At 36.1% G+C, this 72,089-nt stretch overlaps 2 protein-coding genes and 1 long non-coding RNA gene across 6 annotated transcripts in view; 1 reads left to right on the top strand and 2 right to left on the bottom strand.

Annotated features, from left to right (window-relative positions):
* LOC120082015 (NAD(P)-binding Rossmann-fold superfamily protein) overlaps positions 1–318 on the bottom strand; it is an 18,925-nt gene extending 18,607 nt beyond the window's left edge. The window contains exon 1 of one of the 2 annotated variants that reach the window (XM_039037225.2): positions 111–318. In XM_039037225.2, the coding sequence (XP_038893153.1) occupies positions 111–202 (92 nt within the window). In that variant the 5' untranslated portion in view covers positions 203–318. The remainder of the gene's footprint in view (positions 1–110) is intronic. The other variant, XM_039037232.2, reaches the window with a different exon arrangement.
* A 55,182-nt stretch (positions 319–55,500) lies between these two features.
* Positions 55,501–71,818, top strand: LOC120069511 (SWIB/MDM2 domain superfamily protein). Of its 3 annotated transcripts, none has more exons than XM_090317626.1 (3): positions 55,501–55,977; positions 56,992–57,119; positions 71,580–71,818. In XM_090317626.1, the coding sequence occupies exons 1-2, from the start codon at positions 55,636–55,638 to the stop codon at positions 57,112–57,114; spliced, it is 465 nt and encodes a 154-aa protein (XP_090173752.1). In that variant the 5' UTR covers positions 55,501–55,635; the 3' UTR covers positions 57,115–57,119; positions 71,580–71,818. The 3 variants fall into 3 exon arrangements, with proteins under 3 accessions (XP_090173752.1, XP_038877226.1, XP_038877222.1); XM_039021298.2 differs by lacking the exon at positions 71,580–71,818 and adding an exon at positions 59,117–59,794; XM_039021294.2 differs by lacking the exon at positions 71,580–71,818 and having other exon boundaries at positions 55,502–55,977; positions 56,992–57,232.
* Positions 63,483–64,424, bottom strand: LOC150038176 (uncharacterized). Its single transcript, XR_016531996.1, has 2 exons — positions 64,225–64,424; positions 63,483–64,112 (listed from the first exon to the last, which is right to left on the bottom strand). It is a non-coding gene; the product is annotated as an uncharacterized LOC150038176 (long non-coding RNA).
* Positions 71,819–72,089: the final 271 nt, after the last annotated feature.

Raw genomic sequence — 72,089 nt, 5'->3', positions numbered from 1 at the left:
TTTCGCCGACTATTACTCGACCTCTAAATCAAGCATTTGAGAGTGATCGATGAATCAAAAAATCTGAAACAAACGACATAATAAAGAAGCGATTCTAATGCTAAACTTGCCGGTGAAGAAGCCTGAGGATGAAGAAGGTAGAAACAGAACCGAAGAGAGCTCCAGCTCCCACCAATGAAAAAGACTTCAATTTTCCCTCCATTTGGCTTGCCCGCTGAGAGCGGCCTCCACAATGCTTTTACCTCGGATGACCACTGAACCGACCGTTCTTCTTTTCGTTTTTTTCTTTATTAAATTTTCTCTTTGGAAATAATCGGTTTTTTCCAACATTGTTTAGGACTTTCTCGCGAGATTAGACCAAGTAACACTTACACATAATTAACATCGAAATTCATATATTTGAGCTTTTTCAATAAAATTTTAAATAGATTAACACGAGATTCTTTATATCCAAAATTTTACCTAATTTTTTGAAAAGTTTGATTTTTTTTAAAAAAATTAAAATGTTGAATAAATTTGAAAATTCTATTTTGATAATTGAAAAATCCATTTAAAATTTTGAAAATTAAATATTTGAAAAATTACGTAATAATTTGATATAATATTTAGTAAACATAACCAAATTTGGAAAAAATTTGAAAATAATATAAGATTTGGGAAGATTATATACAAAAATTAGTAAATCTTGGTGTGTAATTAGAGGAGTTGGAAATTTTTACTTTTTTCTTTCTCGATGGAATAAAAAAAATGCTAATTTTGTAAGATAAAAACTTAATCGTTCTATTTCTGACAATTTTCCTTTCTTTTCTATTCCCTTACCTTAAATTAAAAGTTTATTAGGTTTAAATATTATTTTCCATGTAATTTGTAACTCTAGTTCATATTCGTTCTTATCCAATTTTCGGTTTTAAAGCTTTCATTAATTTTATTAGTATTATAAATCAATAGTATATATAAAAGGGGCAGGGAGAATCTTTACCTTCTCATTTTGCCCCTCATTTTTAATAAAATGACTATTAGTCTAATATATTGTGGTTAGTTGTTATTTAGAACTATTCAACGGATTCCTTAGATTAAGTAGTTACTAGCAAAACACACTTATTCAATATATTTGTAACTCATTTATAACTACTTTGCCTCTTTTAAATCAAGGAAAATATTCAATTTTCACAATATTAACGACGAAAACCCTCATGTAAAGAATGCTTATCGAGTTTAAGCTTTCACCATGTGATCAACATTCATGTAAGTGAGTATTAACCTCAAATATTCAGGTCTGAAATTTCACCATATTTCACAATTTCAAAAGTAATGTTTACTACTTTCATCTTTTTACAATTTTGATAGCAATATTTGCCATTTATTTTGGCAGCAATATTTGGTTTTTTTTCTTTGAATAATTAACCAAGATAGGTGAGTTTTTCATGTGAAAAAAATTTCGCCAAAAGAACATGCTCATGAACAAAGGTAGGCTATTCTTATTCCATTTACATGAAGATTGGGTTTTTTTTCAATTTTGATAGTAATATTTGTCATTTTATTTTGGCACCAATGTTTGATTTTTTATTTTTTGAAAAATTAACCAAGATCAAGAAGTTTTTTTTTTTTTACATAAAACGTCTCCAAAAAGAGCATACTTATGAATAAAGATAAATTATTCTTATTCCATTTACATTAAGAAAGGGGTTTTAATATCACGTCATATTAATATATAAACCATAGTTTTTTTTCTCCTTTATTCAATATAAATCACATTTATATCAATTCCTCCAATTAATGTATCTCATACATCATATCAATTATATCACATATAATTGAACCAGTTTAATTATATCATATATAATCAAACATCCTTTTGTTAATTTGAACACTTCAACTAACCCAGAAACTGATTCTCAACTTGAATCCATTAAGCTACCAAGGGGACCTTATGGACCTGTAGCTTGAAGCTCCAACGGTACGTGAATAGTTAACTAAACTCTTTAATCACGAAATCCATCATCCGTTAATTATCGGGCACTCAACTAAAGATCGACAACTGCACTCTTTTCACTACAAATATACTTCTGTGTCCATTGGATAAACCAGTCAATAGTACGATAACCCTTCACATATCGCTCGTAGTATAGTTAGGCCAATTTACCATTTTGCCCCTGTAGTTACATCTAACTCCTTAAGTACCACTGATTCCTTTAATGAACAATACATCATAGTCCTACTATGAGTGAACACCTCTCAAGCCATGAGAAAGTGTGTAGCGCCACATCGTTCAAGCACCAGAATCAACCCTTAAGGGAACAATCTATCTACTTGCGCCTGCTTCGGGGAAGGAGTGAATTTCATCTTGTGTAGCTGAGTTCTCAGCTCTCCAATCAGACAAATTCTCAAAGTGGTAGGTTTGAGTCGGCAATCTGGCCACTCATACCCATGCAAATCAAAAGACCACTCTCATAGGCAGGAGTTCCCAACTCACTCAGGATTAAAGTTATGTTACCTAGTCATCTCAGTAAAATGAAAGTCTCGGTCATGAACGTCGTTATATAACGAGACTAAACACTTCGTGGTCTGGTCTTATACAAACTCCTGTGTATGGGACACCGCCGCTCACATGTCTCCACATGAATGATCAGGATCATACCATCTGTTGCACTTTACAACACTTGTAACATCTACAAAGCGGGTCGTAACCGTAGTGTCACAAGGATAAGGTCTCCTTCCTTTATCCATATACTACAAACCATTTAGGTTATCACTTAAGGCATGATCCACTTGTATGTCTCCACATATATGCTTAAGTCACAACGATAACCAGGGATCTTAGTTTATTGGTTTGTGGTAAATGAAAATAAAATATCTCATATTACATAGACAACAGTGAAGAAAATATTTCATATTATTACATCACAAACGTTTGTTCATACGGGTGTTTACAAACTACAGAACCCGATGAGATTTAAGGCATCAACCCTAACAGACTTTACATCTAGTCCATACCTGGACCAACTTCATCAAGTCTATCAAAAGACAAACCACTCAACTATGAAGATTTTTGCAACTATCCATTAAGTCCATACCAGAACCACCCAAAGAAAGGGCTATGGATCCTTGAGGTTTTAGTTAATTCCATCAAGTCCATATTAGAACCACCCCAAAAGGTAGGGATATGGATTTTTTATGGGTTTGAGTCTCATGCACAATGAAGATTCCTGAATTATTCTCCTTGTAAGGCCTTTGGTTAGAGGATTCGCTAAGTTCCTCTCTGACTTCACAAACTCCAAGAAGATAATTCCTCATTTTAACAATTGTTTCGCAGCTCCCTGTTTAAGACGTATATGTCTCTTTTTGCCATTATATACACTATTTTTGGCAATTCCTATGGCAACCTTTGAGTCACAATGTAAAGAGATTCGTACTGATGCCTTCCACAATGGTACATCTCTCAATAGGCTCTAAGCCACTCAGTCTCTTATCCTGTTAATTCTAGAGAAATAAACTCTAACTCCATGGTGGACCTAGCTATACAAATATGTTTTGTAGACTTCCATGATATAGTTTTTCCTCTTAGTAAGATACATATCCACAAGTGGAGCTTATTTCCCCACTGTCTGTTACCCAGTTTCATCACAATCCCCTTCTAATACAACAAAAAAATTATAAAATGCAAATATTAATATATAATGCCCTTAAGGTACCTTAACAGATGACAAGTGCAATCCTGTGATCTTTATCAGGATTATACCCATATCTACTCAATCTACTTACAACATATGTAATATCAGGTCTAGTACGTGTAGTTCATTAAAAACATAACACTTCCTATAATATTTGCATGTTAGGTTGAGAAATACTATCTTCCTTTTTTTTTTTTAAGACCCATACTAGTATCATAAGGTGTTTTTACAATAGCGTCATCAAACTATCAAATCTCTTTAACAATTTTCAACGTGTGATCGACATAAAAAAAATCTATTTTCAGTAACACTAAGCATCACATTAGCTTCATACAAATCTTTCATTTCAAATTGTAAGGACATAAATAAATTAATATCATTTCTTGCATCTATGTTCGTACCAGAGATCAGTATATCAGTATATCATCAATATAAAAAAAAAAATTGATCACACAACCAACTCAAATAAATTTGAGTAAACACATGTATCAAAGGATATTTACTAATGTATTGTTAAAGTTTTCACACCATTATTTAGTAACTCATCCATTTGAAGTATTATTCAAATGCTATTTGAAGTATTATAGTAGTTATTTCAAATATTTAGTCAAATGAGAATATGCATCAAAATATTTGAAGATCTATTTAAACCTAACCGGTTTATTCCTTTAAGAAATTCTACTAAATCTATAAAGATCAATTTTCAAGATCCTAGTGGGCTCAATAAATAAAGACTTTGTACTTTCAATCAATTGAAATTAAATATATATATACATACATACACACACACATACATACATACACCTATATAACCATTATCATCTCCTTATTTAACCAATGTGAGACTTTAGTCGCATTCCCAACAATCCTCCCCTCGAACCAAGAACTAACTGAGCCTCCTCTAAAGCAGCCACTATTCTATAGAGTTTAGCCATGGATCACACAATGACTACTTACGAGGTTCCACTACATTTTTGCTCGATACTTGAGGATTATATCAACATGGCTAAAGTAGGGCCACGACTCTGCTACCACTTATTATGGACAACAACTCTCTAAATATCTTTACAATAGTATGTTATTGTATCTACTTTGGACATAAGCCCTCATGCCTAATAAAATATCACATATTTTATAGGTTAGGCACAATCTCAAATTACTAACACATTCTCAAGCTTCCTAAATAATGAATTTTCATGTTTTCATGCTACCAACAAATAATGTTACATGGCCAAACTAAATTAAAAGTAATTATAATACTTTTCAACTTCAAGGAAACTAATGGCCAAACATAATATTATTTTTAATCATGAATCATGCATAGACTTTATAAAAATAACACATGTAGCATTATTTAGACTTGATCACAATAGCATTCCATTTAAGGTATTAAAAGCAATACAATAACTATAAACCAATATGCTTGCCAATGAAATATTCAAATATATACTTATCAAATATATATTGAATGTCATGCCCAAATATAGTAATGAAATAGGATTCCTAAATACATGTAAAGATTTAAGATATCTTTGAGCTTAGAAAAAAGTAAAACGTCTCTCTATTACAAATACATATGACAATCACCATAAATTAGTCCATTAATTTACTCATCACAAAGTGGAAATTCAATATGTTGAACTCTCTCCAAAATTCTCAATCATGCCTTCAATTGGATGATTTAGTAGACACACAAAAAAAAAAAGGTTCAAAATAAAATTCATTCATGAGGATTAATGAAATTATTATCACGTTCTAAAAATTCATGAGTTCTGAGAGATTCATTCTAAAAATAAATTCATGAGTTCTGAGAGATTCATTCTAAAAATCTCCCGTTCAAGCTAAACTGAAGACAAAATCATCTAGAAAAAGTTTAATAGTTTTATGTTATATTTATGTAACAAATTACCAACCAAAATATTTTCAACACTTTTGAAGTTTTGGATTTTGATTCAAATTTGAATCAAATCAAGAAAACCAAAAGACCCTCAATCACTAGCATATATAACAATTTATTTAGGCCATTATTTCCTTAATTTATTCTACAAAACTTTCTTTCCTAAACCTTCCCTCGAACCAAAATAAGCCAGAGCCCATCACTCCTGGATTCTCACACTGAGAATACCAAGGTAATCTTGTGGTAGTTTTCGGTTAGTTCGAAGATCGAGTTGGTACTTGTTCGAGCTAGATCGAGTTGTTCGTTGTGTTCATATTTTCGTTGCATTCATGAACGATCAAGGGATTATCTTGACGAAGGGTTCTTCAAAGGTATAATCTCTCAATCTTTGTTTTTATATTCAAAGCATGTTGTAATTTAGTTTATAATGCATAATATGTTTGTATGACTGTAAATGTATGCGTTCATTCACAATGGGGTTTGGACGATCCGCTTCCGCTCAAAGGTCCTCTGTAATTAGAGATCCTTCAATTGGTATCAGAGCCAAGTTGTGTTCTAATTTCCAAATTCCATTATTGTATTGAATTTCATTTACGAAATGCTAGTCGCATTATGTAGCTCAAGCTAGACGATCGTTTATATTTGGCAATTGTGTAGAAATGTTCTACTTGATCGTGTAGTATTTGCTAAACGATTGCATAGCTAATGCTACACGATCGTGTAAACAGTTTACTCGATCGTATTGCGTTGGCTACATGATCGCATAAACGCTCGGGGGTAAACGATTGCATAGTATCTGATACTCGATGCAAGGCATGCACGCTAAACGATCGTGTAGGCTATCATGCTCATCGCATTGTCAGTAGCTATACAATCGCATGGTATACGATACTCGGCGCTTGCTACTCGTTCGTGTAGACTTTCATGCTCATCGCATAGTCGTTAGCTACATGATCGCATGGCAAGCGTTACTCGAAGCACGCTGTACGATCGCGTGGACTTTCATTGCTAAATGATCGTTTACACTCAACGTGCATTACTCGACGATCAAAGGATTTATTACACGATCGAGTGACGAGGCTTCAAGGCGGGCGGTTCAAGACTTGGTTTACCTGTTCGAATCGGTTGACTCGAATCTTTTGTAATAGTTTAGCATTTATTTTCGGTTTTGAGACAAGTTATCCCGGTCCATCAACTTTTATTAAATGCATGTGATGTATATTTATTTTATATGCAATAATGTATGTCATATAGTTTTAAAACCTACCATAGGTTATGCATTTTTTTTCATGCATCATCTTTATATTATAAGTATTATAATATAGTAGTTTGCATGATTAAATTACTTAAAGCATGCTCATGCATCATATAATATAAGAGTTATAATATATGCATGCATTAAAGTATATCCATGCATCATTTATATTATAAGAGTTATAATATGAGGTTGCATGTATGTTAGTTCATTACTTGTTATATAAAAGCTATATATTAGTAACGAATGAACATTGCACGAAGCATGACCCTTAGGTTTATTTATAAAAGTTATAAATGCCTGATGTAGGTCTAGTTAGCAATGTGAATGGTTTTAATTGTTTCATTCTTTATAAAAGTTATAATCAATGAAATTAGAATTAAAATCAATAATGAAGAGTTGCAAGCACACCTTAGACTTTAATCATGTTTTAAAAGAGTTTTAAAATTTGATTGAGATAAAACAAAGATCACGTTTCTAATAAGAATAGAAACCTAAGTTTAATCTTTTAATTCACTTTAATAGGATTAAATTGACTAATAAGAGATTAAATATGTAACAAATGTATCTATAAGGGACCTTTTGGCTAAGGCTGGTTCTGGATAGGCTGGGTACTTAAGTAGATGAAAACGTCGCACCCCTACCTGGGAACCTACCTGGAAAGGTGAATTAGATAGATTTGTTACATGCATGCAAATTTGATGAAAGTCTGTTAAAGTGTTTAATAAGACTTGAATCAAACTTGTTTAATCATCAAAAGCAAGTATTGTTTTTTAGCAAATTAAACAAACCACTTAGTTAAAATCAGTAGCTGGATTTTCTAAGTTAATGAATCCCTAGGTAGAACATTCAGTGGGAGATAATTGGGGTATATGATACTCCACCTTACCTCTATACATTTCTCTCTAAAAAGTTCACACCGTGAGATCTATCCTTAGCCTCAAGGCACCCTGGAAATGTCTCCCTACAAATGGCATTTGGGTAGGTCAATACCAAGGTGAATGGAGAGAATGTTCATAGTAAGTGGGAGCGAGGCGTGTGACAACATATCCCTCAGTCTCTCTCATTAGGTTGGATAAAGTTTTAGTGCATTACCTCGAGACACCCTAGAAGTGTCCCCCTAAAGGATGACTGTTTTGCATAACTCTTTATTTGATCTCCCGAAATGGATAGGATTGCTTTAGTCTTTTGTCCTAATCTGCTTTTTCCTACAGTTGGCTCATTAGGCCGAGACTGTCACAACCCCTCCCGGTTTACCCTCTAAAATCGAAAAAGGATATGAGGCAACAATTACCGACCTACTTGCCAGCACTTACTGCCTAACTTAAGTGAAACCTGAATAAAACCTCAATATACAAAAACGACTTGGCAATAAATCAACTATGACATTAACCAATGCAAAGACTTAATAGGTGTGCGATGCATTAGTGTGACGAGCTGGGATTACTCGAGCGATTTAAGATAATAAACATTACTATGCGTTAACGGTTGTTGTGTATCTACCATTTCTCATCACAAGCTTTCTATTGCTCAATCTGTTTAGTTAAGAGTAGTAGTAGTGTGTAAATCCATTAAAATTCCTCTTTTTACTTTTATTCATCGCTTCAAACGAATTGCTTCACAAGCATTATTGAGTGACAAGTCCCTGTGTTTGACCTCGGATTACCCAAGAAACTTGCGTTCATATTATACTTGACGCGAGTGTAAGAAAACTTGTGATAGGAACGCGTGGTCATTGCATACTAAATTAATGCATATTTCCATTCCAACGCATGACCTTTGACACATGGGTATAAATGCATAGCTTAAGCCATGTATAACACATGACTACGTTCAAGTGTACTTGCTATAGTATGGCTTTAACGGCTTGTCAATTAAATTCGGATTCGACCGTCATCAGCTTTCCGTCCCATCATGATTTACTATGTTGTCACCTTGATGCGCAGTCTTTATGTGGCCACCTTCTTGAGCAACTTCTCACGATCGCATACGATCGCATGACTTTATGATCGTAATCTTTCAAGCGCGCGGACGCCAATTCCTTGGATCGCAATTTTACTTGTGCCAACGCATTTTTCTTGCACAAAATAAGTAAATTAACTACTTTTATGCGATGGGCGCTTACGATCACAATTTCTTCAGTTTAGCGCTTTTAGACATGATATTGTTTATTTTTACCGTCGCATTCTCTCATTGTTTTACTTGTTTGCATTGTAAGAATGTGTATTTCTACCCGTTATCAGCGATCAATGAATAAAACTTCGAGAAGCTAACGCAAACAATGGGGCCATCGCATCTCTACAGAATCAAATGAATGCAATGATTAATCTGTTAAAGGGCATCACAATCAACAACCCTGGAACGCAAAGAGGGCAGGTCAACGCAATTGAATAGACGAGCTCCAGTTGTGCTACTTGTGGAGAATCACATCCGATTGAAGAATGTCCAAGGAACCCACAGTCAGTATACTTCATAAAGAACAACCCTTTCTCTAATACATACAACCCCAAGTGGAGAAACCACCCTAATTTTGCTTGGAAAAATACCCAACAACAAAGTTATTAACCTATGGCGCAAAAAGAAGGACCGCCAGGATTTTTTCAACGAACTAACGGAGCATCAAGCCAGCAGCTCGCAAGCACCACCGCCATCATTCTCTCTAGAGAACCTTCTAAAATAGTACATTGAAAAGAACGAAACGATCCTCTAGAACCAGGCGACTTCAATCCGCAATCTAGAAATCCAAATAGGACAGATTGCGGGAGAGCTGAAAAATAGACCGCAAGGGACGCTGCTAAGCTCAACTGAACTCCCTCGTAACCTGGGGAATACTGGGAAAGAATAATGCCTAGCAGTCTCCTTTGCTAAGTGGAAAGACGACAGTGAAAGAAAGGAAAGAGCCTAGCAGGACCAATCCAAATGCGATGGAATCCAAGAATTTGTTGACACAAGATGGATCAGAAGAGCCCGAAATGATAAAACCGGAAGATGTGTCCACCTCCAAGCCTCTAGAACATGAAACAGAGAAGGTACAACTACCACCATTCCCACAAAGACTGAAGAAGAAGCAGGATGATGAAGGAAAGATTGCTACGGTGGCAGTAACGCAAAGATCAAACACTATAATCCCACCGAAGATGTGCGACCCAGGAAACTTTACGATACCCTACTCAATTGGAGGGGTTTACATCGATCAAGCACTATGCAATCTTGGGGCGAGTATAAATTTAATTCCACTTTCAATCTTCAAAAAATTGAATGTGGGATAGCTGAAACCCATGACGGAGACTCTCCTGCTTGCGGACAGGTCTCTAGTACACCCTAAGGGAGAGCTGAAGGATATCTTGGTCACAATTGATAAATTCATTCTACCGGAAGACTTCATCATTCTAGATCATGAGGTGGACGAAGATGTGCCCATCATATTGAGACGACCATTTCTATCTACTGGTCGTGCTCGAATTGATGTGCACAAAAGAGAGATCACGATGAGCATAAATAGGAAGAAGCTCAGGTTTAACATCATTAAAGCCATGAAGTATTCAGAAGATGAAGACCTATCCAATTCTGACAATGAACACAGTTGCAATGAAGAAATGGAGTCCGAAGAAGATGATGAAAGGGAGGATACAACCGCATCCGTAGAAACCTGCCATGTGATCACGGAGACAATAAACAGTGAATATGAAGAGAGAAAAACACAAAAACCTCCCTTAGAACAATCACCTACTGTGGAGATGAAAACTCTGCCAAGTCATCTGAAGTATGTTTTCCTTGGGCAAAATGAAACTTTGCCGGTGATAATTTCCTCTGTGCTACAAGAAGAACAAGAAAATGCGCTGCTCAGCATCCTGAAGAAGTACATAAAAGCAATTCGGTGGACGCTAGTAGATATAAGAGGAATCAGCCCAACATACTGCATGCACAAAAAACGTCTCAAAGAAAACCAAAAAGGTTTTATCGAACCTCAGTGCAAACTAAACCCTACGATGAAGAAGGTTGTGAAAAAGGTTGGTTGGACGCAGGCATCATATACTCAATCGTTGATAGCACATAGGTCAGCCCCGAGCAATGCATCACCCCCAAATTTAGATATATGCTTGTCCTCAAGCATATCTTCTACTAAGGCAATAAAGCTCAATTCCTATCCTATATTCTTACGTCAATTGGTTACTCTGAATGTTACATTAAGGCACATTACTTAACATCGCAATTTCTTCCTATTCTTGCTAATTCTTAACAAGCCCTACTTTATTCTTCTATATAACAAAATTCTGCTCAAAAATACTTTTCTAGTTTTTTCTTTCAAAATAGAATCTTTATCTCTTTTTGTCAAAACAACTTGATATATCTACATACAGTGGTCAAAACTTTTGCATCATTAACTAGAGACTGTTGGTCATGGTTACACTCTTCGTTTTGGTTTGTTCCCACGGGTGTCATGCAAACATCCAACTACAGTTGTGTGCTAATTTCAACTTTAACTCATGATATTCAGAGGAGTTGTCTCTTGCCTTCTTTTATTATTATTCTTTTTTTCTTCATTTTCATACTGCGTTGAACTTGGAAACCCCCATTCGTTTTGGCTTGCTCCTACGGGTGTCATACGATCATCCAACTACGAGCAGGCTCCTTTCACAACTAAACTCTTATTAGGTTGGGAACATTTTTAACGATTTTCCCTTGCACTGACATTGGAGTTTTGCCTAAAGATTTTTATACAGAAAATGAACGCATTTTCTTAAATACTGCATATTCTTGATCTTATCTACTCAGACCTTCTCCACCCCCAAATTTAAAGATGAGCAAGGTCCTCATTGTGTTGTTTGGATCGGCTAGACAAACACTTTAGAAGAAAATTTTCAAAAAGAAGGTTTAAGCAAAACTTTGAAAGATAAAAGATAAAGTACTGCTAAACTAAGAATTAACTAAGTGTTAGTCTGAATTTACAAAGTATGGGAAATGTTTCTAAGTATAAACATATATTACATCATAGCAACGTAATGAAGAACGCAAAGATAAAAGATTAAGAACATTGCAAATATTGACAAAGGATAATAAAGAAAAAGGCACGAGCAAAAATGGAGTGAATATGTACTCGTTGTATTGAATATTAACAAAGTATACAATTAATTACAAATTAATGCAATACAAAATTTTTGCCTGTATAAAAATCAAAGAATTTGATTAACTCATAAAAGAATAAATGAATTTTTCTTTCCAATTTGATTCAGAAGGGTTCATGATTTAAAAATTCACACCATGCTCCCATTAAACGCAGACACATATTTGCTAAGGACGGGCAACACACATGTACTCCCGCAACACACCCCTTAACTAAACACATTTCTGGAGGATACCTCAACATAGTGCATTTAGCTAAGGATGGGCAAAGAGCACACAAGCGCGCAACACACCCCTCAACGCAATGCATTTGGATGTAATAGACGCAAGGTATCTGTTGTTAACACACAACGCTCCTATCATCGCTTTTTATACCAGTATTTATTTTTCTTCTTAATTCATCGAAAATGCAAATCGAAGAGGACTTTGCGGTGTTTAATGATCAATCATTCATAAGAACTTACGAACGACGCTACTAGATTAAAGGAATAGAAATACATATGACATGAAATTGTAAACGAACACAGAAAGCATTAACGACTAATTCTAATAAGCAGTAAATAACGGAATTTAGGAAGAAATAGCAGAAAGCTGTAAAGAAGACAAGTAAACATAGGTAAGGGTGCTGATTGGAGGAAGTTCTTAGAATTACCGCAATCGCTTCCCCTGCAAGCAGTTTAATCCTGCTTGCCCAAGTCAATGGTGTCCATGCGTTGTTGGGATCAACCGCTTCTTGACCAGATAGTTCGGCCCTGATGAACTTTTGCGCGAATAATACACTTGATCTGGTCCACTTAGAATTACCAGATCACTCCAACACTCATAACATGTCAGACTGCTCTCCGCATTTAACAATCAGTACAAAGAGATCTGTCCTAAACATTTCATAAAAATATTCAATACTAACCGTTAACCAGTCCCCGGCAACGGCGCCATAAACTTGTTATGACATAAACTATACAATGATTCAAGCAAGGATACAAGTCCATTGATAATGACCTGACTTGACTCAATTCATGCACTACTACTTTTAGATAGGTGTTATTAATGGATGTTTTTGTAGTATATTGTGCGTTGTCACAAGTTTCCTTGCGTTGGAACCAAGTATAATTCCACCGCAAATTTCTCGTTGTGATCTGAGGTCGAACACAGGGACTGTTTGAGGTTATTTTGTTATGTTTATGATACATGTGACCAGGTTTTTCAATATAATAAAAGTATTTGTGTACAAGTATATAAAATTGCGATAAAGTAAAGGAAAGCAGTAAAAATGCAATAATAAAATAAGGTGCAATAAACCTAAGTTAAGATGGTACAAGATACAGACTTCATGATACAAGATACTGAGGTAAAGGCTGGCTGTGAAGATTATACACAAATCATGTGATGCGGTGGCAAGTCTTATGTATGAAGCAGAAAGAGAGAGATAATAATATAAATATCGCAAGTTCCTTAATTGCGTTAAAGTTATAAGTACGGTTCAGTTTTTCCCTTAGCGTACACCTTTCAGTGATCAACCTCTTTCCCACATGTCTGTAGTAAAACAGAGAAAAATGTAAATTAACGTAAGGTTTCTTCCATTTCTGGAAGTATTACTCGCTCTAGTTAACACATTCTTCTGACCTTCTCTCGATAGATCAGAATGACATCTTCACTTCTACTCTCACAGGTGAAGATGTCGTCTAGCATGCCTTAGTTAAACGTAATTATCTCTTTAACACAGATTAAGTACTCGTTTAATTCATATTAACTACCAAGGGATTAAGAACACTTCATGAAGAAAACGATAAATGGAGGAACGAAAATAGACAGAGAAGTGGTAATGAAAATGATTAAGACATTCAATATATCTATTTAGTGTCTGATACATGGTGTATGAATGAAGAGGTAAAGAAGATGAAATACAATGATGAAAAGATATAGAAACAAATACAAACAAGCGCCAACGTCTCGACACCAATTTGGATGGAGATTTTCATGTCAGAATGGATGGATCATGTGGAAGAATGAGCTTCCCTCTCAGGCTTGCTCAACCAATAGCAGGGATTTGAGTATAGAGCTTCGTGGCGGGGATCTGGCAGATTAACACTGAGACTCACCTCTCAGCCTTGTCTCTTCTTTTTCCCGGATTTCGTCCGATTAACACTCAGCTCAGCCTTTCTCTCAATGACCTAATATCAAATCGCCCCGTATCAAGTAGTATATTCTTCTGTGAATTCTATGGGGTATTTATAGGTGAAGATCTTTGACTCCGGCCTTGTGGTCCCACTTGTTGTTATGAAAATTCCAAAGATGGAGGGATATTATTCCTTCTGTTATGCAATCAGATCGTCAAATCTACACAATCGTTAGGCATACATGTGTCACAATCCTCCGCATTTGCGTTGCTCAGCTGCATCTTTCGATCGAGTGTTCGCATGCGGTGCTATTTTTATTATTGCATGCGGTTAAAAGTCAGCTCTAGATCAACTGTCGCATTGCGCCGACATTGCGTTAATCGTCTTTTCATTATTGATTGACGGGCGCAATGTGACAGAGATGCGTTGGTCCATTCGTCTTGAGCCTTAATTGCAAGCGGTGATTTGGTTTCCTGCAAAACAGAGTAGCAATCTCCTTTTCTTCCATCCTAATGATGTTAGTGGGTGTAATTGCAATAATTCAGAATTATTGTATTTTGAAGCTAATATTCATACAATTGGCGCATATTTATTCTCTTTCGGCCGCAATATCTAGATAAGGCAGTATAAATAACTTGTATTTCTACAAGTTATCAGTCCCCAAGAAGGGAGGAATGACGGTAGTCCCAAACGCAAACAATGAGTTAATACCGATGAGGACAGTCACTGGCTGGCGGATTTGTATGGACTACCGAAAGCTCAATGCGACGACGAAGAAGGACCAATTCCCTTTGCTTTTTATTGACCAGATGTTAGACCGCCTAACAGGAAATGATTACTTTTTTATTCTTGATGGGTATGCGGGCTACAACCAAATAATGATCGCTTCTGAAGACCAAGAAAAGACCACATTCACTTGCCCATATGGAACGTTTGCTTCCACATGCTGTTCAGATTATACAATGTGTCGACCACATTTCAGAGGTACATGATGGCTATCTTCTCCGAGTATCTCGAGGATTCAGTGGAAATTTTTATGGACGACTTCTCCGTTTATGGGCAAATGTATGAAGTTTGTCTGAACAACTTGGAGAAGATATTAAAAATATGTGAAGGGACAAATCTTGTGCTGAATTGGGAGAAATGCCATTTCATGATTAACGAAGGTATTGTGCTTGGGCACAAGGTTTCCAAGGAAGGGCTGGAGGTGAATAAAGTGAAAATTGAGGCCATCGAAAAACTTTCACCTCCAGCAAATGTGAAGGCTGTAAGGAGTTTCTTGGGACATGTAAGATTCTTTCGTCGATTTGTGAAGGACTTTTCGAAGATAGCTCGACCATTGAGTGCGTTGCTAGAGGCCGACAGAACTTTTGACTTTGATACACAGTGCCTTAATGCATTCAAAATACTGAAGAACACATTAATTACCGCGCCTATTTTGATCGCACCTGACTGGACAAAGCCATTCGAGCTAATATGCGATGCAAACGGTTATGCAATGGGGGTAGTATTAGCACAGAAGAAAAAGACAATACTACACCCCATCGCATATGCGAGAGAACGTTGAACTCCGCCCAGGCAAACTACACTACCATAGAAAAGGAGCTTCTTGTGGTGATCTTTGCGCTCGAAAAATTAAGAGCTTATTTACTAGGATCCAAAGTGATAGTTCAAACCGACCACTCGGAAGATGCAAAGCCGAGGCTAATCCGATGGGTTCTCCTCTTCCAAGGATTCAACATGGAAATAATTGACTACAAGATGACGGAGAACCAGGTTACTGACCACCTATCGAGATTAGAGAATCCGGAAGTAGACCACATTCAGTTGGAGGTGATCGCATCCTTTCCAGATGAGCAGCTGTTCAAACTTGAAGAATTACCATGGTACACAGATGTTGTCAATTACTTGGTCTGTGAGCAAGTTCCGGAGAATTACACAGCCCACCAAAAGAGACAGCTTATGCATGAATGTAAATCCTACGACTGGGACGAGCTGAATCTTTACAAGAGGAGGTCAGACCAGATCTTGTGACTGTGTGCCAGAGACTACTTATCAGCGCATACTTTCCCAGTGCCATGACTCACCCTATGGCGGACATTTCGGAGGTCAACGCACAACAGCAAAAGTATTACAAAGCGGGTATTATTGGCCAACTCTATTCAAGGATACACGAGGCTATTTGATGAAATGTGACAAGTGCCAATGCATGGGAAACATTTCATGGAAGAATGCGATGCTGATGAACATTATATTAGAATTGGAACTCTTCGACATGTGAGGCATATACTTCATGGGACCATTTCCACCATCAAATGGTCACAAGTACATTCTGTTGGCCGTCGATTATGTCTCCAAGTGGATTGAAGTAGTATCATGCGTTGCAAACGATGTGACAACAGTCTCCAGATTCTTGCGAAGACACATTTTCACTCGTTTTGGCACCCCACGTGCCATAATAAGTGATGAAGGCTCCCACTTTGTCAATGGCATCGTCAACAAACTACTGCTCAAGTATAATGTCCATCATAAGGTCGCCACCGCATATCACCCCCTAGATAAATGGCCAAGCCGAGGTGTTTAATAGGGAAATCAAGTTGATTCTAGAAAAGGTGGTGAATCCCTCATGCAAGTATTGGGCCATGAAGCTTGACGATGCCTTGTGGGCATATAGGACTGCCTATAAAACACCTATACGCATGTCCCTGTATATGCTGGTGTTTGGGAAGGCATGTCATTTACCTCTGGAATTAGAGCACAAGGCGCTGTGGGTAGTGAAAAAGCTCAATTTTGATTTGAGGACTGCAGGGGAGGAGAGAAAGCTTTAGTTGCTCGAACTAGACGAATGGAGAATTTAAGCTTATGAAAATGCCATCATTTACAAGGAAAGTGCAAAGCATTGGCATGACAAACGACTGTGCGAAAAGAATCTCCAGGTTGGTCAGAAGGTCTTGCTATTCAACTCTGGACTACGACTCTTTCCGAGAAAATTAAAGTCACACTGGTCCGGACCATTTATAATTAAAGAAGTATTCCCACATGGTGCAATTGAATTAACTAATGAAGAAGAGACCAGCGCATTCAAGGTCAACAGGGAAAAAGCCAAGATGTATCACGGAGGAGACTTTCATTACGAGAAAACCTCCGTGGACCTGAGGAATCCTGAATGAAGAAGAAATGAGTGGTCCCTGCATTGATAGGCGACACAAACTCATCAGGGACGCATTTTTTTTAGTACCCTTTTAATGTCTTTCTTTCATGAACTTACCTTACTTTTTGTATAACCACTACTCTTTAGAATTTCCAACTCTGTCTTTCATACTTTTTACCCTCTTAATATTTAGCAATGATCGTAGTGAATGATTGCAGTGGAGCTATGCGATAACCTAAAAACATGCGATCAGTTCGATCAGCCCAACGCAATCGAGGAATCAGCCCACTACAAGCAAGGATGCGATCACAGATGATACGGGCAACAGAGCAAATTTGGGGGGTTTTATCTCTCCTTGACTCTTTTATTCCAAATTTTGCACTTCTCATTTTAATATTGCTAAATTTTATTATCGCATCCTTTTTAGTTTGATGCAATCATTGAATTTTGATTACTTTATTTAGTCACTGCATTCTTCCCCGTACCAATTATGATTTCAATGATGAAATTTATGCCTTTATTTCTCACTGCATGTACTAGAGTCAACTTAATTTTAGGTCAGTTAATTCATGAAATATTTCTAAAAGTTAGCGGTCCACCATCTTTCTTTCAAAACGATTTTTACGAAATTTCCTAAGAGCATCACATGAGTTATTTCGTCTATCAGCAATGAGGACATTGCTGTGTATAAATTTGGGGGTGCTAGTATTTATTTTCAACCTTGCTACTTTTAGAAATTTCATTTCACAAATCTAAAAAAAAAAAAAGTCATAACGTTGAGATCGGATCCTACTCGTAGTTGGATGTCCGCATGACACCCGTGAGGGTAAACCAAAACGAAAGTAGGAATCGTGATCAACACATAAACTAAGTGATTGCAACTCCGTTACCAAATAAAATGGGCATGAGTTTAGATTGAGAAAGAGCACCTTGCTCGTAGTTGGATGCTTGCATGATACCCGTGGGGGCAAGCCAAAATGAAGGCTAGGCACTTGGATCAGCGCAAGATGACAAAAAGAATATCTAAATTGCGCAAGGGTAAAAATCACTTGGAAACACCCCGGTTAGAGAAAGTTTTGAAATAAATCATGCGATGTCCAGGAAACAAGTAAAGTTTTTTTTAAGGTTAAACTTGCGATCCTTAAAGATTAGAAATATTTTAGGAAGAGACTAGGATAGAAATTAAGAAGGCGTTGGTTCATGAAATTTGAATAAGGCGCCTTGAGAAGTCTAGGTAGGGTAAAGGTGGTTGACTCTTTAAAGAAAATCTTTAGTTTATGCTTGAGGACAAGCATTGTTTTAAATTTTGGGGTGTGATAACGGGTAGAAATACACATTATTATAGTGCAAATAAGTAAAACAATGAGAGAATGTGACGGTAAAAATAAGTAATATCATATCCAAAAGCGTTAAACTGAGAAAATTGCGATCGCATGCGCCCATCACATAAAAGCAGTTAATTACTTATTTTGTGTAGGAAAAATGCGTTAGCACGAGTAAAATTGCGATCCAAGGAATTAGGCGTCTGCGCACTTGAAAGATTGCGATCACAAAGTCATGCGATCGTATGCTATCGTGAGAAGTTGCTCGAGAAGGTGGCTGCATAAAGACTACGCATCAAGGTGACAACATAATAAATCATGATGGGACGGAAAGCTGATGACAGTCAAATCCGAATTTAGTTGACAAGCCGTTAAAGCCACACTGTAGCAAGTACACTCAACTTTTGGTGACTATTAATCAACGCATCAGAGCAAGAGATTTAATGACCGCCCATCATTGCAATCATTAGAGAGAAAGGCTGCTTCACCTTGAGCTCTATAAATACCAAAGGCCACTATTGTAACAAAAAAAAACAAGTTTTCTATCATATAGATCATAGAATAAGTTAGATAGCCATTAGTTTGTTCACATACATACTCATACTTAGATTTAGAGGATGGAGACGAGCTAGGAGACGAAGAAGCCGAGAGATCATTCTCGGATAGATCGAGAGACTGCTGGAAAGCGCTACAAAGGGAGAGAGGGCCAGCACTTGCAAGAGCAAGAATATTCATCTGGATAGAGTTGGAGTGAAAAAGACAGTGTAAAAGGCCACAGGAAGCAAGACATTGCTTACCGGGCTTTTTATCTTTAAATTCCATTTGCTATTTTGTATTCAACACTTTATTTATAGAAAATGGAAATCTCATTTCAATCTATGTTCAATCTCTCCACACTTCACATGAGTAGCTAAATTTCTAAATGGGTTGAGAAGTACTTAGCTAGCATGACCTAAAATTTACATTTTATGCGATCATCTTGTCTTATGTATGCATCATTCACTCTTTAGAGATACTTGAGAAAGTAGTCTAAAGATAGAATCTAAACTTCAGAGAGTCAAATTATAATCTAGGTTTGAGAGAGTTAGATTAGAACCGTATAAGCAAGAAATAGAAACTTAGACATAAGTTCTATCGCTATTTACACATCGCATGCACCCTAGAAATAGGATATGATAGTATGCGGTCACCTTGTTTTATGTGTGCATCATTCATCATCGCATAGACAAGAATAGAAGCTTAGACATAAGTCCTATCGACTTTTTTGTATACATCGAATGCGTCCTAGAAATAGGAATTATGGCATTTGCATTGAGAAATGACGTGTTGTTGTTTGTGTGTAGCATCATTGCATAACTTGTATGTAATCTTAGGAAGTGTTAACTAAACCCCTTCTCAACCCGTTCATCGCATACTCAATGTAACTCTTGATTTCATCAACTCTTCGTTCGAACTTCATCACAAGGGAATATTCTTAATCAAAATACCATCCAACTTATTTGTTTTCACCACTGCAAGAAATCAAAGTAACTGTCGCATATTACTCAATAGTCCCTATGTTCGACCCTGGACTTACCAGGAAACCTAGTGAGGCTTATACTTGGGTCTTATTAGGAAAACTTGCATGTTCACCACATAACACATCACCACAAACTCATACCATAATCGCATCACAATTCACAACGCATCAATCGACTTGGTAGCTCAATGGATTCAATTGAGGATCAGTTCTTGGTGTTGATTTGGAATGTTCAAGTTGACAAGAAGTAATTCGATTATATATGATATGATCAGTAATTCGATTATATATGATATGATCGATATGATGTATGAGATACATCTAGTGGAGGATTGATGTAAATGAGATTTACATTAAATACCATGGAATAGAAAAAGAATTGTGGTTTATATGTTTCATGAGATGAAATATTAAAACTATAGGTTATAAATATAGTATGATAAGTTGGTTATCATTTATATTCATGATAGTGTTAATTATTGGATAATTAAATCTTTTTCTTTAATAACCAATTGAGTGAGAGGCTATTGGTGGTTCATGGTAACCGTGAGATAAAAGAAAAATTGTTTTCCTATTTTTTGGTAAGTTTTGCAAAGGTTGAATTTGTGATTTTTCTCTCGGAAAAGAAGTTGTCAAGTAAATATGATTTATTAAGCGGCAGCTTGAAAGAGGTAAACGATCGTGTAGTGTTTTTAGGCGACAGACACACTGCTAAGTGATGAGCTAAACGATCGCTTAGCTTTTGCTGAATGATTGGTCATCGACCTATACGATAGGTTCAGTCTTCTCCCACTTGCTCAATCGTTTACACGATTGGTGTTTTCTACATTCTTCTGCCTCAATCCAAGTCCACACAGAGCCCACCTTCTGGATTCTCACACAGAGAATACCAAGGTAGCCTTCTTGGTGGTGTCATGCTCAACTCGACACCGTCGAGGTTTAGTGGAGGCCGTTCGTGATGTTGAGGTCTTCATGACTGAGGCGATCGTTGAAGACGAGTGTACGGTGTTCGTGCTATGTAGCGGTCGTGTTGTTCGAATGTTTGAGGTTGTTGCGTTCGAGCATTCGTGAGCAAGGAGCGTGGAGACGAGTCTACAAATGTTCTTAGCATTTTTCTATGTTCATTTGTATTATCATGCTGTAATTTCTGTAATGAATGCATAATCGCTTGTTTCGTTTTATGACTGTAATTTTTAATGGTCATACATGATTGTAATTTTGGAATGATCTTTTCCGCTGGTTATGGAAATCCTCGTGATCGATTTCCTTCATTACCTAGCTTTCGCCATAAGAGCATTATTACCATTCAACATGCATGCTTCACAATTATAAACATATAGATGCAATACTCTTTCATTTAATCTTAACATATGCTAGGATTAGTAAAGCTCATTTAAATAACTTAAAACATCATGCTTAGAAAATGTCATGAACCCTTTAAAACATAAGTATAAACTTTAGTTGCTTGGAAAACCCATGAACATTACCATGAAATTCATTTGGAATGCATGTCCCTTTTTGTGTACATATTTGAAAACATTTAATCACTCATTGATTTTTAGGCTTAGTTCTTCCTAAGCTTTGTAGGCCTCCCCAATGAATGTAGCTCCTACACATAAAAGAATAAGAGTTTAGTTGCCACTTTGGCCTCCCTTTTGAGACTACTCTTTTAACCAAGCTCATACTTAGCAAAGGGTTGCCTATTTGTCTAACATTTCCAGATTCAAATTCTAACATAAATAACTTGAAAACTAGAACTCATATTAGGAAAGTTCCTTTTCCAAACATGTTTAGAATATTGTTAACAATATTACCTCAAAGTTTCAACGTGAAGCTCCTTGTGGTTTAACCTGCGCTTTCAAATCTTTCCCAAAAACCCTAACTGCAACTCCTTGTTTGAGCAAAGATTCTAGGTTTAAATTCCAAAATATGTAACTCGAACCCTAGACCTTTTCTTGTCAAAATTCCTTCTACAAACTTACTTAAAATGGTGTTCACAATAATACATTAAAGTTTCGGCTTGAAAGTTCAAGTGGTTCGGTCTAGATCTACATTTCTTCGTCAAGTGCCCAGAACACCCAAAAATGAACCTTCGACTCTTCCTTCTTCTCCGGTTCTCTTTCCAAAAAGAACTCCCCTTCTAAAAGCTCGATTTCATAAACTAGACTCACAGAGCTTTCCAACGGTACCAAGTTTGACTGGTTTTCTCGAGAAATCGTCCAAAACGAGCTCTTGAAGTTCTCTTCCCTTTTTATACTACCGTCCAACTGTTTTGCATGAAATCTCCTTAAGCCACCTCACCCACTAATGGAGATTAAAGTCCGAGATTAAGCCATCTGTCCGGGTAACTAAAAGATAAGTTTAAAAACTAAACGTTTTGAGCAAACTCGATCCTCGCTAGAGAAACTCGATGGAAAATGTCATGGCTCTTTGTTGAATACTCGATGGGAAGGACTTGATACTTGATGGGATACTCAGTGCTGGGTGGCTCGCTCGATGCACGTTCCTTACTCAGTCGCTCGTACTCGACATGCGACCCTTCTTCGCTTACACTCGACGCTTGATCCTTTCCTCAATCACTTATACTCAAGGCTTGACCCTTCCTCGACACTCACCCTTCCTCAATCACTTATACTCAACGCTCGACAGCATTTACTCGATGCCTGCCTTGTGCTCACTCGATGCTCAATCACCCCTCAACACGACCAACACTTAGCCAAGCATTCTCTTTGTATGGCTAGATTAATAAGTAACCGAGAGCTAAGTTTCCATACTTAAACATTTTCCTTCCTCAAACTTATCCTTTACCTCAAAACGCACAAATCCAATCTAACTTAAATATTTAATCCAACACTTTGCTTAACTTAAACAATAAACATAATTGAAAAGGGAAAGTATGGTGCGGGTTTTACAGGGACTCTAGGGCCTAAAATGAGGGGTTACACTTATACAAAATTGTTAAGGATGTTAACAACTTCTAGACCTAACAGTGGTGACTATTAGATTTATTTACAAGGAGTTGTTTCTATCTAATGATTGAGATTGTCTTATTCTAGTGAAAGGGCACTTGATCACCCTACAGTGACTTTTATCCTGCATCACAGGGGCATCATTGCAAAATAGATATCACTTAGGGTATAATAGAACTATTTTGCTAAAACTTAATTGGTGTTAAAAGTGGTTTAATGCAAGTAGACTTATTAAGTTTGTTCATTTTTTTTTAACAATTTTACTATAGCTACCGCTACTCTTTCACTTCTTTCCGTCGATAAATTGACTGGCAAAAATTACGCTAGTTGGAAGAATACAATTAATACGATTTTGATCATCGATGAATTAAGGTTTGTCCGTGTGGAAGAGTGTCCTCCTATTCCACCTTCGAACGCCGCTCAAAATGTTCGAGACGTGTATAAACGCTGGACACGAGCGAACGAATATCTTGGTCAGCCTTAACGCTTGATCACTGCACGCAAGATCGTGGAGTCCCTAAAGGGAATGTTCGAACAACCATCTACATAACTCAGGCACGATGCTCTAAAGTACATCTTCAACTCACGGATGAAGGAGGGAACATCTGTTCAGGAACATGTTCTTAATATGATGGTCCACTTCAATGTGGCAGAGATGAATGGGTCGAGTATCGATGGGGACATCTAGGTTAGCATTGTTCTGGAGTCGTTACTAGAAAGCTTCCTTCACTTTGTAAGCAACCTTGTTCTGAACAGGTTGATTACAACCTTACAACTATACTCAATGAGTTGCAGACTTTCCAATCTTTGCTGAAAAGTAAGGAGAAGAAGGTTGGTGAGGTAAATATTGCCTCATCATCCAAAAAGTTCCATAAAGCTCGACCTCCTGAACTATGTCTGCACCTTCTTCTTTTGGCACCAACAAGTGGAAGAAGAAGAATGGTCGTAAAGGGAAGGTGCCTGCTAACTACAACCTACTGCTTTACGTGGTAGGCAACCAGTGAAGGTTAACAAGGGAAAATGTTTCCATTGCAACCAAGACGGGCACTGGAAGCGGAACCACCCACGTTTTTTGGCTAAGAAGAAGAAGGACAAAAAAGGTAAATACGATTTACTAAATTTGGAAACTTGTTTAGTGGAGAATGATGATTCTACCTAGATCATTGACTCCGGGGCCACTAACCATGTTTGTTCTTTATTTTAGTGAATTAGTTCCTAGTGGCAGCTTGGTGCTGGTAAGATGACGATGCGAGTTGGAACTGGGTACGTCATCTCAGCTGTGGCCGTGGGAGGTCTCCGGTTGACTTTACAGAATAGGTTTATCATTTTGAATGATGTTTATGTAGTTCCTAAGTTAAAGAGGAACTTAATTTCTGTTAAGTCTTTGTTCGAATGTAATTATACACTAAATTTTTCTGTAAATAAAGTTTTTATTCTGAAAAATGGTATTGATATATGTTCGGCTCAACTGGAAAATAATTTGTATGTGTTAAGGCTGTTAGCAACAAATTCCTTCCATAACATAGAGATGTTTAAAACTGTCGTAACGCAAAACAAACAACTTAAAGTTTCTTCTAAAGAGAATGCCCAACTTTTGCACCTACTTTTAGGGTACATTAATCTAATAGGATTGAGAGATTGGTGAAGAATGGACTTCTAACCGAGTTAGAAGAAAATTCTTTACCTATGTGTGAGTCATGCCTTGAAGGCAAAATGACTAAAAGGCCTTTCTACTGGAAAAGGTTATAGGGCCAAAGAGCCTCTAAAGCTAGTACATTCGGACCTTTGTGGTCCAATGAATGTACGAGCCAGGGAAGGCTAGTAATATTTCATCACTTTTACTAATGATTATTCGAGGTATAGGTACATTTATTTAATGCAACATAAGTTTGAGTCCTTTGAAGGGTTCAAAGAGTTCAAAGTTGAAGTTGAAAATTCATTAAGTAAAACAATTAAAACGCTTCGATCTGATTGAGGTGGAGAGTTTTTGGATTATGAGTTCCGAAACTATATGATAGAACATGGAATAGTTTCCCAACTCTCAGCACCTGGTATACTTCAGCAGAATGGTGTATCGAAGAGGAGAAATCGAACCTTATTGGACATGGTTTGGTCGATGATGAGTTACACTTCCTTACCGGACTCATTTTGGGGTTTTGCGGTAGAGATTGCAGCTTATATCCTGAACTGTATTCCCTCCAAGAGTGTTGCCAAAACACCTTTGGAGTTGTAGAATGGTCGTAAAGCTAGTTTATATCATTTCCGCATCTGGGGTTTCCCAGCAAATGTGCTTGAGGCTAATCTTAAGAAACTGGAACCACGTTCGAGGTTATGCCTATTTGTAGGCTACCTCAAAGGGACACGAGGGAGTTATTTTTATGATCCTAAAGAAAACAAAGTGTTTGTATCGACAAATACTACTTTTCTTGAGGAGGATCATATAAGGGAGCATAAACCTAAAAGCAAAGTCGTGTTTAATGAGCTTTCCAAAAAAACTACTGAATCTTCAACAAGAGTTGTTGAAGAGCCTACTACTTCAACAAGAGTTGTTGGTTTAGGTTCATCTAGTAGGTCAAATCCACATCAAGTTTTGAGGGAACCTCGACGTAGTAGGAGGGTTGCAAACCCACATATTCGCTATATAGGTTTAACTGAAATCCTAGCTATGGTAGCTGATGGCGAGGTTGAGGATTCGTTGTCTTACAAGAAGGAAATGGAGGATGTTGACAGAGATGAATGGTTTAAAGCCATGGATCTCGAAATGGAGTCTATGTACGCCAATTTAGTTGGGGATCTTGTAGATCAACCTAATGGAGTTAAACCTATAGGTTGTAAATGGATCTAAAAGAGGAAACGGAACGCTGATAGGAAGGTGCAAACCTTCAAAACTGGACTGGTAGCAAAGGGCTATACTCAGTTAGAGGGAGTCGACTATGTGGAGACTTTCTTGCCTGTTGCCATACTAAAGTCTATCTCATCCTTCTATCCATTACCTCATATTATGACTATGAGATACGGCAAATGGATGTTAAGACTGCTTTTTCTGAATGACAATCTTGAGGAGACCATTTATATGGTGTAGCCTGAGGGATTCATAGTCCAAGATCAAGAGCAAAAGGTTTGCAAGCTGAATCAGTCCATTTATGGACTGAAATAGGCATCTCGATCTTGAAACATAAGGTTTGATACTACAATCAAATCTTATGGCTTTGATTAGAATGTTGATAAGCCTTATGTCAAGAAGAATAGTTTTCCTAGTGTTATATGTAGATGATATCCTACTCATTGGGAATGATGTAGGCTTACTGGCTTCAGTTAAGAACTGGCTAATGACCCAATTCCAAATGAAAGATTTTGGAGAGGCTCAGTTTGTTCTTGGAATTTAGATCTTTTGAGATCGAAAGAACAAAATGCTAGCACTGTCTCAGACATCGTACATTGATAAGATGTTGATCAAGTACTCGATGCAGAACTCCAAGAGGAGCCTTTTGCCTTTCAGGCACAGAGTTACATTGTCTAAGGAACAATATCCTAAGATACCTCAAGAGGTTGAGGAAATGAGACAGGCTCCCTATGTGTCTGCCGTAGGCAGTTTGATATATGTGATGTTATGTACTAGACCTAACATCTGCTATACAGTGGGGATAGTTAGTAGATATCAGCCTAATCCAGGACATGGTCACTGGACAGTCGTCAAGAACATCCTCAAATATCTTCGAAGAACGAGGGACTACATGCTTGTGTATGGTTCTAAGGATTTGATCCTTACAGGATAAACTGACTCTGATTTTTAGACTGATAAGAATTCTAGGCAATCCACTTCAGGATCAGTGTTCACTCTTAACGGAGGAGCTCTAGTTTGACGAAGCACTAAACAAGGGTGCAACGCGGACTCCACCATGGAAACTGAGTATGTAGTGGCTTGTGAAGCTACTACAGAGACCGTTTGGCTCAGAAAATTCCTGACTGATCTGGAAGTTGTTCTAGACATGTCTAGGCATATCACCCTTTATTGTGATAATAGTGGTGTTGTGGTGAATTCCCATGAGCCTCGAAGTGATAAGCGTGGCAAGCACATTGAGCGAAAATACTGTCTCATCAAAGAGATTGTGCATCAAGGGGATGTGATTGTCACGAAGATAGCTTTAGAGCACAACGTTGTTGATCCATTTACGAAGGCCCTCATGGCTACAATGTTTGAGGGTCACTTGCAGAGTATGGGTCTATGGAACAGAGCACGGCTGGACTAGAGCGAGTGAGAGATCTTGTACTGGGCATTTGTGCCATAGTTTATTGTTTTGTGTACTTGTAATTTGATTATCTTGTAAAGCCCACCAGCTTTAAGACAAGTGGGAGATTGTTGGGATTGATGCCCTAAATCTCGTAGGGTTCTATAGTTTGTAAACACCTGGATGAAATAACATTCTGTGATTTATAATATATGATATTTTATTCACTTCTGTCTATGAAATATTTGATATTTTAGTTGCATTAATCACAAACCAATAAACTAAGATCCATGGTTATCGTTGTAACTTAAACATGTATGTAGAGACATATAAGTGGATCATGTTTTACATGATAACTTAAATGGTATGTAGTATATGGATAAGGCTGGATACCTTATCCAGGTGACACTATGAGTATGGCCTGCTTTGTAGGTGTTACAAATGTTGTAAAGTGCTACAAATGGTTTGATCCTGATCATTCATGTATTAGACATGTGAGCGGGGATATTCTATACAAAAGAGTTTATATAAGACGGACCACAAAATGCTTAGTCTCGTTTTATAATGTCGTTCATAATTGAGATTTTCATTTCACTAGGATGACCATAGGTAACATGACCTTAATCCTAAGCGAGTTGTGAACTTCTGCCTATAAGGGCGATCTTTTAATTTGCATGGGTGAGAGTGGCCAGATCGCCAACTTAACAAGCCTACCATTTTGGGGATTCGTCTGATTAGGGAGCTAGGAATTCAACCACACAAGATGGAATTCACTCCTTCCCCGAAGCAGAGGTAAGTAGATAAATTGCTCCCTTAAGGGCTGATTCTGGGTCTTGAACAATGTGGCGTCACACCCTCCCTTGGCTCAAAAGGGGTTCAGTCATAGTGGGACTATGATCTATTATTCATTAGAGGGATCGGTGGTATTTAAGGAGTTAGATGTAACTACAGGAGAAAAATGGTAATTTGGCCCAGCTATACTTACAAGTGATTTATGAAGGGTCATCGTACTGTTGATTGGTTATATCCGATGGACACAGAGAGATATATGTAGTGCGAAGAGTACAGTTGTCAGTCTTTAGTGGAGTGCCCGACAGTTAACAGATGGTGGATAATTTGATTAAAGAATTTAGTCAGTTATTCACGTACCGTTGGAGCTTCAAGCTACAGGTCCATAAGGTCCCCTTGGTAACTCAATGGATTCAAGTAGAGAATCAGTTTTTAGGTTAACTTGAAATGTTCAAATTAATAAGAGGAAATTTGATTATATATGATATAATTAAATTAATTTAGTTATATATGATATAATTTATTTAATGTATTTGATACATTATTGTTTAATGAGAGGAACTAATATTTGAATATGATTCAAATATATTTTCTATGAATAAGATTCATAGTTATTAAATTTAATATAAATATGATTTATATTAAATGCCATAAATAAAGAAAAAGAACTATGGTTTATATATTGTATATGATGCAATATTAAAACTATAGCTTATAAATATAATATGATAAGTTAGTTATCATATTTATTAATTATTTGATAATTAAATTTCTTTTTCTCCATAACCACCCTTAGTGGATAATTAATACGGTTTTAAGGCAAATTTGGGATAAAAAGAAATTAGATTTCAAAATCTCATATGACTGACATAATAAGCAATCGAGTAAGAGAGTCTTACTAAACGATCACTAGAGAGTCTAAACAATCGAGTATCTAGTTTATACGATGGACTTCATCTTCTACATGATACTGTTGTTGTTTACTCGATCCTTCTCCTCCTCCATACTAAACCTTCCCTCAAACCAAAATAAGCCAGAGCCCACCACTCCTGGATTCTCACACCGAGTACCAAAGTAATCTTGTGGTAATGTCCGGTTAGTTTGAGGATCGAGTTCTTACTTGTTCTATGGAGATCGAGTTATTCGTTGTGTTCATGTTGTTCACTGTGTTCATGAACGATCGAGGGATTATCTTGAAGAAGGGTTATTTAAAGGTATAATCTCTCAACCTTTGTTTTTATATTCAAAGCATGCTGTAATTTAGTTTATAATATGTCAATATCCTGTTCAAAATTAGTGATTAGCTTCCTCCTTCTGGCATTCTCCATCGGAGGGAAGTACTTCTTCATAAACTTCTCAACTACTTGTTCCCATGATGTAATCTCCCCTGGTTCGAGAGAATAAGCTCATTTTCGTGCCTAGTCACACAACGAAAATGGAAACAATGTTAATCGAACCTCCTTAGTGGAGATGTTTAGGAATACAAACGTGTTGCATATCTCAATGAAACTCCGGGTGGACGATCCGTTTCCGCACAAAGGTCCTCTGTAATTAGAGATCCTTTAGAGGCAATGTTTCGCTTGTGAAGCAATGTTTTGCATTGTCACGTATATCCTTAGATATTTGAAAGTTGTTTTAGATATAACTTAGTATGTCAACTTTATAAGATAATGTGGTTCAAGGATTGAGTCGAAAGAAATATGTAAGCACCAAGTTGTAGGAATAACATAGATTGTGAGAAACATCTTGTTGGTGAATAGATAGTTCTTGTTGACATAACAGTTTGTATTATATAAAACGATTCTCTAGGCTAAAGTGTGAGAGAATCTCCTAGACTATCTAGGACTATGAGACATGTCTCTAGTGAGGGCAAGTGGGAGAGCATGTAGGGTATAGTGTATCCCCTAGGATACATGTCTCACTGACTTATGATTCCCTGACTTTAGTGCAAGTGGGAGATTGTTGGGATCTATGCTCTAAAGCCTCGTAGTTATATGTTATTTAAATCAATGGTTAATTATTTTTTATGTGCAATAATCCATTAAAAAAAGATCCAAGGTTATTTTATGTAACTTAAACATGTATGTAGTAGACATACGGGTGGATTATATTTAAGTAATAACCTAAATGGTCTGTAGTATATGGATAGGATTGAGTGCCTTATCCTGGTAACAATACTGATACGACCCGCTTTGTAATTGTTCCAATTGTTCTAAAGTGTTATAAATGATCTGATTCTAATCATTCATGTGAAGACATGTGAGCGGGCATATCCTATACAAAGAGTTTGTATAAGATCGAACCATGAAATGTTGAGTCATTCTTTATAACACCGTTATTAGGAGAGACTCACTTATCACTAGGATGACCATAGAAGACTTGACCTTAATCTTGAGTGAGTTGTGGACTTGAAGATCAGATCTTCAAGGGTAAGTGCTTTCTTTACCTTTTTCTCTCTAATTAATGTGTAGAAAACATGCTTAAGTATAATTTATCTTACTTTAGTTTCCGTCTTTCTCTATATAATTAAGTTATGCATAATAAATTTCAAAGACAAGCGATCATTCGCTTCCGCTGCGGGAATTCAATTCCCTTCAATGGCAACCTTAGAGGGGGACGAATAGAGTTTAATAAAACTAATTAAAACTTTTTCTCTAGTGTGGGCCTAATCAAAAAAATTAAAAAACTTTTTACTAAGTAATTTAAACAAGAATTGTAAGCATATAATATCAATCCAAAATAATCATGAAATTAACATAAAAAAATTCAAGAATAGATTGTAGCAATTAATTTTATGCAATAAAATATATTAACAAATTAATTGCAAAATTAAAATAGGAGAGGGATAGAAAAATTGACACTGGTAATTTTATAATGGTTCGGCACAACTGGTCTACATCCATTTTCAAAGCTTCTCTTAATTATTTCACTAGAAGCCTGACTTTTTCCACAGCTTAGAGTTGAACCGTTACAACGTTCTTTTTTGGGCACAAGAACAAATCTGATCCTTTTCACAGTTGAGGATCAAACCATTACAACCACTCTTTTTCGGGGATCAAGAGCAACCCTTATAATTGTTTGAAAAAATAAAAGAGCACACTTACAACTCTCTTAATAAAGTGGATTTACAAGTTTTAGGCGCTCAACAAATAAATCCTCACAATACAATAAATCTCTCAAGAATAAGATGAAAAGAAAAAAAAATGAGAACTTTGAGAGAATAACAATGTGGCTTTTGAGGATTCTAAAAATATGTAATTGTTGTTTAATTTTGGACAAGATGGAGAGTTTAAAAAGAGAGGGAGGTAGGTGAAAACCAAATTTAATTTGGGTCATTATGTTAGTAGAAGAAAATTGAATGGTGGAGATTTAAACTCAACTAGCCATTAGACACAAACAAAAAATAATATTAAATTCTTTTTCTTTTTAAATTTATTTTCTTTATAAAAACCAACAAAAAGCAAAAACCCACAATGTGTTCAAGACTAGTTGTTGGATTCAAACATAAAATAATATCAAATTTATTTTCTTTTTAAAATCAATACAAAAATCAAAAGCCTGCCTTGTGTCACCTTTCAATTGGTCCACTTTGATGAAAAAAATTTGCCACATCATCAGCTCGAGATTTTTTTGTTAAGATTGTTCCAGCCATATCTTCTTCATTTGAACTCCGATCTGAGTGATGCAAATTGCGTTCAAACTGTTGTTCTAAGCTCTACACCATAGACACTTCAAAATACTAAAATTTTGAGTGAAAAATTCAAGTTTGTTGTCATAAAAACATTAATTAACTAATTTAAGATTAAAGGCCAAAAGGCCAACACTGGTGTCCATGAGAGGCGATGCAAGTAAGATGGGTTGGGAAGAATTTAGAAAAGTCTTCCAAGATAAGTACTACTCCCATTCTTTTCGAGATGCAATGAGGAACAAGTTCCTGAGGCTGGTTTAGGGCTCGATGGCAGTTACAAAGTATAAGCATAAGTATATAATGCTATTCATGTATGCTCCAACCATTATTGTTGAGGAAAGAGACTGGGTCAAAAGGTTTGAGAACGGTCTATAGAAGAAGATTTGTACTCCAGTGACCATTATTGCTAACTGGACAGACTTTTCACAGTTAGTAGAGACCACAATGCAGGTTCAAGAAAGCCTAGCAGAGGAAAAGCTAGAAAAAGAAGCAGTCATAAGTAGCTTCCGAGATCAGCTCGGTAGGTGTGATCGGAAGAAGTTTACTCAAGGTGTGTCAAGTAAAAGAAGTTTCAATCCTCGTTTTAGTGGACAATCTACTTCATGAGGCAATGTAGCTGGAAGTCATCAAAGACAGGGATAAAGAAGGTTTAGTCAGCCAACTACTTCAGCTGGAGTATCCAGATCGGGGCAAGTAGATTAATCTGTAGCTAGTTCAACCAGGAAACCCCTATGTGCTAATTGTGGTAGGAACCACTAAGGGCAGTGTTATAGTGGAGCAAACGTCTATTATCAATGTGGACAAGCGGGCTAGACAGAGCAGAAATTAGTCTCTCAAACAATTAGTTAACCTATGGTAGGGGGAGTAGGAGGTGAAGGCACTAGTGGTGCAAAACAGAAAGGTGTTGTGGGACGACCTCGTCAACAAGGGAAGGTGTAAGCCATGACACAACAGAAGGTTGAGGATGCATTAAAAGTTATTAGTGGTACAATACTTATTTGTAACCAGCCTGTTTATACATTAATAGATCCATGAGCCACTTATTCATTCATATGTTTGCTTCAAATATTGATAGGATGTTAGAGCTTATGATTAATGAGTTGCTTGTTTCTACTTCTATTTAGTGATGTCTTGGTAGTTAGTAAGATTTATAAAAACTGTGTGGTTGAGATTAAAGGGTTAAGCTTAGTAGTTGATTTAATTCCTATGGAATTGTTAGAGTGTGATGTCGTCTTAGGAGTGAATTTCTTATCTAAACATCATGCATCACTAGACTATTATAACAAGGAAATGATATTCAGGAAACCATGTTTAACTGATAACCTAAATGGTCTATAGTAGATAGATAAGGCTAGGTACCTTATCCTGGTGACACAACGAGTATGACCCACTTTGTAGATGTTACAATTGTTATAAATTGCAACAATTATCTGATCCTGATTATTCATATGGAGACATGTGAGCAGAGATATTCTATACAAAAGAGTTTCTATAAGACCAGACCAGGAAATGTTTAGTCTCATAATATAACACCGTTCATAATAGATATTTTCATTTCATCAAGATGACCATAGGTAACATGACCTGAATCCTAAGTGAGTTGTGAACTCTTGTATATGAAGGCGGTCCTTTGATTTGTATGGGTGAGAGTGGCCAGATTTTCGGCTCAACAAGCCAACCATTTTGGGATTCGTCTGATTAGGGAGCTGGAAACACAGTTACACAAGAAGGAACCCACTCATTTATGTCCGGACAAGTAGATAAATTGCTCTCTTAAAGGCTAATTCTAGGGCTTGAAAAATGTGGTGCCACACTCTTTCCTGGCTTGAGAGAGGTTTGATCATAGCTGGACTATGATTTATTGTTCATTAGAGAGATCAATGGTACTTATGGAGTTAGATGTAACTATAGGAGCAAAACAATAATTTTGGCCCAGCTGTACTTACGAGCAATTTGTGAATGGTCATCGTACTATTGATTGGTTATATCCAATGGATACCAAAATATATCTATAGTGCGAAGATTGAAGCTGTTAGTCTTTAGTGGAGTGCCCGACAGTTAACAGATGGTGAATAATTTAATTAAAGGAGTTTAATTAATTATTCACATACTGTTGAAGCTTCAAGCTACAGGTCCATGAAGTCTCCTCTGTAGCTCACAAGAATTAATGAGAATCAATTTTTGGATTAATTTGAATTGTTCAAATTAATTGAGGGAATTAATTATATGTGATATAATTAATTCAATCTAATTAATTTAACATATAACTTAATATATATATTTATATTATATGATAAAGTAGTTTTCATATAAATATATATTGATTCATACAAATAAATAAATTTATTTTATTTTATTTTAAATCCTTTTCGGAGGGAGTTATAACTCACTTCCTCTCTTTTCCCTAAAAAACGTGGCAATGGAAGAAGGAAGTTAGTTTTTCTTCTTCCCTGTGGTGATTTTTCACAAGTCATAGAGATACACAGAAGTGTTCTGTGAGAAAATTGGAACTCATCTCTTCCTCTCAACATTCTCAAAATCCCTCTCTTTCAAAATAGTCAAAGTCCACAAAACTCCTAGATTCTCATCTAGAGAATATAGAGGAATCTTTCGTGGTGTGTCCTCGTAGAAGCCTAGAGGGTTCGAGTTTGTTCGTGACAATTATTGGAGAAGAAATCTCGTGAAGAAGAGTTCTTCAAGGTAAGATTTCTTAAACCTATTTTCTATTTTGTAATCTATGTTTTAATGCACGCTGTAATTTTCTTTTAAATGTATAATCTGTTTTTTTTTTTTGCTGTAAAATTTATATTCTGTAAATTTTGGGTATTTGGTCCGATCCCATGCTTCCATTCAATGATCTTCACTTGGGTCATGTGACAGATTTGCAAGCAAAAAAGTTGAAACCTGGAGACATTCCTGTAATGCAAGAGTTTGTGGATGTCTTTCCAGAAGAATTATCAAGACTACCCCCTGATAGAAAAGTGAAGTTCACAATTGAACTGGTTCCAAGAACATCGCCTATTTCTCAAGCTCCTTACAGAATGGCGTCTGCTCAGTTGAAAGAGTTAAGAGTTTAGTTACAGAAACTGGCAGACAAGGGTGATATCAGGCCAAGTGTATCCCATGGGGAGCACTAATATTGTTTGTGAGAAAAAAAAAAAGATGGCACCCTTAGACTGTGCATTGTTACAGAAAACTGAACAAGGTAACGATTTGTAACAAGTATCCCTTACCTTGAATAGATGATTTATTTGATTAGTTAAGAGGTGCAGCAGTATTTTCTGAGATCAGGATATCATCAGCTGAAGATAAAGGAATCAAATGTTCTCAAGATAGCTTTCAGGACGAGGTACATGCACTATGAGTTTTAGTTATGCCATTCAATTTAACGAATGTGCTAGTGGTATTTATGGACCTCATGAACAGAGTTTTTCATCCGTATCTGGATCAATTTGTAATAGTATTAATAGATGATATCTTAGTTTATTCATAAGGAAAAGAGAAGCATGTAGAGCATCTCAGGATAGTGCTTCAAATGCTATGTGACAAGCAGTTATATGCCAAATTCAGTAAATATGAGTTTTGGCTTGATTAGGTATCCTGGGTTATGTAGTGTCAACTGCAGAAGTTAGTGTGGATCCTCAGAAAACGGAAGCTGTAGTCAAGTGGGAACAACCCACTTCAATAACTGAAGTTTATAGTTTCCTGGGTTTAGCGGGCTATGACAAACGGTTTGTAGAAGGTTTCTTAAGGATAACACGTCCTTTGACAGAGTTGATGAAGAAAAATACTAAGTTTGAATGGTCAAAGAAATGTGAAAAGAGTTTCTAGAAATTGAAGAAGAGGTTGGTATCAACATCTATTCTTACTCTTCTTATTCCAGGGAAAGAGTTTGAGATATATTGTAATGCCTCGAGACAGGGTCTAAGATGTGTTCTAATGAATAAAGGGAAGGTGATTACTTATGCTTCCAGACAACTAAAGAAACATGAGTGTAATTACCCAACATGTGACTGGAGTTAGTAGTAGTTGTACTAGCACTAAAGATCTGAAGACATTACCTATTGGTGAAAGATGTCATATTTATACGAATCATAAGAGCCCAAAGTACATCTTTGAATATAAAAAGTTGAATCTGAGGTAAAGGAGATGGCTCAAACTGATCAAGGATTATGATTGTATGATCGAGTATCACCTAGGTAAAGCTAATGTGGTGGCATATGCTTTAAGTAGGAAGTCTAGTCACCCTAAGGCTACACGAAATACAGTAAAATGGTTGTTGTTACAGGAGGTAAAGAGTTCTAATGCTACCTTGACAGTAGACATTTTAGGAGGCTTAGTTGTTCATTTTCAGGTAAGGCCTACTTTGATGGACGATGTCATCAAAGAGCAACCGAGAGATCCAATTCTCAGGAAGTTAGATGAAGAAGTAAGGTTGAAGAAGAGAACAAACTACGTACTGAGATCAGATGGAGCCTTAGTAAAGGAGGACAAATGATATGTGCTTAACAGTGAAAACCTGGAGAATGCAATCTTAGAAGAAGCCCATAGTTTAGCTTATGATATGCATCGTGGAAGTACTAATATGTATAGAACCTTAAAGAAGTATTACTGGTGGCAAAAAATGAAGCGGGATATAGTAAACTATGTGGACAGATGCTTGGTTTGTCAGCAAGTTAAGCCAGATCGTCAAAGACCGGCAGGAATTTTCAACCCACTTCTAGTACTTGAGTGGAAATGAGAACGTGTGACAATGAATTTCTTCTTTGGATTACTTAGAACTTCTAGTGGTTATGATATCATTTGGGTAATAATGGATAGGCTCACAAAGACAGCTAGATATCTACCAGTCAAGGTAACATTCACACTTGACAAGCTGGCTAAGCTATATGTAGATAGGGTAGTGAGCCAATATGAAGCACCAGTGTTAATAGTGTTGGGTTTTATGTCCCAAAATTCATGGTTTATAAATAATAAACTTATTCTGTTATCAATAAAAATGTTATTGAGACTTATTCAATAAAGTTGTTACTGAATGTATGAATTGCGCATACGAACTTGTCTATGGGTTTTAATCTGAATTTACATTTATGAATTACATGATTTTAATTTTTGATTGACGCCCAATGATTTTGTTGTGTAATCTAATGCTTTGTGATTAACTTGTAATATGTGACATATAATTATAAGTTAATCCCAATGGAAGTAATAGGTTAGTTAGGTAAAAAGGACTGCTCCAATTAACCTAGAGAAAAACCATATTGATTGTTTAATTAGACGTTGGAAGTTAAACACTCATCTTAGTGTAATCCCTAGAACTTAATGCGATTTGTTAATTTGTATGGGAGCAGATTCATTTTCTGTGCATTTTGATTAATTAGATAACTAGGACCATTGGTTGGGATTCCAATCAATTGGGCTAAGCATAAACAAGAAGTTTAAGTCATAAATTGGTTCAATGATCTAAATTATATTGGGTGAATCTATTCCTCTAAGCTAAGAGATCTTGATTAATTGCGCTTCTATCTTTACTTTTCTTGCACTTTATTTTATGTAATTTCGTTTATCAATCCACATCAACCCCCCCTCCCCATTTATCTCTTTAACTGAAAACAAGCTTTGACGAACTAATCTTCTGTGCTTCCCTGAGGTTCGACCCCGAACTTGCCGTTTGTACTACTAATTAGTATAAGTAGTTTGTTCGGTGATTTATAAATATTATTTGTATAGTGAGGGTTTACGGACAACGGTAAACTCGACTCTGCCAATACTTGAACATTATGTGGCGATATAAAGATGGATTAAGTTCGAGTAAATAGCCAAAACGGTCTATAGTATATGAATAAGGTTGGGTGCCTTATTCTAGTAACACTTTCAGATGTGGCCCACTCTGTAGTTGTAACAATTTGTTGTAAAGTGCTACAAATAAAGTGATCCTGATTCGTTCATGTAGTGAGATGAAAAGCGAGGGCGTCTTATGTAATGAGTTTGCATAAGATCGGACCAAGAAATAAGTCATTCTTACTTTATAATGATATTTACTATTTAAGACTGACTATTTCAAAGCAATGACCTAGGTAACTTGACCTTAATCCCGAGCTAACTATGAACTCCTGTTTATTCAAGATAATCCCTAGATTTACATGGGTGAGGATTGGCTTAACAGCGCCGGCTTAATAAACCTCTCATTTCAGAGGTAAGACCGGATAGATAGCTGGGGACATAGGGTGTAAGATAGAATTCACTCCTACCCGCTTTTAGGGATAATAGAGAAGTTGTTATCTTAAGTGCTAACTCCAGGTCTTGAATAAAGGGCTCCACCCTCTCAAGAGGGATTCAGTTTAATGATTGGATCATAAACCAATGTTCATTAGAGAATTAGTAGGACTTAAGGAGCAAGATATAATCTCGGGGGTAGAACAGCTTTTGAGCTAGTCGTTATTACGAACAACCTGTGAAGGATTGACTTACTAATCATGGTTATATCGAGTGGACACAATATATCTACAGTGAGGGGAGTACAACTACTGGGCTTTAGTGGAGTGATCCGGTAGTTAACGAATGGTGGTTAATTAGGTTAAAGAGTTTAGTTGGTTAATCTTGGATAGTTAGAGCCAATGATTTGTAGGTCTATGAGGTTCCCCTACTAGCTCATATCGGACTAAACCTTAGAATAGTGTGACGAACGAATTTGAAGTGTTCAAATTCGATTTTTGGATCAAAGCGTTAAATATATACGATATATTTAACCTAATGTTTATTGTGAATTAAACATAAAGAGAGAGAAAATAGAAAATATTAAAATAAGATTTAAACATCAAGATTCTGAATAGGGATTCATATTGGTTGGGATTAGTGTTGGATTTAATATTAAATTATTTAATTAATTATTTAACATTAACTTAATTTTAAAATTAATTTTGAAATTAAAAGGAATTGGCCAAAATTTTACTAAAAGTCAAAATTGTTAATTAGGTAAAAATGCAATGAAAGTCAAATTGTTGACTTTTGACTTTGAAATTTAAAAAGTCAAACTTATTGACATTGGACTTTGAGAGTCAAACTTTGACCTTTGACCAAGTTAGTGGAAAGATCCAACATTTTTAATGGGAAATTCTAACATTTACATTGCTAAGTGTTATCGTCAACTGAAGACACTTGCCCAACTAATCCCACTTTGAGTTAGTGGATTTTTTAGTGTCAAATTCTTATCAAACTTAAAATTGCATGTTTTGCATGAAATGGCCTTTAAAAGGAAGAGTTTTATAATTTTTACAACTCTTGGCCAAGTGGAATTTTATGAGATCATTTGATAATCTCAACCCTTGTTTTCTCTCAAATACTTAGCCTTTTCCTATCCAAATTAGTCACTCACTGGATCTCACCATCCCGTTCTATGGCTGAAGAATAGTTGAGAAGACTCTCGTAGTAGTCTACGAACCGTTCGTGGGGAGATTGGAGCTAATTTGGAGAAGACTAGAGTCTACAAAGTTTGTATTTCTTCTATCCTTTATAGTTAATTTAATTGCATGCTTATTATTTGAAATTAACTTAATTAGAGTACTTTAGATCCGTGTTTCCTTTCGCTACGCATATGTTCGTTCCATCAAATAGTATCTAGCAAGGATCCGAGATTTACATCAAAGTTCTGGCCAAGTTTGCAAGAAGCTCTCGAGATCAAGTTGCACTTCAGTACATCATTTCATCCTCAAACAGATGGTTAGTCAGAAAGGACCATTCAGACAATGGAAGATATGCTAAGAGCTTATGTGTTGCAGTTCAAAGGTAGTTGGGATACACACTTGTTTTTGATGGAGTTTGTATATAACAACAACTACTATTTTAGTATTGGAATGGCACCATATGAGGCCTTGTATGGGAGATAATACAAAATTCGGCCTGTTGGAATAAAGTAGGAGAGAGGAAGCTGATAGGACCAAAGTTAGTCCAAGAAACCTCAAAGAATGTTAAGCTGATCAAAGAAAACTTAAAAGTAGCATGAGACCATTAGAAGAGCTATGCTGATAATAGAAGAAGAGAGTTAGAGTTTGAGGTTAGAGATTGGGTTTTTCTTAAGTTATCTCCTTGGAAGGGAGTACTACACTTCGAAAGGAAAAGGAAGCTGAGTCCAAGGTATATAGAATCTTATGAGATAACAGAATGAGTCGGGTCATCAGCTTACAGACTAATGTTGCCTACGGAGATATCCAACATACATGATGTCTTCCATATATCAATATTGAGGAAATATGTCCTCGATCCATCTCATGTTCTCCGGGTCCAACCAGTTCAGTTGAAGAAGCACTTAACCAATAAAGAGGAACCAATGTAGATCCTAGATGGGAGAGAACATGTGTTGAGAAACAAGACTATTCTGCTAGCAAATGTGATGTGGAGGAACCAATGGAAGAAATTCACTAAATACAAGCTGCTCTCCACGAATTTGAGCTGCAAATCAACAATGGACTACTAAGAGATCTTCTCTATTCTCTAACTTGAATTTGAGTGGTGGAACTCTAGAATTGAAGGGAATAAAGGTGGATGTTTTTTAGAGGGTTTGAGAGAGTGTGAGAATTTCTACAACAAATCAAAAAACCAGTAGCCTACCTCTCTCAATCTCATAAATTAGGAGCTTTATATGTATCATATATATGCAAACACTTAAGGAGGTAGCATTTTGACGCTTCAATTGGCATTCTCATAATAGGATAGGTGTTGATTAGTGTATCAATCCAACAAAAGTTGGATTATTTCACTAATCACCCATTTTCAAATTTCCTTCTTTTTCTTTTGTTTAATTTTCAAAAAAATTAAATTTAATAAAAAATTCAAATATGAATTTGAATTTTAGAAAATTTGAAAAAGATTTATTTAAATAATTAATTAAACATAATTAATTAATTAATAATTTAATTTCAAATATTAAATTAATTAAACACCTATTTCATACATGAATCCTATTCATGTAATTAATATTTAAATCAACACTTAAATATTTCAAACTCTCCAATTACGCTTAATTTCAACAAAATTAAACGTTAATTATATCAAATATAATTATCCAAACCCTAAATTGAATTTGAACATTTCAAATTCAAATCCTAATTTAAAATTTGAACACTTCAAATTGAATTCCCAAATTGAATTTGAACGCTTCAAATTTACTCAATATATTAATCCAAGATTACAAGCTAGTAAAGGGACCTTATGGGCCTACAGATCATGAATTCCAACGATTTGAGATTAATTGGTTAAACACTTTAAACCAAATTAATCAATATTCGTTAACTACCAAGACATACCACTATAGCTTAGTAGTTGCACTCTCCTCACTATAGACATATTTATGTCCACTTGATTTAACCGTAATTAGTAAGTTGACCCTTCACAGGTTGTTTGTAGTAACGGCTGGGTCAAATGTTTTTTTACCTCCGAAATTACATCTTGCTCCTTAAGTCCCACTGATCTTCTAATGAACAATTAGTTTGCAATCCAATCACTAAACTAAGTCCCTCTCGGGCCAATGAGAGGGTAGGACCCCTTGTTCAAGACCTGGATTCAATACTTAAGAGAACAACATTTCTACTATCCCTAAATCGGGTATGTGTGAATTTTTTCTCGTACCCTATGTCCCTAGCTATCTACCCGGTCTTACCCTTAAAATGAGAGGCTTATTGTCACACTCCGTCCCAGACCACCCTCTTAGCCTAGAGAACGGCGTGACTGCAGCAGTTATCAACCCTTAGGCTGACACTTTCTGCCTAAAAACTCTTACGGAATAACTCTGATACCAAATACAAATTATATGCAACGGGATGGCTGTAGGCCCACAATTTATTAACTTAGAAATTTAATATGTTTAGAGTATTTACAACATTAGATTTACAAGTCCCAAAACCCACAAACCCTAATCCTTATATGAACAACAGTAACATGTGTACAATATTAACAGTAACCACCTAGCAAACGGTTACAAGTCTTTTCGTCCTTTAGTGGCAGAGCAGATATTGAGCTGTCTTCAGAGGATTTGACCGCTACCTGGGGGGGGGGGGGGGGGAACAAAAACATTTGAAAACGGGGTGAGCTTACGCCCAGTGAGTGACCGAAAAACATAGTAAATTCTCATGCATAATTTCAGAAAATAGTTTTATCTGAAATATAAACTTTTGCAGCATAAATATTTTCCAAGCGTAAATTATATAAAGATGTTTTAAACATAAAATAGTAAAAGCATTTCTCAAATCAAGTACTTTATAACGGGTAAAATAATCTCAACACCAACTACTAGTCCAGAGAGAACCCTTTTGTTCAATCTCTGACTTTATTCACCTGTGGCCACATTAGGTACTATTGCTCAGATACCTTCTCCTTGTACTTCAATATCGAGCTACTAGGATACCTTCTCCAACGTACTTCAGTATCCTGTTGACTTGGTACCTTCTCCAATGTACTTCAGTACCAATAGATACCTTCTCCTTGTACTTCAGTATCTAGTTGGGTGGATGCCTTCTCCTTGTACTTCGGCATCGCATTTAACCAAAACTATTTATAAACAACTTTTCTCTTTAAAGCATGTACAGTATAACACATATAGAACGTGGCTTTAAAGAGGGTAACGCATGCTGGATAAAATACATACACATATGTAGATAGTTTTGCAACAGTAGGCATGCGTTCAAACCACAATTCAAACTTGCTTGGAAACCACTTTGTAAAACTAGTAGGCATGAGAATTATTTTTGCAAATATGCTTTTTGTAAATGTTGTAATCCAAAACAGCTTAAAAACATTTTAGTTCGAAAACATTTTAGCCACTCTCCTCGAATTCTTAGGAACTTTTCACTCTAGTAGCTCCTCGGGTCCCTTTTTCACCCGTAGAATCCAGATTCAATTTACAACTTAGATTACTCATAGTTTTGAACCTTATTTGAAAATACTTCCTTCTACAAACTTATTCTAAAATGTCTTAGGAATCTTATCCTAGACTTTCAGCTCATAATTCCTCGTTGTTTGGCCGGAATCTCAAAATCTTCAAGACTGGCTCAGACTGATCCGACAGTCTGACCCTTCTGCCTTCTTCTCAACCTTCAGCCCATTTTCTTTGAGCTTTTTCCTCTGGCAGCCCTACTCTAAAAACTAGACTTCCAGAGCTTTCAAATGGCTTTGAAATCACTCCAAATGCAGGAGTAGATTGGAACATCTCCTTGTCCAAAGTTGACTCATTCCTCTGAACCCTCACTGCTCTCTACTTTTTATACAAAATTTATGATTTTTGTGTGATTTGAAAATGAAATCCCAACTCCCTATTTATAGGCATTTAAATTACTCGTGGTATTGACAGCACCTACTTGGCTGCATGGCCAAATGTTTAATCCTCCCTTAATCAACGTAAACTGACTTCACCTTGGTTTAATGTGTTCTTCCCAAACGCATCCAACACAATTTCTTAGGGTTTAAGAATTTCTCTTAATCAGACACCTAAATTTTAATTGACATTTGTCCTTACGTCTTCAGGCTTTTTTTGTATTCAAATTAGGGTTTTTAAATGCATAATCTACCCCAACGTGTCCAAATACATCACCCAGAAACTTGCTCGGCCGTTCAATGCATAGGTGAGGCGTGGGCGTGACGTTCGAATCGGACAAAGCAAGGCTAACACATAGGCGCTCTCGCTCTTTCCGCTCTCGACAGTGTCGCTCTCTCCAAGTTTCTCTCCAACCTTCTCTCCTAGTTTCTCTTCAATCTCGGCGGTGTCGCTCCTTTCAACTTTCTCTCCCATTTTCTCTCCAATCTCGCTCTCTCCCAGTTTCTTTCCAACTTTTCTCTCCACTCTCACTCTCTCCAGCTTTCTCTCCAACTTTTCTCTCCACTCTCGTTCTCTCCAGCTTTCTCTCTAACTTTCTCTCCAAACTTTCTCTCCAATCTCGCTCTCTCTATCTTTCTCTCTAACTTTTCTCTCCAATCTTTCTTTCCAATCTTAAGCTACTATGACAAATATTCTCCGTATATTTTTTTTACCCGTTTACTCACCACTTAATGATATTTTTACACGGATCTTCCAGGATAATTCCAAAATAATATTTTCTATATTTTTCCTTAATTCCTTACTCCGTACTTCACCTAATTTTTCATATTTAGCCGTATTCTTCCCCGAATTTTTCAAACTCAATCTTCATATTATTCCACATTAATTCCACGTACTTAATTTCTATATTTATTCCCACTTAATATTTTTCCCCAACTTTTCCAATATTATTTTCTCCTTTCAAATCTCCATTCCTTCTTTCACCAATCACACTAACTGTTTTCAACAACCTATTTATTATAAAAATTCCACTACAATTTCACCAATTAAAACTCAACTTATTTATACAAATTTAAATAGAAACACACAATTAAGTAGAAAATTAAGACAATTTAAATAAGAAAACACACTTAAGTATAAAATTGGGATTCGGGGTTCACACTTATTGAGTCGGCGTTGTTGAGCCAACCCTCGCTTATGCAAATCTAAGGATAATCCCGAATAAACAGGAGTTCATAGTTAGCCCAGGATTAAGGTCGAGTTACTTAGGTCATCGATTTGAAATAGTCAGTCTTAAATAGTAAACAACGTTATAAGTAAGAGTAACTTATTTCATGGTCCAATATTATGCAAACTCATTGCATAGGACACCTCCGCTCCTCATGTCACTACATGAACGAATCAAGATCACTTCGTTTGTAGCACACAACAAATTGTAACAACTACAGAGTGGGTCGCATCCAATAGTGTTACCATAATAAGGCACCCAACCTTATTCATATACTATAGACAGTTTTGGCTATTTACTCGAACTTGATCCATCTTTATGTCACCGCATAAAGTTCAAGTATTCATATAATAGCCATGGATATTTAGTTTATTGGACTTAGTCTTTACAAGTGCAATTTACATATTTAACAACAGTTTTATTGAATAAATGTCGATAACATCTTTATTGATAATAGAAAATGTTTAACACTACAAACTACAAGTTTTAGGACGTACAACCCAACAGAAAGGTCACAAGAAAGGCCTAGGCAAGGAAGAGTTAGGCGATGGCAAGAGGTAGAGGGTTGAAAGTTGTAGGTGATGGCCAAGGTGGTAACTTGGGCAGTGAAGAAAGCCTAAGGTTGAGAGGAAGTAGAATGAGAAGACCAAGCCACTTTAGGCATTGATATGTAAAGAAAATCAATTTAATCAGCCCAGTAAGTGGGTTAAGTGGCATAATAGAGGCCTAAGACAAGAGTTAGTGCATAAGGTGGCATTTAATTAGGCAAATTAACCATGCAAGAACAAATATAAATAAGGGCTTAAAAGAGGATATCGGTTTTGCCATTTCACTCGTGCCAAAGGGAATATTCTACAGCTAAAGTGAAGCTTGAATAGTGAGGAGGACGATCTAGGGCTATTGAGAAGAAATTTCCACGAATTGATGGTGAAATCTTGAAGAATTTGAAGAGTGTTCTAATTTTTGGACCACTCTGGGAAAGCTGAAAAGATTGGTAGATTTTGAGCTCTTTAAGAGGAATTAGAAGCCCACATTTTAAATAAGATGTTTAAAGAATGTGTAAGAAGTTCATAGAAGAAAGTTTTGAGTTTTGAGGAATAGATTTTAAGTTATGAGTTCTGGAAGTCGAAACTGGGTTTTGGTTGAATAAGTAGGTAGCTGCATAGGTTGAAGAAACAGGCAGCTGGTCAAAGACCAAGAGAGTAGGCGAGCGACTAAGCTTGTTGGTAGGTTTTCGCTTGCACATGCCTATTACACACTCTACACTGCTAAGCAAGTAACCATGCTCATTGCCCAGCCAGATAGCTGCCCATCGCCTAGTCTGCACGCCTCTGACACTTAGCTCTTGCACGTTGTTGCTGATCGCATCGCTCACTCGCACGCCTATATGCATGACTGCCGCCAATGAGGGGCTACCCAACTGCCTGTGCGCCTGACTGTAGGCCATGTGCGTGTCCCACCACCCACAACAGTGACAGTTGCATGCGTCTGTGCTAGCAAGCCTATTGGTGTGCCTAAGTTGTCTCACGCTTGGCATTGACTTAATTTCTGGACTTTTGGTGTTGATAAGCCATTGTTGAGTCCCTTAAGTAATGTTATGGATGTTAATCTATAATATATATAAATAATAACTCTAAGAAGGATATGGGGCCTACTTAAGTTAAAGAGAAAAAATGACCTAAAAGGCTAAGTTAGTTAAAGTCATTTAAGCTCAAAGATGAGCAAGTATCTACCAAGGATTATTTATTTATGTGACAGGCCAAACGGAGATTGGAAAGGCCTATAACCCTTTGGAGAGCTAGTCCGAGTGACAAGTTTTATAAATGTTGTTCTTTAAATGCTTTCCATGTCTATGTTTAATGAATATTTTACTTAAAGTGCATTCAAAACCTAATTTAGCCAAAGTATGAGCTATGTTGAATAAATGATTTATCAAGCATGAGTTCCTCTTGAAAAGCTATAAGCTTCAATGTATTTAGAACACAAATTTATCATAAAGGAAGGTTATATGTTATGTTTTATATAAGGTTCCAAGTATGTTTCAATGAGGCAAAGTGTTCCTAATGTGTTCATGAAAGCTTTACACAATGTTATCTATCTTTGATGCCATGTTTTCTAAGGAGTGATATACAAAGTATGAGCTATGTTGAATAAATGAAGGTATCCAGAACCTTGATACTAAAGATGACGAAGGCATTCAGGGCTTACATTATACCATGATGCTGAAGGAGACTAAGGTATCCAGGAAAGGTCTTTGGGACCCACTTTAGCACACATGAAGGCTTTGGATCGCATGCTACGGTGTTACTATCTTTGGGCATCTCTACATGCACATATGATTATTAGCAATGCTGATGGTGTGTAGTAATTCCACCTCAGCCAAGGTTATCAACATTGGAAGTGTGAGCAAAATGGTCTTTACTCAACTAAGGTTTAAGGGTACAAAGTTGAGCTTGAGTGTTTTATATGAAATGTGAAAGATATAATATGTTTTTAGGATTTTCCAATGCACTTATGAATTATTATGATGTTTGAATATCTATGAGTTCCAAGTTAAGTGTGTTTAAACCCTGAACTATGAAAGCATTTCTAGTTGTCAGTTATTTTATAAATCCTTCAGCATGATTATGTTTATGAACGTTTGTTTTAAAATAGTTACTCACTAGGCATCCTGGCTCACGTGTTCAAAATTCCTTACTCCCCACGTAGAGGTCGAATTCCCGGAACCCATCTTACACCTGCCAATCTGCCACAAAATAGTAGATCCTTAATAGGCCCTGAAGTTACTTAGGTCTTGGCTATGTCTTTAATAGTTTTGGAAACTCATGTACATGTAATTGGGAGAGGGTTGAACTCTAAGCTTGTAATTATGTTCTTAACCTTATGTTGTAAACTCTGGTCATAAATGTGGATATAAGTTGGTGATGTTTTAGCCATTTTTTATGAAAAGCTCTATGATTACCTTAGAATTTTGAATTGGATTGCATGAACCATAGATACGCTTGTCTATCAGGTGATCCAAGAGCGAGGAAACAGGTTATAGGTCTTAGTTGAGCAGTAGGTGCCATAAGAAGGTTTCATCTGTTGCCTTCATATCTTTTTTCAGGTTAAAAAAGTAGCTTGGGAAGGGTGTGATAAGTAGCTTATGATAAGTACTTGCCATTATAATTAGCTTACGACCATAAGCCAAATATTTCCCATCTGAAAATTTTTGGATGTGCAGTATATGTTTCAATTGCTCCATTACAACGTACTAAGATGGGTCCTTAAAGGAGTTTAGGAATATATGTCGGATATGAATCTCCATCAATTATTAAATATCTTGAACCCTTAACGAGTGATATATTTACTGCATGATTTGTTGATTTTCATTATAATGAGACAAATTTTTCAACATTAAAGGGAGGAATTAAGAAGTTAGAAAAATAAATTACATGGAACGTATCGTTATTGTCTCATTTAGATCCATATACAGATCAATGTGAACTTGAAGTTTAAAAAATAATTCATTTGCAGAATATAGCAAATTAATTACCAAATGTATTTATAGATGCTAAGCAAGTAACTAAGTCATGTATACCACTACAAATGTTCCATCGAAAATTGATATCCCAACACAGCAAATTGTCACTAATGAGTCTGGAACACGTCAGATGCATGGTAGACCAGTGGGTTCCAGAGATAAAATTCTAAAAAAGAAAAATATTAAATAATAAAAAAGACTTGGTTGAGGAATTCAATACCCATGAAGAAATCCTTGACATGACTAGTAAGAAAGATGAAATATCTCAAGATAATAATGAGATTTCAATAAACTAGGCTATGACAGGAAAAAGATGGAATCAAACTAATGTAGTTATTGACAAAATTTTTGCATATAATGTTGCTCTTAATATTATATCTGAATATGAGGATCCTGAACAAAAATCTATTGAAGAATGTCGATATAGAAAAGATTGACTTCAGTGGAAAGAAGCAATCAAGGCAGAATTAAATTCACTTTCAAAACATCGGATTTTTGGATCAGTAGTACAAACACCAGAATGTGTACAAGTAGTTGTACAAGATTTTTCACAAATATCTGGTATTGATTATGAAGAGATGTATTCTCTAGTGGTGGATGCAATTACACTAAGATTTTTTATTGGTCTAACTGTATATGAAAGTCTGGGCATGCATCTTATGGATGTAGTTATAGCATATTTATATGGATCTCTTGGTAATGACATTCATTTAAAAATCCTAGAAGAATTTAGGATACCTGAAACATATGAATCAAGTTCTCGAGAATTGTATTCAATAAAGATATAAAAATCACTATATGGATTAAAACAATCAGAAGGGATGTGGTACAATCAACTGAATAGATATTTGTTGAAAGAAAGATATCAAAATAATTCAATATGTTTTTGTGTTTTTATAAAGAAACCACAGTCCAGACTTATTATCATAATTGTATATATTGATGATTTAAATATAATTGGAACTCGTGAAGTGCCTTTGAAGGCAAAAGAATATCTTAAGAAAGAATTTGAGATGAAAGATTTCGAAAAAACAAAATTTTGCATTGGTTTACAAATTGAGCATTTAGCATATGAGATATTTGTTCGTTAGTTAACTTATACTAGGGGTGTTCATCGGTTGGTCGGGGTTGGTTTTTGGCTAAAACCGGCGTCAACCACCGACTTTTTAAGGATGATTATTTTCGCCCAACTATTAGCACAATCGGTTGGTTTTGTAGGTTTTCTGTCTCGGAAGAAGAGGAGAAATATAGGATGAAACATAAAATAGAAAGAAGAAGAGGATCAGATGGAAAAGAAAACAAAAAAAAATGAGAAAGAGAAAAGAAAAATAAGAAAGGAGATGATACAACAGTGAACATTAACACTATGACGGTGCCGGCGATGATGACCGGTGGAAAGAGGCAGGAAAAAAGATAAATGGTGACAGAAGATGGAAGAGAAGAGAGAGAGACGGAGAGAGAAAAGGGAAAAGAAAAGAGACAGAGGGTGAGACTTTGAGAGAAGGGGGAAGGGATGAGAGAAAACCAAATTGGAAAATAAAAAGTTGTGTGTGAGACCTAAATTAATTCAAATATACATATATTTTAAAACCAGCAATGGAATTGAGAAAACCATGGGGCAAAAGTAAAACCATAGGCTTCTTGGTGTCACCATAACCATCTTAAATTCTGAATTTAATTGCACAAATTTTGAAACTTAAAAAAAAAAAAAAAACGTTATATTGTCTTGCTATTATGGTCGGTTGGTCGCCATAATGCATTTTATTTTGCAAAAATCGATTTCCGGTTGACCCCTCCGTTAAACCGACCAACTGACACTAATTTGATCGGTTTCCATTTTTGGAATTGGAAAAAATTTGAAAAGATTTTATATGGATAAAGTACATCTATTAAATATTTCAATGGAAGTTCGTTCACTAGATGTGAAGAAATATATATTTCAACCTCGAGATGATAATGAAAAACTTTTTGATCCTGAAGTTCCATATCTTAGTGCAAGACATTAGAACGGAGTGAATCATATACTTCAGTATTTTCGAGGAATGATAGATATGCGTTTGTTTATTTTATACAAATAAATTGAATTTTGATCTAGTTAGTCATGCAAATTTCGGATATTTATTTGATCCACACAAAACTATATCTCAAACAAGTTATCTATTCACATATGGAGGAATTGCTATATCACGTTGATTAATGAAACAGACCATAATAACCACTTTCTCAAATCATGCCAAAATTCTTACAATTCACAATACTAGTAGAGAATGTGTATGGCTAAGATCAATGACTCAATACATTCGTGAACATGTGGCTTGTCTTCTAGTAAAAATCTTCCAACGATATTATATAAAGACAATACAACATGTATGGCCTAAATCAAATGAAGATGTAATAAAGGAGATAAAACAAAATATATTTCACCAAAGCTTTTCTACACCTATAATTTTGAAGAAAATGATGACATCACAGTATAGCAAATTTATTCGAAAGCTAACCTGACAGACTTATCATTACCAACCGCAACTTTTGAAAAATTGGTGCATAACATTGGAATGTGACAACTCAAAGATCTTAAGTGATGTTTTCATGAGGAGGAATAAAATATTGTATTCTTTTAAGAGTATTAGATTATATGGTATATGTATTCTTTTTCGTTCACTGGGAATTTTTTTTTCCATTGGGTTTTTTTCCTAATAAGGTTTTGACGAAACATATTTCATGTATATAATGGGTATCTAAAGAGGAGTATTATAAATATTATAAAATAAGTGCTAAATTGATTCTCATGCTTAGTGTCCAAAGCCAAGTATCATTTTTTCATTACCACATGTGTTGGCTATGTGCATACAACAACCTATACTTAGTGTCCAAATGTGTCACATCCTATAGGAGTGGATCCCCTGGCGCGTTTTTAGCATTTCCCGACGATTTGAAGCATCAAGAAAGGGGTGATTTCTTGTAGTGTTACTTGTCAAAATTTCTTTAAATAAGTGGTCATTTGTGGATTTTGTAGACACACACGTTGATAAGAAAATCCACTTTAGATTTCCATTTTCTATATTTTTTCTATTTACATAATTTCTTATATTTTGTTATTTTATTTTATCGTTATTATTATATTATATTTTCTCCATATTCTTATTTCTATTGTGCTCCATTGTCCTTAATTTTACAATAATTATGTATAATTTTTATACATGAGTTTTAATTACTCTACTTTTGGAAGTCGATTAGTCTCGTCGTATTCACTTTCAATTTATTATTTCAATCAAAATTTTAGCACGCTTCTGGTCTCCATTTGTCCACAATTTGATTTTTTTTATTTTTGATTTTTCTAAAATAAGCTTATATAGTATACTTTTGAAAATTTGTATGTTTTATTATTCATTTTTCAAAAACCAAATTAGGTTTTGAAAGCTAAACAATAATTTTTAAAGGCTTATTTTTATTTTTTAAAATTAACTAATAATTCAGGTGTTTCTTCCAAAGAAATGTGAAAACCACACTTAAAAAGTTGGGATGCACAAAATATATTTTAAGAAATAGAAAACTAAAAGTAAAATCATCGTGAAAAGTGGGCTACATTTCTTATAATATAGTGAACAAAATTTATTAACCTTTTTTAGAAGATCAGTGTTAACTTGCGTTAAAACTTTAAAAATAGAAATCAGAATAATCGTTTTTTAAATATATGTCGACAAAAATGGTATGTTTTAGAAGTATATATGGCGAAAATGAAGTTAGAATTTACATGTTTGAAAATGAACAAAACTCAAACTCAAAATAATAATTAAAACCATTTTTATTGCTTGACTTTTGAGGATGGTTTATCTCATGGGAATCCATGAACTCATAGAGTACATTTAGATTACTGTTTTTATTTGTACTAATGTAAAATGCTGACATTTAGAGATTTTCAAGTATTCTAGAATGTCTTAACATAAGGTATCTCAAAAGTTTTGGATGTCTTCCCTAAAATATAGATTTTCTGGATTTCCATGTCAAGGATATCACCGTTTTACTTTTTTCCCCTTCATACTATCAACCTTATATTTCATTGTTTTTGTTTATGTCGTAGTTGTTTTTATTTTTTTAAGAAAGATATTCAAATTCAAATTAATATCTATTTGGTAAAAAATCTTAAATTTGGTATACATTATTTTATTGAGATAAGTAACATATAAAAATAATAATTATTATATTAATTTAAAAATAGAATCAAATTAATAAAACGAATATGCTAAATAAGTTCAAATTATATTAAATTAATGTAAAATAATGCTGAGCATAAATCATACGAAATAAACGCATACTTTAAAACAAACGTGGTTTATTTAAAAATACCATATGGTAATACTAGATATTTGTAATTCTTAACATCTTAAAATGTCAGTTATTCTATATTCTCAAAAAATAGACGACCCTTGAAATTTTCTTGTTTAGTGTGCGAAGTTTCAAAGGTATATTTTGTCCTAAAACATTTAGTTTTATAGATTCGTAAAGTTTAAAAATATCTAAAATATTTATTAACTTTAAATTTTGTGTCTCATAGCTTTTGAATGTATTTGAAAATATCTCATTTTAATATTCTTATTAGATATAAAGTAATTTTATTTTTAAGGAAGCTATGAATTTAATTTTGTACTAGTCATGATTTTTTTTAAAAAAATTTGGATAGGTCAATCATTTATTAGATACAAAATTAAAATTTCAATAATTTATTTAGTATAAAATTTAAAGTTTAATGAAATATTAGACACTTCTTCGAGTTTGTTGACCTAAACTAAAGTTTCATCCTTATTATTATGTTGTTGTTACAAGTTAGTTTCAATGAAAAATTTATTCTTTTAATAATGTATAGAGGTGAGAAAATTGAAACCTCGAGGTGGATAGTACAAACATTATATCAGTTGAGCTACACTCATATTGACAATTTAGTTTATTTCACGAAAGTTAACTTTTGCATCCATAATAATGACAATGTCATCTCAAGAAACAACATCGGCAAGTTCAAATGATACAATTGGTTCATGTACGGTTTTTGCCACTTACTTGGTCTCACAACTAGGGATTGTTTGGGAGCTGTAATGTAATCAAGATTATTGTTAATCAGATAAGTGTTGAAATGCATGAGAAATCGATATGGCACGTGTTGCCCTGAGCTATACTTACTAACCTCTCAGTGTTGTAACAACAGAAGTACTCGAATGAAAATAAAAGAAGAAGAGGAGAAAGAACAAACAACACAGAAATTATAATGGTTCAATCTCAAGGTGAGATTTACATCCATTGTGAAAAGTCTTTCAATCTTCTTTACTATTATTCATTACAAGAATACAGAGGAATTCCTTTTGGAAGAGGAAATACAAAGTTGATCATCACAGCAACAAGAAGAAAACACTTAAATAGCCAATGCTTCAAAGTTGCATACACATACTCGATCCTCGCTAGCACCTTACTCGTTGCACGCTCGCTCGCTTACTTGATGCTCACTGCTTACCTGAAAGCTTGCTCGCTTACATACTTACACGCTTACTCCCTTCCTCGATGCATGCTTACTTGCTTCATCGATGCTCCCCTGAATGCTTCCGCGACTGGCCATTTAATAACATCAGGGGAAACACTTCAGCTAGGACCACTTTATCCCTGGAAGGAGAAACGAATTCAGGTGAAAAACCTCAACCAATCAACCAATCCCATGCAGCCTTTTGTAACAGATTTGTGAAGGAATATTCCTTCTTCCATATTCACAAACAGCTTGAAGATGGGCCTAAAAGAAACAATAACAATACTCTTTCCCTGCAGACTACAAAGAGTATTCCAAACCTGATAAGAAGCAAAATTAATGTGCTGAAAAGAAGACAGACCCACTAAATATATAAAAGGCCTACATGTATTAGGCTAGCAAAAAACTATAACAACAAATAAATGAGATCGTGAAATGTGAAAACAGTGGGAAAGAGGGTTGGATTAAAAACTATCGGAACGAAATGAGTTTAATATTACAAATACGACGGATGACGCTCAATTCAAACATGGGTTTTGGATTACATTATAATCCAAACTCATTTCATTATAGGTCCTCAAACTGCCCTTAAGAACTATTTCCATTCCCAACTTGCATGCTTTGAGGGAAGCGTATGATCAGGTTTGAAGATTCTAGGCCGTTGCGAGGTTTCTTCGTCATGGAACTGCTAACATAGGATTTTAGAGTTGGAATTTGACAAGCGGCCAGTTTGTTGAGACCTTTGTTGTTGATCAATATTATCAACGTCGTAAATTAAATTTATAACTTTGATTTGAAAGTGAAAATTCAAATTATTAACTTCGTAGTGAGGATGAACATTAGTTTAATATGCTCATGTTGAGTGATAAAGTAACATTGTAGGAGACTAGAAAAATGGCTAGTTTTATTTTAACTACTTTTCTTATCCTTTGTGAACTTCAAAAAGAAAACTATCTAGCTTTTAAGAAAAATTTCAACATTAATAGCTTCACAAAATTTGTAGTTAAAAATAAAAGAAAAAGGCACTAATAAAGAAAACAATTAACTTCTATAGGGCAAATGGACCGAGGAAAGCTAAATGAAGGATAAAAATATCCGTCGATATGTCTATAAATTAAAGGACTCGATGTCGATATTAAATATCCATACATACATGTTTCTTAATACTCATAAAACATAAGAAAATACCACCTATTTAGTCCAATATGAATAAGAATACTATTTTTACAATATACATAATTTATTTTTTCTAAAAAAATAATATCATAATTTAGTTTTGGAATAAAGACAACTTAGACTCTATTTGCCAACGCTATCTTCTTTTATTTTTTGCTTTTGAAAATTAAGCTTATATTATCTCATTTTTTAATCATGAGTTGCATTTAGAGATGTCCACTAGGCGAGGTGGGGACGGGGAAGCCCTCTATGTCCCCACCCCCGCCTCCCTATTCTATTCTTCGTTCCCGCGAATTTTCCTGCGAGGAAAATTTCCCTACCATCATTTTTTCTAACAATTTTTTGTTTCAATTAAATATATATTTTCAATAAATCCTTAAACATATCTAATACAACTTTCATTTAAATAAAATATTATTGATTTTGGTAATAAAAACAATAATACACATTCAATTTTAAAAGATATAATTAAAATGCTAAATTCTCATAATTTTTATAAATTAAAATTCAACAATTAAAACATCATATCTTAAATATTAAGACATCTAATGAATTAAAGTAATAAAATCTTAAACTTAAATAATTAAATCTCCATAGTTATCCTAACAAAGTCTACAATATATATATATATATATATATATTATAAATTTATAATTTATATACAAAAATCGGGGTGGGGTGGGGACAGGGTCGGAGAAAAAAATTCTCCACTTCCTCCCTCATTTCCCATGTATTCGGGGATTTTCAGTCCCGAATGGGACGGTCCCTGCAGGCCCCGTCCATAGATTGTTTGGACATCTCTAGTTGCATCTTTCTCGGAGTATCAGAATTGAATATTTTTTTTAGTCTTCAAAGTTTAACTTGGATTTAAAAAATATAGATAGAAAGTAGATAACAAAACAAGATCTCTAGAAGTGAAATGAATTTTTTTAGATTTTTAAAAATAAAAAATTAAATATCAAATGGGAACCATGTATTTATAAATTTTGTGACCAGTAGAAATATCCCTAAATTCATCAATATTTTAATCTTGGTTCAAATGTCACGTTTGTGGTTTGGACTGGAGCGGGCTGCCACTTCGTTTGCAGCGAGTTTCCCCCTGATTCTCTTCTCCTCGCGGAGCCCTCCGCCGGAAACCGACTGCAACAGCCGAGCGAGCTACAATGTCTTCTGGATTCAGCAATGGCATTAGGGTTTTCAGGGCCTGCAGAGCTCTCTTAGCTCCGTCGAAATCCTCTGCTACCGTTGCCGCCACCGCTGCCAAATCGAATACGACCTCGAAGCCGAAGCCGAAGTCCAAGGTGAAGACACCTCCGACCTCCGATACTGCTGATGTTTCAGCCACGCCCAAGCCGAAAATCAAAAGAGAAATAACTCGACCGACGGGGATTCTGAAGGTCACCCAGGTTTCTCCTGCGTTGAGCAACTTCTTGGGTGTGTCGGAGGCTTCTCGCATCGACGCCGTCAAGCAAATCTGGTCCTACATCAAGCTCCATAACCTTCAGGTTTCTAGTTTCTTTCCACTGCTATCTTTGTGTTTGATCTCGTAGACTGTTGAGTAGGCGAAAACCATTGTGGTTTCTAGGGCATTGGGTGTTGTTTGCGATTTTTGCTAAATCCTTTGGTCGGTCTATTCATTTAGGAGTCCATATTAAGAGAATTTTTATCTTAAGTAAAGAAACTAGTTTCCACTGCTTCCCTCGTCTTTTCCCACATGCTGCAAGTACGTTTAGGAACTCGTATGCTTCTACGGGAAATGGGTCTCTGTCTTGTCCCGGTTTAAGAGTTCGTAGCAATTTCTTAGAATGTAGGAAGATTATGGCTCACGAACTGGCAAATTTTCAGTGGTATAGAAAAATGGGCTTGCAAATAGGCTAAAATGCACATCCAGCTTTGAAAGAAATTGCATCTCTTAATAGACACTATTACCTCTAAAAAGAGATGAAATCTTTATGGGAGGTACTTGTTAGTTCTTACAGTGTTAGAATGACCTTACTTGAACAGGATCTGTTCTATAGGTTGAACAACTGTGTCTTTGAGTTCTAGTTGGAGCTTGTCTAAATTGTGTCATGGCCAATTTCTCTTGGGGTTAGACTTGGTAAATTGCCCATGAAGCTGTTTTCAATGAAATCTTCTGTTATATGGTACTGATCCCTGGCCAGAGTTAACATAAGCTTGAAGATAATATTCATTTGGTTTGGAGTTCATTCATGTAGTTAGTTGTGGACTCACTTTTGTGGGTTTTGTTTTCTGTATGCTCTTGTATGCTCTTGTAGGTTCTTTCGTTTTTCTCAATGACAGTCTAAAAAAAGGACCTTGAACATATTATATATCATTCAAGTTTCTTCCGTATGATTAATGAATATTGTAAGGGTTGTCTGGTGGAATTTGTTGAGCTGCACGCAAGTGCCCATAGTTTTCAAAGAAAAGACAAACAGCTTCTAAAGAGCACTGTATTGTATTTTTAGTTGATAATGAAGGTGTTTCTGTGATCCATATTTCATTTTCTTTGCCTGCAGAATCCTGCTAACAAAAGAGAGATCTACTGCGACGATAAACTTAAAGCCATATTTGAAGGAAGGGAAAAGGTCGGTTTCTTAGAGATCGGAAAATTGCTCGCTCACCATTTTGTGAAGAACTGATGCAGGTGATGAGAGATCAACTTCCAATCCATATTCTGACTTGCTTTCCTAATCCTTTTGGTTGTTGATACTCTTGTTTGGCTCATGTTTTTTAGTCAATATTGATGAACTTCTTTCAGATGGGTTTTACTCCAATGTGATGTCTAGTAAAGGTCGGTTTGGATTGAATTGAGGAAAATTTGTTTTGTAAAAAAAAAAAAAAACTCATTTTTATTTAAATACTTTTGATAAAAACGGATTAAAATCATGAAAAATTATTTTGTGTGGTTGCCAAACACTTCAATTTCTTGAAAATTGTTAGTAATAACACATTTAAGTTTTCACTTTACAAAACCAACGTTTTTTGAAAAATTATTAGAATAGTTTTTCTCGTTTCATCTCACCTGAGATCGGCCATAGAGATTTTGTTAAATATATATATATATATTTTCTAATTTATCAATTGTTTTAAGCTTTCTTGGTACATATTAGAATTACCTTGAGATTTGCTAATCTTTTCAAATGTTGTGTAATCTTTTCAAATCTTTCCAAAACTAAAAAAATTACACTACCAAATAGTTTGGAGAAATTTGAAAAAATAATTGGTAAATCATTTAGATAATCAATAGATCAATTTAGAAATTCTTGAATTATGGGGATTTTGGTGCTAATCTCGGGCAAAGTAACATTTAGATTCTATATATTTGGGTTTTTTTTTTTTTTTTTGGTGAAATGTAGACATAATTAGCATCAAAGTCTGATATATTTGAGTTTTCTCGGTAGAATCTCGAGCAAGATTAATATCGAGATTCGATATATATCTCAAATTTTATCCAATTTTTTTGCAAAAATTGACCTTTTAAAAAATTTAATAATGACAGTGTAATCATATTGAATCGATTTGGAAAATCTATTTTAATAATTGAAAAATCCATTTTGAATTTTGGAAATTCATACAATTATGAAAAACACAAGTTATACTGAAGATTTGGAAAATTATGAATAATTCGATATAATATTTAGTAAAATGGTTGTATTTGGAGAAAATTTGAAAAGTAATAAGATTCGGGAAGAGTAGAAAAAAATTTATTTTTTAAATTAAATCTCGGTGGTTAAACTTGTGCGAAATGGATCAAGAAAAACTATTCTAAGAAATTTTTAAAAAGAGTGCTAGTTTTGTAACGTAAAAACTTAAAAATATTATTTTTAACAATTTTAATATTTTTTCTAAAATAAATTATTTTTTTAAATTAAATATTTGAAAATATATTTCAAATATATCCTACGTCATTGGTAGAGCATTTTGTAAAATAAAGATAACACCAAATTAGATGGCTTTTATTTGTGAAGGCTTTTATTTTCTTCACAAGTCTGAAGACTTTTTTTCCCATTTATTTTATTTCAAGTTCAAACCATATCCATGGATGAAATATCATTATCAACATATAATTCTTTAATATTCATTTACTTTCCATAAATCTTAAAATTAATTCGAACATTGAAATGTTCGATCACTTTTGAGACTTAAAATCAATGTCTTTTATTATATCTAACAACTAGTTAGCATATATAGATATTGTTGAAAGAGAAAATTTGTTGAAATTGAAGACAAGTTCTGATAATGCCTCATGTTTTAATCATGATCATTGATTCAGATGAAACTAATTTGGTTCAATTTAATATTTGGACTAAATCCAGCTAAGCTTAGAAAATTGGTTGAATTTAACCCAAATATTAAATCAAACCCAAATTCAACTACTTAGGTCCAAGGGTCAGGTCTATGGATCAATCAAGCCTAAGCCCACGAAGCCCAACAGAGAACTCTATAAATAGGGTTTTAATAACTGGTAGAAATGTAAGTTATTATAAGCCTTTTATTTAGAATTATGAGGGCTAACAAGTAGAATATGCGGTAATTATACTAAGAATTCATGTGCAAAGTGAGTTTGCGTCGATCAACATTGAACATCTCGGCTAACCCAATATTATGCGTTATTCCGCGTCCAAATGTCTATTTTTGTAGCTATCGCAGGAATCGATCGCATGTAATGAATCCCACCATTGCAAAGGCGATCACATACGTTCGTTGCTTGGATGTTGCGGCCATTAATTGCATACGTCCATCGCATAAAGGTTGCGGCTACAGAGTAATAACCATAATAGAGGGATGAATGCAAGGGAGGTGGAATGCGATGGTACTTCGGAAGCCAAGCATGAACGCATACCTTGGGAGTATCAAAAGATGATGTTGACATTTCACCTACCACGCTATTAGTAGCAGAGATTCAGAGCAGGTCCATCATGTCGTTAATAGTAGAGATTCAGAACAGGATCATTAATGTTGTCAGCGATTATGATCTATAAATAGAGCCTTAGAGCCCAACTTCAAAGGATCCGAGCTTCTGCCTTAGGGCAGATCCTTGTGATCACAGACGAAGTGTGAGAAGACATTCTTTGAGAATTCTTCATTCCTCCAACCATTCCGAGTGACGACCGAAGCTTCGCCGGAGATAGATCTCGAAAGAGACTACTCCACTGCCCATCCATGGCACCACCGGCAGCCTTGACACACATCTGATGGAAGCAAGACATTGCTTACATTTGGCCCTCTATCTCTCTTCTATCTCTGTATTGTATTACATTTTGGCTTAAGACATTAATACATTTTGTAATCAATGCATCTCTTGATTTCCTTCGATTCCATCTTTATTTACCTCTTCTTTATCATCCTTTACTTTCATTGCAACGACTAAGTAAGATTGCTAGAGTATCGCATATTTAATCATGTGACATAGACATATGAAACATGTAGCAAACCATTGAGAGGTGTGCGTTGCACGAGTATAGTTAGCAAATCCTCTTTGCTTAGTGTGAGGCTGTAGCATCGCTTGTCTATGAGTGGTCGCAATGCTTGTCTATGAGCTGATCAGCGACGACTAACTGCCTGAGAGGGTAAGTAGTGGAACTCACTGAGCAAAGTAAGCAGTGTTCCTAGAGATAGGAATAATCTTATGTCAACCATGTTTTATGTGATCATCTTGTCTTATGAGTGCATCATTTATCATTTGGACATACTTGAGAGAGTAGTCTAAAAACCAAATCTAGGCTTGAGAGAGTCAGATTAGATCACATGAGCAAAAGTAAAGGCTTAGGAATAAGTTCTATTTGCTATTATATAGCGCATGCGCCCTATAGATAGGATATGATAGTATGCGGTCACATCGCATGTGCCCAGAAGTAGGATATGGTGGTATGCGGTCGCCTTGTTTTATGTGAGTTAGCTTGCATAAGCAAGAATAGAGACTTAGACATAAGTCCTATTGACATTTTCACATGTGCATCGCATGCGTCCTAGACAATTGTGTATAGTATGATCGCATAACTTGTGCTAGCTAGGGTTACCCTTGCGATCAAGCTTATTGATGCGGTGAAGTCATCCCCTCCACCATTTTATCTATTTTTCTATGTATCTTATTACGCGTTAACAGTTGCTGTGTCTCTACCAACTCTCACAGTCATACTTCCATTGCTTAATCTATTTAGTTAGGAGTAGGAATAGCACATAGTCCTTAAACTTGGAGTAGCACATAGTCAACTTCATTATTCTTTTATTCTTCGCCGCAAACACATTACTTCATAACATTTGGCTACAAGTCCCTGAGTTCGACCTCGAATCACCCTGAGAAACTTGCAATCTCGTTATACTTGGCGAGAGAGTAAGAAAACTTGTGATGGGAACACATGGTCATTGTATATATTCCTAAACGCATATTGCATATCCCTTAGTCCAAGCATGACCATTGATGCATGGAGAACAAACACATATCATAAGATGAACACATATTTACTCTCAATTTTCCACACATCAGGTTCATTAGTAGGGTTCAACAATTCTATAATCCAGAGAGCCCAGAGAGAATTCACCAACAATTAAAAGACTCCTAGACTCCTGAAGCTGCACACTCCTTGAAGATACAAAGACTCTTCCAAGATTTCGACTTCAAGAATGCGTGACTTCAAGAATGTCACGCGCTCTTCTCCTTCAAATTAAACACATGCATGCAACTGAGAGAGAATTAGAGAATCAAGTGTTAGAGATCGAGTCACAATGCATCAAATCAACATCTACACCAACACAAACTCAAGTTCAACTTCACGAAACAAGTTTCTTTGGAAACCTCATGCGAACAGCTACTACTACCTCTAAAAGGATTAACTTTTACTATATTACAATAAGTTAAGAGGTAGACAATACTATCTTACCAAGATTAATGGTGTCTAAAATATTTTGAATGCTAACTTTTTTTTTATGGCATCAAATTGACGACTTAGTAAGTTACCATGCATATTATTTTTATGGCAGCATCATTCAATCCTATTGTTGCTCACAATTAGGAAAAAAGGTGGAATGGTCTCTTCAAGTGATCAACACAATTGCCTTATATAGATAACACAATGTGAAAAGAAATAAACAATATCAGCAAATGATTAATAGACTTCACAAAAAAAAAAAAAAAAAAAAAATTCTAACAAGTTAGCTTTAGCAAACAGTTTTGCGAACGAAGCTCATTTGGTGCCCCAAATGGCTATCGGGCCCTGCGGGGCTGCTCTAGGGCCCAATTTTTGTGCACGAACTTTCTGCCGAGCGAAAACACGAAAACGCCCTGGGGTTAAGAACGATGAAAAAAAGTCGTGCACTAGAGGTTTTGTGAATGGAGCTCATTTGGTGCCCCAAATAGGTATCGGGCTCGATGGGGATGACCCGGGGCCCAATTTTTGTGCACGAACTTTCTGTTGGGTGAAAACAGACCTAAGGGTTAAGAATGATGAAAAAAGCCGTGCACTAGATGGTTTTGCGAACGGAGCTCATTTGGTCCCCAAATGGCTATCAGGCCCAGCAAGGCTTCCTTAGGGCCCAATTTTTGTGCGCGAACTTTCCATCGGGCGAAAAAGCGAAAATGGGCTCAAAGGTTAAGAATAATGAAAAAAAGTCGTGCGCTAGACGGTTTTGCTAACGAAGCTCGTTTGGTGCCCCAAATGGCTATCGGGCCCGACGGGGCTGCCTCGTGGCCCAATTTTTGTGTTCGAATTTTCCTTCGAGCGAAAATGTGAAAACGGAATCAGAGGTTAAAAACGATGAAAAAAGCCACACGACAGAAGATTTTGTGAACGAAGCTCATTTGGTGCCCCAAATGGCTATCGGGCCCAGCGGGGCCGTCTTGGGGCCTAATTTTTGTGTGCAAATTTTCCTTCGGGCGAAAATGCGAAAACGGACTTAGGGGTTAAGAATGATGGAAAAAAATTTGTGCACCATATGGTTTTACGAACGGACCTCATTTGGTGCCCCAAATGGCTATGGGGCCTGGCGAGGCTGCCCAGGCTCAATTTTTGTGCGCGAACTTTTCGGCGGGCGAAAACGAGAAAATGGACTCAGGGGTTAAGAATGATGAAAAAAATTTGTACTCCATACGGTTTTGCGAATGGAGCTCATTTGGTGCCCCAAATGGCTATCGGGCCTAGCGGGGCTGCCCCAAACCCAACTTTTGTGCCCGAACTTTCCGACGGGTGAAAACGCGAAAATAGACCCAGAGGTTAAGAACGATGAAAAAAAGTCGTGCGGTAGACGGTTTTGCAAACGAAGCTCATTTGGTGACCCAAATGGTTATCAGGCCCAATTTTTGTGCGCGGACTTTTCGGCAGGTGAAAACGCAAAACCGGACCCAGGGGTTAAGAATGATGACAAAAGTCGAGTGACAGAAGATTTTGCGAACGGAGCTCATTTGGGTCCCCAAATGGCAATTGGGTTCAGCGGGGGTTGGCCTGGGGCTTAATTTTTATGCGCGAACTTTTCGCCAAGCAAAAACGCAAAAATGACCACAGTGGTTAAGAACGATGAAAAAAAGTCATGCGCCAAACTATTTTGCGAATAGAGCTCATTTGGTGCTCAAATGGCTATCAAGCCCGACGGAGCTAACTCGGGGCCTAATTTTTGTGCACGAACGTTTCGTCGGACGAAAGCGCAAAAATAGACCTGGGGGTTAAGAATGATAAAGAAAGTCGTGCGTCAAACGGTTTTACGAACGGAGCTCATTTGGTACCCAAATGGCTATTGGGCCCCACGGGACTACCCTGGGGCCCAATTTTTGTGTGCGAACTTTTGGTGTGCGAAAATGTGAAAACGGACCCAGAGGTTAAGAACTATGACAAAATGTCGTGCAACAAATAGCTTTGCAAGCGAAGCTCATTTGGGTTGTCACACCCCCTCCCAGATTACCCACCTAATCTAGAAAGAGGCGTGAAGATGCTAAACATCACCTCCCCCGATGACATTTAGCATCTTACTAACCAACTTAACCTGTGCTTAAATCTGAACAGTTACACAATAATCCTTTAGTACATTTAATTTCCATTCAGTATATTCCATATTACGATATCCACAAACAAGTTTCATAAACTTTCTATCTCTTGTTATATACAGACCATGAACAAAGTTTAGACACAATGGAAACACTTTCTATAACAAAACATTTGAAAATAAACCACTCACTATCAATGGCACGAGCTCCTTGGGTTGTAAGCCTTTCCAACCTCAATTTGACCTGAAATAAAGTCCTAAGTGGTCAAATCAATCAAAAACAGCCCATAGTGATCAATGCAACCACTTGAACTCATTTTAACACCTAAGCATTCACATTTTGCTCCTTAAGTCCATTTTCTTCACATTATCCAGAATGGCCCAAAATTCTGTTTTTAATCCCAAAGTATTCATTCTAGGGTCAAAATATCAAGAAAATCTTAATTGGGATTAAAAAATGCCCACCAACACCAAAAATGTAAAAAAAACAAGCAATTGGGCACTAGAAAATGGGCATGGGCGCGGGCTGTGGGTGTGGGTGGGTGAGGCTGGCCATGGGTGGGCAGGGCTGAACGGGCTGAGGCATGCTGAGGGGCGCTGGCACGGAAGGAGGCGCATTGGTGGGGCTGGCAGCCTTAGGGGGGGTGGCTGGCCTGCTGCTACCCTGTTCGAGAAAATACTGGTTTCACTTTAACTAACTTTTCACCCAACTTAAAGTGAAAATTTGCACATACTTCCTTCATGAAATATGTTAATAAACCTTTAAGCTAACTAACCTCAAAATTACAGCTCTTAAATCGTATTCCAAAGCTCAGAATCTCTCCTGGACTACACCTTACTCGGATTTTCCAATTTTCCGGGCAACCTTCACTATTTTCAGGATTTCTTCAATTTTCCGATCCCAAATCTCTCGAACAGCCCTAGAATAGACTCACAGCTCAATAAGCTTTAATCTGGTTTAAATATGGAAGCTTTTGCTCAAGTATTTTGGGAGAACCATCATATTCTTTAGACCCTAAATTTCTGGCCGAAGCTGCACACTTTTTCCTCCAATCAAAGTCCTCCACCCAGCTACTTGTTTGCCCTACTACGTGATTTTTTCTTTATTATCCTTATCCTTTGTAGCCTTACAAGACTTATCAAGTTAAATTAATTTTAGATTTTAGCAAATTAATCCAATAATATTTTTTTAAAAAAAACAAACAACTCCAATGCCCTCGGCTAACTTGCATTTCCTAAAAATTTTGTTCTTTATTTCCTTGTAACCCTTAGCCAATAACAAATCATGTTCACTATACAAGTGCCCAATCATGAAAAATTGTTCCAATAATAACATGTATTAATACATTTCTAAAAGAACTTGCATTTGTTAAGTAATTTCCAACTTTCATTCCAACACTTAAAATTAGAACTTTCTTAGGTCATACAATCCAAGTTATTCATTTAGGTACATAAGCTCACTTATTAGGTTGAAGCTAAGCATAAACAAGAGAAAAAGGAATAAGGGCTTACATGGGTCCCTAAATGGCTATCAAGTTCGTCGGGGCTGCCCTGGGGCTTAATTTTTGTGCGCAAACTTTTCGCTGGGCGAAAACGCACAAATGGACGCAGGGGTTAAGAATGATGAAAAAAGTCATGCGCCAAACTATTTTACGAACAAAGCTCATTTGGTGCCCCAAATGACTATCGGGTCGGGGGCTGCCCCGGGACCCAATTTTTGTGGACAAACTTTCCAGCGAGCGAAAACGCGAAAATGGACCCAAGGGTTAAGAACGATGAAAAAAGTCGTGCGCTAAACGATTTTGCAAACGAAGCTCATTTAGTGCCCCAAATAGCTATCGGACCCGGCGGGGCTGCCTCAGGGCGCAATTTTTGTGCGCGAACTTTCGGCGGGTGAAAACGCAAAAACGGATGTAAGAGTTAAGAACGATGAAAAAAAGCCAGTGCCAGACAATTTTATGAACGAGAGTCATTTAACGCCCCAAATGACTATCGGGCCCGGCAGGGCTCCCCCGGGGCCTAATTTTTGTGTGCAAAACTTTCCGTCGGGTGAAAACGTGAAAATGGACCTAGGGATTAAAAACGATAAAAATTTGTGCGCTCAACGGCTTTGCCAATAGAGCGCATTTGGTGCCCCAAATGGCTATCGGGCCCGTCAGGGTTTTCCAGGGCCCAATTTTTTAACAAGAACTTTTCGGCAGGTGAAAACGCGAAAATAAATCAAGGGGTTAGAAACGATGAAAAAAAGTCGTATGCCAGACGGTTTTGCGAACGGGGCTCATTTAGTTTGAGGTTGGTCCGTGAAACCATTTTTCAAGAAGAAGATGACACTTTAAAGTTGTATGTCCGAATTTCCACATATCTGGCACTGAGATTTTCCATTGTTATCCTAGAAGCATTTGTTTGCTTGGCATTCTGATTCTTGCCGTGTATGTTATTATCATTGTTGTTCGATGGATAAGTAGAAGAATGTGTCTGGTTCGATTGATTTTATGTGGTCAAGTTGACTAAAGGCATTGATCCATCCACGTTTATCGAGTTGTGTCTTTCATTTCGATTTTCTTGAGCCAAAAATTGAGAATAAATTATTCGTAGAGAAGAGTATTCGTCTTTATCAGTGATTATAGATACAGTGAAATCATACCGGACCCAATCCAGCCAAAATATGCATAACATGATCTTCATGAGATATTCTTCTTCCGGCTGCTTTCAAGGAATCGACTAGGGAATTGATTTTCTGGAAATATTCCTCCAATTTCATATTCCTCATTTTCATTGCTTCTAATTTCCCTTTTGAAATTAAGAACTCCAATCATATCGCGAGAAGAAAATCTTGCATTTAGTACATTCCAGACTTCTAAAGATGTTGAACAATCTAATATTTCATAGAGAATATCTTTTGTCATAGCCCCAAGAAGCCAAGAAACAATAATACTATTTTGTCTTACCCATAAAACATATTCAGGATTCGGTGTTCTTGTTGAAGAAAATGCAGATTCACTAGTAATGAACTTTGATGGAGCAGAACTTTCTTGATCTATGAACTTCTCAAGTCATAACCTCTCAAAGTTGTGGTAATTTAGAGTTTCCAGGAGAGACAATTACTTTCATCTAGCTTCACAGTGGTGATTTTTCTAGCTGGATTGATTACTTTGAGCGGAATTGAAGAGGAAATTGTTTCGGTAGAAGAGTGATCCCTGGATGGAGAATCCATTGCCGAAAAAAAAATGCCTAGAATTCTCGTAGTTAGACTTCAATACTCTTATACCATAAAGAGTTTTTAAACAATAGGGATGATTACAAATGAATTCAAACTTTATTATTGATGAAGTGATCAACACATTGGTCTTATATAGATGGTACACTATGAAAAGAAATAAACAATATCAAAAACCGATTAACAAACTTCACAACAAATTAATTAGTTTAAAACAATATAAGATACATAATGAAAAACATTCTAAGATATTTGCTTTAGTGAGCTCTCTTAATAGGCTCCAAGGAATTCTAGAATTCCTTTAGATAAAAATAATCTCATAGAATTATCTAGAATTAGTTAAATCTAAGAAAAGTCTAGAAAAATCCTATTTCTTGTAGTCCAAGGATCTCATGCCTATAAATAGGAGATATAACTCTATATGCGTGCCAAGTAAAGCTAGAGAGCTAGTGTAGAAAAGTGAGTGAGTGTCTTGAGAGTGAAAAAGTAATTTCTAAGTTTTTATCCTTGTATATTTTTAATAAAAGTTTATTTCTTCCAAAGAGATTGTTTCTCTTCCTTTTGTGCCAATTTCTTCAACAATTTAAAGGTATAATTTAACCCAATTTTAACATTTATATAATTTTGAGGGTTCAATTTTTAAGAATTAAAAGTTTAAGGGTATAATAGCAACTACCACCATACTTGAGGGATAATTTTTGCAATTTTCCCAAAATATATATATCATATCTTGTAACTGGCTTATATGCTTATGATAAATATATTTTTATTGTGAAAGTGTAGGTAAAAGTATAGTGATCAAAATGAACCAACACAAATTATTTTTTGGGGGAAAAATATCTTTTCAGTCACTAGGTTTTGGGTCTAGTTTCTATTTAGTCTCTAGGTTTCAAATTGTTACACATTTAGTCCTTAAGTTTTTAGTTTGATTTTAATTTAGTCCCTAAGTTTCAAAGTGCTACCATTTTACCTTTGACATTTGAGTTTTGGTTCAATTTTGGTCCATATGTTTCAAGATTTACACTTTTAACCTCGATTTTTTTTTGCTAAATTCTCACTTTCGTCCTTAGAGTTAATTTAGGTTAATAAATTAAAAATCGTTAAAAGAATTATAATTATTTAAGTTTCACTATTTTATCACTTTTAAAATTAAATTTAAAATTTTATTTCATAATTATTTTTAATTATTTTAATAGAATTTGACGTCATTGATTGAAAGTGAACGTTTAATGAACAATTGGAGTAAAAATGTAAAATCTTGAAACCGATGACCAAATTGAAACAATATTTAAATCTTAGTGGGTTTTTGGCTCATCAACATGAGTTGAGTTAAGTTGGTATATACAAACTCACCCCAACTCACCCCCAACTCTCCGTTCTTCCAATATTTTCAATGGCTCCATCCATTGGCCATTGTCACACTTCAGGAACTAACTCTATGCTCCAACAACCACATTCGATGAAAACTTTGATGACAAACTATGAACTCTGAAAACCACCTCCGATGAAAATTCCAGTGACAAAATTCGGGCTCCGATAGCCACCTCCGATGACCCAACACCGATGACCAATTGACTCCGACAACCACCTTCATAGACTCCGACAACCACTTTCAACTACAAAACTCCGATGAAAATCACATTCGATGACCACCCTTGAGCAAGCAACTCCGACGGCTAACTCGGGGCTTCGACAACCACCTCTGGCAACAAACTCCGACAACCAACTCTAATACCATCTCCATGCGACTAACTTCAGGCTCCGACAACCACCTCTGACTACAATCTCTGGCGAAAATTATCTTCGATGATCAACTTCGACAACCACTTTCACCCGACCAACTCTAGGATTCGAAAATCACCTCCGATGACAAACTTTGACAACCAACTCCAATATCACCTTCATGTGACCAAGCTCAGGCTCCAACAACCACCTCTAACTACAAACTGTAGTAAAAATTATCTTTGATAATCAACTTCGACAACCACTTCTGACTACTATAAGATTAATGACTATTAAAGTATGTTGTAGGGTTGTTGATTATATAAAAAATATTATTTTGTCTACACTAAATGCAATATTTATACGTAAAAAAAATTGTAAAAAAATATTTTCATTTAATTGAATTCACATACCAAATGAGTGTTAAGATTACTTAGATGAAAGTATATATGTAGTTGAAAAGTATGTAACATATAACAAAAAAAAAAAAAATCATAAAATGAAAATTTTAAAATAGATATTTTTTTTGATGATCCTCCAAATTTAGAGGAATTGAAAGTGAAATTGTTGAAGAAATTTAGTGACATTTCATTAGCAGTTGATATGATGTGGGAGATTTAATTAAAAAAAAAATCATGACATAGTAAAAAGTTTTGATTTCTCTTTGGTTTCTCATTTTATGTGAACCTCGAATCCTAATTTCTCTACTTAAGTGTGTTCCCTATTGAAATTTGTGTGATAAGTAGGTTGATGTGGAGTCTAGTATGGAATGGTAGAGAAAAGAGTGGAAAATGTGAAGAAAAGAGGAAAAGTTGGAAGTTTGGATTTTAGGAAAAATTTGGAAAATTTGGCTAAGTATGAGAAATTTGTGTGTGATGCGTTGGAAGGATGGTGTGATGCGTTGAAGGTGAAGGCATGTGGCTGAAGAAGGAAAAAAGGATGATGCGTTGGAAGGCACACGGGTAGGCGAGAAAGGTAGGCCAATGAGTCGAGCAGCCTCGGTCGGACGCCTAGGCCATGCATCGAGTGGGCACGCCCGTGCGCTGAGCGCGCCGTCGAGGGGATGTGTCTGTGCGTTGCGCGCACTGCCAAGCAGCCATGCCCCACGCCCCAGGCGTTGAGCGCCCCAGCCGAGCAACCATGCCATGCGTCGAGATGGCCTGCCGTGTAGCCAAGCGCGCAACCTATGCCTTGCGCCCATGCAGCCGTGCGAGCAAGCGAGTGATGGCCAAATGAGCGCCACATGCCCATGTGTCGAAGCAGCACGCCCATGCGCCCATTCACCCAGCCAAGCATCCAGGCGCCGCGCGCAGTCCATGCGGCCAAGCACGCCCATGCGTCGAGCAGTCAAGCATACCCATGCGTGAACGACTAACCTATGCAGCGCGCCTATGTGTTGGTGGCCAGCATCATGTGCCCATGCCAAGCAAGCCGTGCAAGTGAGCCATGCGTCGAGGGATGGATGGTCACCCTATGCGTTGATGATGGATAACTCCTTGAGATGGCTAAGTTGAATTGTTATGACTTGCTATGCGTTGAGTAGAGGCCATGCGTTGCTTATGGATTAGGCGTTGAGCAACAAAAAGTTGGACGCATACAAGGGTGAGGTCACTTAGAAAACATCATCAAAACCATGTGTCTTCGTGAGAGGAAAGCCTTAAGCATTAAGACTTTGAGGTGGTGGCATCAGATTGGAGACCCATGCGTTGGCAAGATGAGAAGAGGACACTTAGCTTGTGATGACCACAACATTGCGTTGATGAGGTGGGGAGGAGACACTTGGCCATGCAGCCAAGTAGGTGGTGTCAACTCCGGAGGAGATTTGGACGCCTATAAATAGAGCCTTGAGACTTCATTTTTAGATCAAAAAACTCACAAATACCATAAAAAGAGAGGGAGAGTGAAGCAAACCATGCGTTGGAGCCAAATCCATGCGTTAGTCATAGTGGACGCATTGGACAGTGAGGTTTGAGGAGGATGCATTAACTTGGGACGAAGAATTCTCCCAATCTACTCGTGCGTTTGGAGCGATTTCAAAGCCACATGAAAGCTCTGAAAGTCTAGTTTTCAGAGTGGGCTGTCGGAGGAAAAGCTCAAAGTAATCAGGCTGGAAATTGAAAAGAATACAGAAGGGTGAGGCTGTCGGATCAGTTTGGGCTAGTCTTGAAGATTCTGCGATTCCGGCCAAACCACGAGGAGTTATGAGCTCAAATTTTTGGATAAGCTTTCTAAGACGTTTTAGAACATGTTTGTAGAAGGAAGTATTTCAAAACAAGGTCCAGAATTATGAGTAATATAAGCTGTAAATTGAATCTATATTCTAGGGGTGAAAAGGGAGCCCGAAGAGCTACTAGAGTGAAAAGCTCCTAAGAAATCGAGGTGAGTGGCTAAAATGTTTTGACTAAAACATTTTGTTTAAATTTTTTTATTACAACGTGTTATAGAAAGCATGTTTTAAAGAAGAATATTCTCATGCCTACTAGTTTTACAAAGTGATTTCTAAGCAAGCTGTGTTTTGAACGCATGCATGTGTGAGAAATTTTTGAAAAACGATTTATATGTGTTAATTATGTTCAACATGCGTTAGTGCCTTTAAAGCCATGTTTTTATATGTGTTATACTTTACATGCTTTAAAGAGAAAGTCATTTATGACTAGTTTTACTTAAAACGCGATACCGAAGGACATTTGAGAAGGTATCCGCCCAACTAGATGCTGAAAGACATTTGAGAAGGTATCTATTGGTACTGAAGGATGGTTGAGAAGGTACCAAGCCAACAAGATACTGAAGGACGGTTGAGAAGGTATCCTAGTAGCTCGATACTGAAGGACATTTGAGAAGGTATCTGAGCAGAGGTACCTAATGTGTGACGGTACTTAGTGTGGCCACAGGTAATTAGAGTCAGAGATTGAGCAAAAGGGTTCTTTCTTGACTAGCAGTTGGTGTTGGGATCATTTTACCCATAGTGGGATACTTTGAACTGAGAAACGATTTTACTGTTTTATGACTAAAACAACTTTATACATTTTATGCTTGGAAAATGTTTATGCTACGGTACAAGTACTGTAGAAGCTTATATTTCAGTTAAACACTTTACTGAAATTTTGCATGAGAATCAATTATGTTTTCTGGGTCACTCACTAGGCGTAAGCTCACCCCATTTTCAAATGTTTTGTCTCCCCTCCCCCCTAGGTAGCGGTCAAATCCTCTGAAGATAACTCTGCATCTGCTCTGCCACTAAAGGAATAAGAGATGTGTAACTCGACTATTTAGGTGGTTACTGTTAATATTGTACACATGTTACTGTTGTTCATATAGGGACTAGGGTTTATGGGTTTCGGGGCTTGTAATTTAGTGTTGTAATGACTGTAAATATGTTATGTTTCTCAATTAATAAATTGTGGGCCTAAAAAAATTCCGTTGCATATAAATTATATTTTGGTATCAGAGTTATTCCACAAGAGTTTTTAGGCAGTAAGTGTCAGCCAAAGGGTTGATAACTGTTGCAGTCACGCTCTTCTCTAGGCTAAGAGTGTGGTTTGGGGCAGGGTGTGACATTTTATTTAACCATATTTCTACCACAAAAGTAATGGGTTAATTGTTGTTCATTGCCCAAAAAAGAAAGAAAGAAAGAAATAAAAGTTTTAAAAATTAAAAGAAAAATTCCAATCCACATTTTATTCAAACAAATATAAGTAGAAT

Source organism: Benincasa hispida, chromosome 1 (assembly GCF_027475165.1).
Source record: "Benincasa hispida cultivar pf3 chromosome 1, pf3_genome.v1.1, whole genome shotgun sequence".
NCBI classification, from domain to species: Eukaryota; Viridiplantae; Streptophyta; class Magnoliopsida; order Cucurbitales; family Cucurbitaceae; genus Benincasa; species Benincasa hispida.
This window is presented reverse-complemented; position numbering and strand designations above follow the sequence as displayed.

What these genes read in the sequence shown, in the direction of transcription:
- LOC120069511 (XM_090317626.1), top strand. Translation starts at nt 55,636, where the DNA reads ATGTCTTCTGGATTCAGCAATGGCATTAGGGTTTTCAGGGCCTGCAGA. An exon ending in TCAAGCTCCATAACCTTCAG is followed by an intron (nt 55,978 to 56,991) that starts GTTTCTAGTTTC and finishes CTTTGCCTGCAG; the next exon opens with AATCCTGCTAACAAAAGAGA.